At 29.9% G+C, this 72,089-nt stretch overlaps 1 protein-coding gene across 1 annotated transcript; it reads right to left on the bottom strand.

The window, feature by feature from the left end:
* Nucleotides 1–39,862: 39,862 nt before the first annotated feature.
* Nucleotides 39,863–40,788, bottom strand: LOC115699273 (uncharacterized). The gene has a single exon (XM_030626609.2). It carries the CDS (start codon nucleotides 40,669–40,671, stop codon nucleotides 40,198–40,200), a length of 474 nt encoding a protein of 157 aa, XP_030482469.1. The 5' UTR covers nucleotides 40,672–40,788; the 3' UTR covers nucleotides 39,863–40,197.
* Between the last annotated feature and the right edge of the window lie 31,301 nt (nucleotides 40,789–72,089).

Below are 72,089 nucleotides of genomic sequence, written 5' to 3'. Positions count from 1 at the left end.
ATCAGTACATATAATAAGTTATTTCTTATCACTTTCATAACTAGATAAAAGTTATACATCTAGGTACATACAAAAATATTTTACTACTCCAAGTAGCAATTATATGTAAGACTTCTTCAGGAAGCTTTTCAAATAATTATTTTGTGATTTTTTATCACTTTGATCATATTGGATCACTAACAAATATTAGTAAATTATATATTCACTTCTAAGAATATGCAAACTGAATTAAATAGTAAATGTACATATACATATCTTGTACCAACAATAGTTTGAAACTATTGATTTCAAGAAATTTCAAGAAATAATAAAATATGTATATATTAATTTGCTTTTTGGCATTACCAATATGTGAAATTTATATTCTGTGAAATAGAATTTCATGTCTATTCATTCTCTTCAGCGAATGATATTTAAATATTCTAAATGTACAATAAATTTATAAAATTCACATTCTATTCAATAATCAAATATACTTTTATCTTGATTATAAGTGTGTCCGTACTACAGGTACGCGACTACTATTATTCAATTCCACACATGATATATAGATTTCATGCACTTTGATTGTGTGTGGTATCTCATCTTTTGGTTGTTTTCACTTTCTTCTGGAAATATTTGAGTAGTAAATAATATTGCATTCACTTCAGGAAATGACGTTGAACAAGTAGAATATTATTATAAATTTCTTAAAATCTATATCGATATTAGATTACTTTTCATTGTCCTCAAAGAATACAAGAACATATATATAAATATGTATTCATCTCTTTCATTATATATCAGTAAACTATATAATGAATATTACGTTTGCATAATCTGCAGGATATAAGCAAGATTTTATTGAGGATGCATAATCTTCAGGATATATGCAATATTTTATCGATGATACATAATCTCCAGGATATATGTATAATTTATATAGATTTTCTCTACTATATCATAGACACGCATATATTGTAAATATTATAAATGATAAGAACATAATATATATATGTGAAATTAATAATAAACATATAAAAACATATACGTACATATATATAATATATAGATAAAAAGAAAAAGGAAAACAAAGGATTCTTGAAATTATTTCAGTCAGATGAGTATATATATAAATATATATTTAGTGTATTGTGACTTCAAAATAATTTAAGAACTTTAACAAAATACTTACATTGGGGCTTGGATAGAGACTCATGCTTGAAGCTTGGACAAAGACTCGTGCTGATAACGTGTTACAAAATAATATAAAATAGATGAGAAGAAAGAAGAAGAAGATAAAGAGAGAAAGAGAAAGTGAAAGAGAATTTTTCAGTTGTTTATTCCAATGGGGTGACCCCTATTTATATAAATACAAGAGTCAAATATTAAGAAACTAAGAAAAAAGGAAACTAAGAAAAAATGAATGTTTCTTACAATTAATGGTAATAAATAAAAGATTTGGACATCCACATAATTATTAATTTTTATAACATTTTAAACATTTTTACAAAACTATTTTTATCTTTTTAAGTTTCAAAAAGTATTATAATTACAAAAATACTATATTGATGATCTCACCATACTTTTTTTTTCTCTCATTTTTTTCTTGCTTCTTCTCTTTCTCCAAGCCTCCATAACTATTTTTCTCTTTCTTTTCTTCCCACAATTTTTTTGTTGAAGCCGAACTCTCAAGCCCTCACCCTTACTTTTCCACCATTATCGTTCAATTGATGTTTGTAAGATCATCTTCATAATTCTTCTTCCTCCTCCCCTTCTTATTCTTCTTCTTCTTCTTCTCCTTTTGCTAAAATTACAAGAATAAAAGTTTAGATTTGATAGTTTTTATTAGATTTTGTTGTTTATTTTCTTATCAATTATCAATTTGTCTATTTTGCTCATAGATTTTATAAATTTTGTTGTTATTCTGAATGTTGAGTTTTTGTATGTATACATATAAAAGTACACCTGCTAGGTGTTTGGTGAAATGCTCAAGAGAATCAGTCTTTTTCACTAGTTTAAAGGAATTTGACATATTCAAATGTGATTTTATTTAAACTTTAAGATAAGCATTTTTGTGATATTATTTTGATATTACTTTTGTTGATCTAAGTTATATTTTTTTTTATATAAATTAGAGATTTTATCTAAATATATTAAATGGCTATGTTGATTTAACGTTGTTTATAAGTTGTTTTATAGTTGTTTCATCTTTTAATTTATTTTGTTCTTGTTCTTTCACCAAGTCATCCATTGAAGAGGCTTTTTCGGAAAAATGTGAGATAATGATGATGAGATTGCAACTTTAAAGATTAATGAATTAGTTTTTGTTGTCTTTGTCTGGTTTCAAAGACTTGTTTTGTTATGTTTATATTTTTTTTTCTGATGTATTTAGTTAGAAGAATTGTTCAACCTTAAATGACTTATGTATCTCACTTATTCTGTTTCTAATTAGTTGTTTTTTAGTTTTAATTTAGTTATTATACGATTCTTATTCTAAGGTTCTTAAGAAAAAAAAAACTAGATCATTAGGTTTGGTCTTACATTTATCAATTATATTTGAGATTTAATTGGAATTGTTTTAGTTGCATGTTTATTAAGTTTTATAATTATGTTATTTTTTAGTTGTTATATTGTTGTTTTAATGTTGTTCAGTACATGATATACTTGCAGCATTGTATAACTATTAATCGTATTTTTATCGGTTCATTGTTTTATTAATTTTGTCATCCTAATATTTTTAGGTGCGTGATAAGACCTCTGACGTTGTTGACAAGTTGAAGCTTCCAAAGAAAAATATTGTCAAGGTTTCTAATTTACTTTTTTGATTTGTCTTGTTTGAAATGTTCTCTGATTGTAGTTTATTCATTTGAAAAAAGAGTAGAAAGTTCTTTTATAGTTTGTATAATGTTGTTTTAACTGCTGGAGGACTTAATTTCCAGTGATGATGAACTTTAAAATTGATCAAAATAGACCTGTTGTTCATTTCTATTCCTTTGGTAGAATGAAGTGAGTTGCATATATTGAAAGTGTACAAGAAAATGTTTTGGAGTCTTTTAAAGTTGACGCTACTGTACATGAATTAATGATTGAGAAATGTGTTTAGTTTTGGTTGTATGCACTAACGAACAATATTTTTTTAAGAAACTTTGCTTTTATGATTTTTTTAAATATTTTTTTATTTAATTTCATATGTATCTTGCACGGAATATTGAACATTATAATTTTTTTTTCATTTGTTCATATCTTGAGAAACAACTATTATTATATTTTTTATTTCTACATCAAGTATTGGTATAATTATATATTTTTTTTTTTTTTTAAAAAAATAGTTGTTAGTGGCTTTAAAATTGTTAACAACCATTTAACAACGTTATAAAAGTATAAAAACAACTGTATATATAATTTAAGGAATCTACAGATTTTAACCACTGAAACTCAACGTACAAACGACGTGAAAGTAACATGCTCAAAAAGCAACAAAAGCAACAACGTATTTACAACTTTAAAACAATGGTAAAATAACGAACAATATTATTACTAAATATAAGTAATTTTTTTTTTATATATATTTACAATCTCTTCTTATCAATCCTCACACTTTATTCAAAATTAGTATAATGTGTGATCTTATTTTACATGTCTTAATGTAAGAGATAAGATAAATTTTTGTTTTGACATGTAAAATTCTATTTTTTACTTGTTGAACAACTAGTGTAGTGTATAATAATTCATAACAAACTTTACAATAACACGAAAATAACTTAATTTTATGTAATATTTTCATGTTGCAAAAACTTCACAATAATATGAAAACAACTTAATTATTCTTTGGTAGATATTGTGTAGTTTTTGTTGCTTTCAACTAAAATAATATCGATTGATGAATAAATAATTATAGCAAACACACAAAACAACTCAAAATCAACTACTATAATGTTGTTATTGCATCAGTATATATAAATTTCTTCATATTTGCAATATCTTCTTCTCACATTCAGTTATATTTGTGTTGTTATTGTATTGCCAGCACATTTAACTTTTAATTTTAGGAAGATGGAAAAACAACATAAATGAAACTTAAAAACAACGCAAATGCAACATATTTTTGTATTGAAATTTTAACACACACTCATTGTTCTTTTTTATATTTCCTAGAAATTCAATGCAGTAGTTTTGTTCCAGATTTTCAAAAATCATAAAAAAAAAATAGTAAAAATATATGTAAATCAACCAAACAACAACAAATAATTATCAAAATAATTAAGAAAACACACTAAACAACATCAATTTTTTTATTAAAAGAAAATCAGATTTGTTTCTTTTTTTGAAAGAAAACCCAAAACGTGTGGGTATGAAAATCTAAGGAAATCTCCCTCAATCGTTGATATTCAATGATTCTACTAGATCTCCTCCTCGACTGTTGATTCTTACTCGTCGACCTCATGGAGATCTTCCCACGGTGATCCTGCTGCCATGGCAGAATATCGAAGAAAAAATTCTTACCGGTGTTAATGGAGATCAGCCCAAAGTTCCTAGTCGACATTCATGGAGATCACAAAAGATTTTACATCTCTGGTGGCTGTTAATTTCATATCTCCATCACTTGATTGTTTGGTGAAGTGTTGCCTGCAATGGAGAGCAACTCACTTTATTTTGACCTGTCAAGAAGGAGAGGTTCTTTGGGGAAGAAGACTCCTGTATTTTTTGAGAAAAAAAAACTTCAGTTTTTCTAATTTAGTTTATTTTCTCTCATGGTAATAAAAATGTAAAGTTTGACCCTAATTGTAACGCCCTAAATAATTAGACACGCTACCCAAAATGCTTATGGAATCCTAATCACCTAATTCGGGATTACTAATTAAAAATAGCGCAGAATTTAAACTTTTAAATTAATCGGAATGAAAATAAAACTTGTAATACTTTTAAACTTTTAAACTGTTGGGATCCCAAAAAGATTTACAAACTTATTACAAGTCCTTTCTGTTGGGTTTTATGCCCTAAATAAAACTCATTTCAATATAATCAGATTTACTTATTAATATAGATGAGAAATAACATTTAATGTTGCATGGTTCACATGATTTATTTCATGATTATATGTACATAATGTATAGATTCATCTGAAACCCTTTTCACATACTTGATCCTGTTTATTGTGCCGTCAACACATTGGAAAGTAAACATGACTATGTGAATAAAGTTTCCTAGATTTATCAGACACAGGGTTTTACTGATATGATAATCTACAACAGAGTTTACTTGCATTTGGAGAAGTGCTATGTTCTTTCCAGAGCATTGGTTAGAGTAAAGCTCAGGTTGGATGCATGGAGTATGCATCGGAAGGGACCGATATTGAACTTTTACTTAGATTTAATTAAACTTACCGTAAAATCTATTCAAGTCAATATCGCCTAGTTGATCCTAGATCAAATGATCTTAATCCTGTTATGATTAGGCTCAATCTTGAAAGGCTATTCGTGTTCCTTGAATTGTTAGTTAAGCCTACTTTTAGGTCAGGGTGATACGTACTTTTTGGGAACACGGTAGTGCAATTGAGTGGGAGCGCTAGCATAAACATGGAATCTATAGCTTCTATCTGGCGAATAGTAAGCAAAGGATGATCACCTTCGAGCTTGACCAAACGAAAATAAATGGTGGAGATCTCATTTCACATAAGCTGAAATATCATTTATACGGGGTCAAGTGTTTTAAGGATAAAATACATAGTAGGGTGTTACGGTAATTTAATCCCTTTACTGTGTAGATCATTCATATAGAGGATAATTGATCACATTAGGATTATAACAATGGATAACTAATGATGTGTCTATATGGTGGAACATATAGAGCATTCTATATACTGAGAGTGCAATTCTAAGTTCTATGCGTGGATTCAACGAAGAATTAATAAGTTAGTGAATTTTAGTAATAAATTCTTGATCTACTTATTGGAAGCTCGGTTATATAGACCCATGGTCCCCCCACTAGTTGAGATAATATTGCTTGTAAGACTCATGTAATTGGTTTTGATTAATCAATTATAATTCTCAAATTAGACTATGTCTATTTGTGAATTTTTCACTAAGTAAGGGCGAAATTGTAAAGAAAGAGTTTTAGGGGCATATTTGTTAATTATGATACTTTGTATGGTTCAATTAATAAATATGATAAATGACAATATTATTTAATAATTATTTATAGTTATTAAATAGTTAGAATTGACATTTAAATGGTTGAATTAGAAAATTGGCATTTTTGAGAAAATAAGATGCAGAAAAGGTAAAACTGCAAAATTGCAAAAAGTGAGGCCCAAATCCACTAGTATAGGGCCAGCCACTTTTGTAGGAAATTTAAACTGATATTTTTATTATTTTAATTCCAAATAATTCAAAACTAACCCTAGTGGAATGCTATAAATAGATAGTGAAGGCTTCAGGAAAATTACACTTAAATTTTCTATTTTTCCTTCAGAGAAAAACCTGAGCCTTCTCTCTCCCTATCTTTGGCTGACCCTTCTCTTTCTACTTCCCTCTTCAATTTCGAAAATCTTAGTGTGAGAGTAGTGCCCACACACAGCAAGTGATACCTCAATCATAGTGAGGAAGATCGTGAAGAAAGATCATCAGCAAAGGAGTTTCAGCATCAAAGATTCAGAGAAAGAGATCCAGGTTCAGATATTGATAATGCTCTGCTACAGAAAGGAATCAAGGGCTAGATATCTGAACGGAAGGAGTCATATTATTCCGCTGCACCCAATGTAAGGTTTCCTAAACTTTATATGTGTTTAATTTATCGTTTTAGAAAGTTCATATTTAGGATGTTAATAAACATACTTGTGAGTAGATCTAAGATCCTGGTAAAATAATTTCCAACAACTGGCCTCAGAGCCATGGTAATTGATTTACTTGCAAGAAATTTGGACTTTAAAACGATTGTTTGTATGTTCTTTGGATGGTATCATGTTGTATTGAGTGTTATTTGATGATTGATTGATGTTTGTAAATTTTCGTGAAAAATAATTGCGACTTTGTTTCTGGAATTATTTTTATTGGATAGTATGGAAAAAATTAAGCAAGTTAGCCTTTTACAGAACTCAATTTCGATTTTATTTGAATTAGTTATGAATTTTTGAAGATTTAAAAAAATCGGGGCTGTGCTGAAATTTTCATGCGATCGCAAATCTGTCCGTACAGTTCACAATTTTTTCGTTTTTCTTCGATTTTTCATGCTTTTTCATGGAATTAACTTCCGATTTTGGGTATAGTTTTGTATTTATACTATTACTATTCCTAATTCAATTCTAATTATCTTTTTGAATTAATTTAATATTTTTTAAATTTAATTCAAGATGTTAGTGTAATTTGAATTTGAATAGAATTAGTATCTATCTTCTTCCTTAAAAATCTATCTTATTTTAAAATTTGATTATATCTTATCTTATTTTAAATTTAAAAATAAGATATTTATAATCATGTAATTTTTAAATGATATAAGATATTTTGCTAATTTTTTAAATTTTGTTATTTTATTTATTTAAATTACATTTAAAATTTGAAAAAGATATTTATTTATCTTTTCTAATTTTTTATTTAATTTTTATTTATAAAATAACATTTAAAATTTAAAAGTAGTTAGCAAATTTTTAAAATGATATTTAGGTTGGTTGAAACCTAATTTTTCAAAAATTGTATGTTTAATTTTAAATTTAAATTTAATTTTTTTAAAAAAAAATTTCAAATTTTTCAAAATTTTTTTTAAATTTTCGATTTTTTTTTATTTTTATTTAATTAATTATTTTCCAAATTAAATATTTAATTTAAAATTAAATAAATCCTACATCCAACTATCCAACTAACCTTGTTGAAGGAGTATGTGTTTTAGCTTATGTGTAAGTTTTCAAAACCTATTATTACTTGATTGCAAATAGCCATAGTTACTTTTTGCCAGATCTAATGATCTGATGGCTCCCCTGGTCAAGTTAATAATTTGTAACAGGTATATTTACAATCTTCTTTCATCTGTGTATGACCTAGCAACATGATAGGACCCATCCAAAGTGTGCCTGTGTGAGCCTATGTGTTTAATTTGATTATAGATGCATATAGGTTGTTGTTGCTAAAATAAATTATCATAGTTTTTGATAGAATTTATTTAGGCCCATTTAGTTATTGGGCCTATTCAATTAATAACAGTTGTTCTTATTAAGGTTAAATTCCTCTCTTTTGGGCCTTGTGTGAGAGTTGAGAGCCATAGAAGTGGGTACGACATACTGAACCCAGCACCCCCTCACATGAACCACCCCAATTGTGAAGGCCCATTTGCCTGATTTGAACAACTGTACTAGGTTAATTACACTAGTTTAACCTAATAAAATTGATTAGCAACATAATTAATTTCATTTATTTTGAAATTAATTTAAGAAAATTATAGTTTAAAGAATTCTTTATTCTAAGCTAAACTATATGTATTTTCTTGTATTTAATTAAATATAGAATTATAACCATCTAGATTCTCTCTGGAACTTAATTTAAATTTTTCATTAAATATTCTTATTTAAGTTGATATTTAGTTATCTACAACTAACCAACTTAAATCTGAATATCTTTTGAATTTCAAATTTCAAAATTAAGTTGAGGAATTTTAGGCATTGGTTATTAAGATTCTTTAGATATTTTTTAAGTTAATATCTTTTCGAATATTAACTTAAAATGGAATATTTTCAAATTAAGTGGTTACAACTTAATTTTTGATATTTAATTAAATTTAAATTTGAAAATATTTAAGTTCTAGATTTTTTCTAATACAACTTAAATTAGAAATTTTTTCAAATTTTGTGGAAAAGATACTTAGTCAAATAAGATATTTTCTGGATAGTTATTTCTAGACTACTTATTATTTTTAATATTAAATAGGAAAATATTATACATTGTGAAATTAATTATTTATATAATTAATTTTGGTACAATTTATTTTAAGTATATTTTTTCCTAGTATTAAACTAGAGATTAATAATTAAGCCTTCTCTACACTTAATTATTTATTTCTTGAATTTAATACATTTAATTAATTTGAAAATTGAATATCTAAGTTGATTTTTATCATCATACTTAAATATTTCTTTTTCATGACATTTAATTAAATAGAAAATTATTTTTAGTTGAAATTTATTTTTCAACTAAATTTAAATAATTTTCAAAATATATTTTTTCTTTATTTTATTAATCAAATTTCGAAATTGCATTTCTTAAATGCTGGAATTTTGAATTTTATTTGAAAAATAGATTAAAGTTGTAAATTATTTATTTTAATTTTGGACCAACTTAAATCAATGATTTTTTCTTTAATTGATTAATTTAAAATAAATTGAATTAAAGTATATTATTAGAAATTGAATTAATTAGTCAAAGGAAAATCTAGATAGATGATATTTTTGCTTGAAGTATTTTTCTAGTGTATTTAATTAAATAGAAAATTAATATTTAAGTTGATTTTCATCATCATACTTAAATATTTGAAAATTTTCTTATATATTTAATTGAATAGGAAAATTATATTTTTTGTTGTAAATTAATTTTATTAATTAATTTTGGGCCAACATTAAATTAGAATAATTTTTCCAGGATTTATTTTTTATTTTAACACGCATTTTTCGAAAATTGTATTCTTAAATACTTTAATTTTTCGAAATGCAATATATATTTATAGAAAATTAAATTTGAGTTGTAAATTAATTTATATTAATTTTGTAACAACTTGAATTGAATATTTTTCTAAATATTTATTGGAAATTATTACTAAGATGGAAGAAATACATGTTATTTTCATATCCATCTAAGTAAAATTTATAAATATTAAATTAAAATTTATATTTAGAATTTTTCATTCTAAATTGGAAATTTTAATTAAATAAATATATATTTAAAATAAATAAATTAAATTAAGAGAATCAAAGAAAATACATCTCACTTTAAATAATGAGCTTGATTATTATTAAGATATTCGATCTCCATTGTTGGTCTTACAAAAGTTAAATGTTTTCAATATAACCTCGAGACGCTAGACTTCGTCCCCCTATGGATGGTTATTCGTTGAACGCATTTAACACCGTAAGATTTCATTTGATAAGTGTTTTGTAAGTTTTCGTCTCTATTAGACTCTCCCCTACGGTGACTACTTAGAGATAAACTTATGAAACATGAAACAATGGTGGAAGCTCATAAAATGAGAATAACCTTGACTCTCGCCTACCGGGACAACGTTGGATTCTTATTTTGATCGAATAAAAGGTTGCTAGAATGGTTTCTATTTTAGATGAGCTGACAACTCTATTCAATAAATGATGCTTTGACTCTCGCCTACCGAGACACTGTATCAGTTTGTTGAAAACCTTGGAAATTATTTAGGATTGTATGTTATAGTATTTTCACTAGTCATTCCTACTTGCTATATGTTTATAATTTCTGAATTGTGTATGAATTTATATTGAACCATGTTATTTTCTGTTATTAAGTTGTAGTTTAATTTCGAATCTTCATTGTTGGTCTAACATGTTTGTTTTTCTAATGAGATAAATCCCTAATGGATTTTCACCATTAGACATACATAATAGTGTAAGATCTCGAAACATAAATATTGTATATGCAACACCTAGCTGTTCATCAATTGATGACACCTTAGACTAGTATTTTTACAATATGAAACAAGAAGATTACATAAATAAGATTACTTTATCTTTCGCTAATCGAAGCATCGTTGGATTCTTATTTATAAACGAAATTATCCTAATTCCTCTTAGCTTATTCATTTCGAATTAGCTCAATAATATATCATTGGATGAATGGTCTATAAATCATTTCATGTCATTATATTTTCTCTTAAGAAATTAAATGACGCATATGATTATAATCTCGAAATTCTATTCCCAATTGATATAAAACCTCAATCTTAGAAATCTCCTACTTGTATGGGCAAATCTGATTAGAGTTTGTATTAGTAGTGGTGGTCCAAGAAAGAATTACTCATTATATTTGGTTGAATTTAAGTCTTTGACTTTAATTTTAGAATCCAAACAGAAATTTTCTTATATTTCTAATTCCAGAATACAATACAGTTACACTTTCTCAAGTGTTTAATATCCATCTTCTATTAATGGATTAAAACTGTATGGAATATGAGTTTGGTATTCTGCGACCAGGATCCACTTGCAGTATTCTAAGAACTCTTTGATGTAACTAAACCTATGTCATCAATAGACACTACCATTTTTTTTAATCTATGGCATTTGTATCTTGTTCATAGTGGATTTGACAAGATCAATCTCTGCAAAGAGTTAATATGCCTATATCCACTGAAAGTAGTTCATCTCATTCGCAGATGGATGTACATTCAGGGGTGGATATGAGTTTTTCGTTGTATTCTTAAAACGATAACTCAAGATTATACCTTTTAGCAAAGAAATTTGAAATGTTTGAAAATTTCATTAATTTCTAGCAATGGTTAAAACCATTAAGGTAAGTGGTTAAAGATCTTGCGAACTGATAGGGGTGGAGAAATAGTTAGTAGATATGCAGTTCAAAGATCATTAAATTGATTTTTGAATTATATCCAAATTTACCTCCCCAGAAATTTCGAGTTGCATGTTAATGATTAGTTACTAGTCGTTGCCTAATTCCTTCTATGGTAATACAATTTCAGAATGATGTAATGGTTGTATACTTAATGTAAATCATTACTAGATTCATGGATGACCTAATCAAAATCTTAAGAAAAGCTAGAACTGTTAACCATGGTTTGTTAGCTATTCTAAGTGATTAGGGGTGGACCATCCCATTGTCAATAGATAAGAAAGTGTTTGTTCAAACAAATACTACTTTTCTAAGAAAATGACTAAGTCTGAAAAACAAGTAGCAAATAAAGGAGATATTTAATTCTTGATTCCAAAAGTGTTCTATCATCTTATATAACATATGATGATCCCACTGCCTCTGTTGTCTTGTCACAACCGAAGAGATCAATACCATTTAGTTTTCTTAGACATAATTCACGGTGCCTTGTCGTAGTGGGAGAGTTTCTAGGAACTCACCTTCTTATGACTTGGGAGACACTAGTGATTAAAATCCATTGTGAGTTTAAACAAGTAATGGATTGTCAAGATAAGAAACTAAGAAGAAAGCCAATAGAACTATGGTTTAATCCATTCACATGGAATAACCTAAAATTTTCTATTACAAGGACATAAAAGGAAATTTTAGTTAATAAGTATATTCTATGGACTTAACAAACTTCCTGTTCCTAGTATTATAGGTTTGAGTTTATCTAAACCTATGGCTTGTGGTATACCTGGTAATTACTTACTCTAATGCAAGCAACTTACTTTAGTAAGATGCTGAAGCATTTTCTTTCTAATGGCAATCTATAGAAGCTTCACAACTTCTTAGACATAGATTTTATTTATCTAAGGAAAAGTCTCAACTATTCCAGAAAAGATAAAGCCATGAAAGAATTTCTTATATCAATAGTGAGAGGTCTTAGATATGCTTTTGTATGCCTTAGACCAGACACCTGCTGTTGAGTGGGAGTCATGAGTAGGTATCAGATTAATCCAGGAGAAGAACATTGGAAGACAATTAAGTAAATCTTAAGATTAAGAAGAGGAACTATATGTTAGTCTATAAGAGTGTGTTTAAAACTCTTAGACTACACCACATCAGATTTCGAAATTTGCCTTTGTGCTAGTAAATCTTTCTGATAAGATGGTGATTACTCTGGGGGTGGAATAGTGATTTTGGAGAAGTGTAAAAACCTATCTGAAGTCTCTAGCTCTACCAGAAAGGGATTGAATGTTAAGGTTGTAGGAAAGGTACTTATTCAGTCTAAGGAAAGTTCTATACATTTTTGGCATCATTCCAAATTGCCTTAAACTACTAGTGTTAATTTCCTGATTAACCAAGAGTAGTTGCCAAAGATATAGAATCCAGTATCCCAAGAGAGTAGACATATAGAGAGGAATTTCACATTATCAATGATTTTGTGATTAAAGGAAGAGTAATAGTGGAGAAAAGGTTGTGGTTAATTCAACCTTTCAGATCCTATTACGAGGAGTTTACTACTACTACACTTGATTTGTATATCAAGGTGTTGAGATTATTTGAAACGCACTTTTTGTTTTATATTAGTGCAAGTGGGAGTTTGTTGGGTTTTATGCCCTAAATAAAACTCATTTCAATATAATCAGATTTACTTATTAATATAGATCAGAAATAACATTTAATGTTGCATGGTTCACATGATTTATTTCATGATTATATGTACATAATGTATAGATTCATCTGAAACCCTTTTCACATACTTGATCCTGTTTATTGTGCCGTCAACACATTGGAAAGTAAACATGACTATGTGAATAAAGTTTCCTAGATTTATCAGACACAGGGTTTTACTGATATGATAATCTACAACAGAGTTTACTTGCATTTGGAGAAGTGCTATGTTCTTTCCAGAGCATTGGTTAAAGTAAAGCTCAGGTTGGATGCATGCAGTATGCATCAGAAGGGACCGATATTGAACTTTTACTTAGATTTAATTAAACTTACCGTAAAATCTATTCAAGTCAATATCGCCTAGTTGATCCTAGATCAAATGATCTTAATCCTGTTATGATTAGGCTCAATCTTGAAAGGCTATTCGTGTTCCTTGATTTGTTAGTTAAGCCTACTTTTAGGTCAGGGTGATACGTACTTTTTGGGAACACGGTAGTGCAATTGAGTGGGAGCGCTAGCATAAACATGGAATCTATAGCTTCTATCTGGCGAATAGTAAGCAAAGGATGATCACCTTCGAGCTTGACCAAACGAAAATAAATGGTGGAGATCTCATTTCACATAAGCTGAAATATCATTTATACGGGGTCAAGTGTTTTAAGGATAAAATACATAGTAGGGTGTTACGGTAATTTAATCCCTTTACTGTGTAGATCAATCATATAGAGGATAATTGATCACATTAGGATTATAACAATGGATAACTAATGATGTGTCTATATGGTGGAACATATAGAGCATTCTATATACTGAGAGTGCAATTCTAAGTTCTATGCGTGGATTCAACGAAGAATTAATAAGTTAGTGAATTTTAGTAATAAATTCTTGATCTACTTATTGGAAGCTCGGTTATATAGACCCATGGTCCCTCCACTAGTTGAGATAATATTGCTTGTAAGACTCATGTAATTGGTTTTGATTAATCAATTATAATTCTCAAATTAGACTATGTCTATTTGTGAATTTTTCACTAAGTAAGGGCGAAATTGTAAAGAAAGAGTTTTAGGGGCATATTTGTTAATTATGATACTTTGTATGGTTCAATTAATAAATATGATAAATGACAATATTATTTAATAATTATTTATAGTTATTAAATAGTTAGAATTGACATTTAAATGGTTGAATTAGAAAATTGGCGTTTTTGAGAAAATCAGATGTAGAAAAGGTAAAACTGCAAAATTGCAAAAAGTGAGGCCCAAATCCACTAGTATAGGGCCAGCCACTTTTGTAGGAAATTTGAACTGATATTTTCATTATTTTAATGCCAAATAATTCAAAACTAACCCTAGTGGAATGCTATAAATAGATAGTGAAGGCTTCAGGAAAATTACACTTAAATTTTCTATTTTTCCTTTAGAGAAAAACCTGAGCCTTCTCTCTCCCTATCTTTGGCTGACCCTTCTCTTTCTACTTCCCTCTTCAATTTCGAAAATCTTAGTGTGAGAGTAGTGCCCACACATAGCAAGTGATACCTCAATCATAGTGAGGAAGATCGTGAAGAAAGATCATCAGCAAAGGAGTTTCAGCATCAAAGATTCAGAGAAAGAGATTCAGGTTCAGATATTGATAATGCTCTGCTACAGAAAGGAATCAAGGGCTAGATATCTGAACGGAAGGAGTCATATTATTCCGCTGCACCCAATGTAAGGTTTCCTAAACTTTATATGTGTTTAATTTATCGTTTTAGAAAGTTCATATTTAGGATGTTAATAAACATACTTGTGAGTAGATCTAAGATCCTGGTAAAATAATTTCCAACACTTTCTTTCTAGCCGACCTAAGCGGCAAAAGAGAATACAAAATTCAACACTATTAGACCCATAACCCGCTTGGTCTGAAGTGGCATGAACATGTACATTCCTCGCCCTGCTCCTGAAACTCATGGTTGATCAGCTAATGCTTTACCCTTTCTTGCACAGTAGAGGACCCGTGAGCCAAGCCCAGCAAGACAGTATATAACATAACAATAATAATATTCTCATCATACTATTTAAACAATAATGCCATTCATATATGTTTGTGTGTCACAGACCTGCATGTCACACTCACATGCCTATTTATGTCTACGTGCCGTAGACCTATGTGTTACGCTCACACATCTATTTATATCTACGTGGCGTAGACCTACGTGTTGCTCTCACACGTCTAATTACAATAAGGCCCTAGAATAGTTCATCTCGGTTCTGATTACCGAGTCCAACTTGATTATGCCTTGAACGCATAACCCTTAATCTCAATATGTATAACACATAACTGTTGGTGCCCACTGCACCATTGGTCTATCTACTATAGACCTGCATGTTACGCTCACATGCCTATTATGTCTACGTGGCGTAGACCTACGTGTTGCTCTCACACGTCTATATACGATAAGGCCTTAGTAGGGTTTACCTCAGTTTTGATTACCGAGCCTAACCTGGTTATGCCTTGCTTGCATAACCCTATTCTTATATATATACGTAATCCATACATTACGTTCTTTCAATGGTTTATTCTGGTGATATATATACCAGGTCTAACCCAGTTATGTCTCATTCACATAACTTTTAACATACATGTGTGTATTCAACATTTACTACAACATATATACTCTTAGGGTAATAACCCTAACTTACAAACAAGTAATCACTCATACAATACACTTCTATATACTCAGATAACATTTACTAAGAATGTTAACCCTAACTCATGCTTTCATTGGATTCTTAATATTCTAGGGTAATAACCATAGACTGCATTAAAATTAACTCAAGGTACCAACTTACCGAGTCTAGCTTAATTATGCCTTAAGCGCATAATTCATAATCTCAATATATACATTTATCCAATATGGCATAGTATTTATACAACATATATCACTAGGGTAATAACCCTAGGCTATTAAACCGCTCATGTTAGGGTAATAACTTTAATCCCGGTTACTAAACGTTCATGCATATCATTCACAATATAAGCACCACTGCGCATACTCAACGTGCTAATTACTGTCTTACCTGATGTCCTGCAATGATAGAGATTCCAAATCCCCGGGTGCTCCTGATCAGGTGCCGGTAATCCTAGTCACACAATCCGGGATTTCACAAATAGGGTTAACCCCTGATTTCATTTTCATAAAATATTCACATGGCATTTAAAATTCACATATTCAGATAGAGCTCAAAAAGAGCTTTCCAACGGTATATAGAACTCCCAAATCGGAGTCCGGATCACAAAGTTATGGCCATTAGAAGTTTGCAAAAAGGGTCTACCCGGAAAGAAATGGGCGCGCCGCGGCATGCTAAATACCATGTCGCGGCACCTGGGTTCAAAACCCAGAAAACTCAAAAACCAGCAACGATTTTCATGCCCAAAACTCATCCAAATCACCCCAATTCACAACCAAACTCTCAAATCAACAAATAGGGTTGCTAGCAATTATTAAGGGGTCAAAATAACATATTTCATGCATCAATTCCAACATAAAACCCCCAAAACCAGATTGCATATATATCACAAAATCATATTTAACTAAGAAACTTCAAGCTCTTGAACAAGAGCTTCATCTTCAACAACTCAAATAATTTTCCAGCAATAACACATCTTAGAAACACAGGATTCCAAGCTAGAAAATACCATCAAATCTCTGCCCAAATTCATCAAAGAAGCATACAACAACAACAAGCTCAATTTTAACAAGATTAACACTAATCCACTTAACATGCAACAAAGAACATTCAAAACTTAAAACATGCTTTTACCCAAAGAATTTCAGCTAGAATTCAACAATCAATTTCAAATAATTTCAGCAAGAAACTACCTCAATCCCAAGCTTAAAATCCTTCCAAATCAAGCTCCAAAATCAAGTAACACCAAGCAATTTTCTTCAATTCTTAAAATTGAAAATCAAGAGAGCAAGAGAGGGAGAGAGGGTCGGGTAAGAGAAAGGAATAACACCAGAAATTAATCCCATTTTTTTCCAAAAAAAAAAAATCATCTTTATCCATCATAGAAAATAAAGGTCAAATGACCAAAGTGCCCTTAGGGCTAATGCACACTTATTCACCAACACAAGGGTATTTATGTCATTCCACACTCATTTATTTCCAAATAAATTTCAGATTTCATATTATCAAATAAAATGCCAAATAATTCAATTCAAATTGCATTTCGGGCCCGAACCCCGTTCAAATTTCGAAATAATCTTGGCCAGGACTATACCACGCCAACCTGTCAGAACACACCTGAAAAGACAACACAGGCATACTATATAATAATATAGTTCTATTAAGCACGTAATTAAATTATTTCATCAATTTACCCTTCTCGGGTCATAATTACCAAAATGCCCCTGGCTCACCAACGGGGTCTTTAACATATTAAAATTCATATAAATTCACATATATTGAACTATATAATAATATAATTCCTCAATTACTCATAATTATCTAGTTAGGGCTTTGATGATCCTTTTTCTTAATTCCGGGTATTACACTAATAAAGCTATATTTGAAAAAAATCCTATTTCTATTTAGATAGACTTAACATTTTTTTTTTAGTTGTAATACCTTTTATCTTCATTTCTGATTGCAAATTCAAAGCACAAGTTAAATATTATTATTAAATGCCAATTGAAATTACACAATATGCACATGTCATATTTTTATTTGTCTAAATAATTTAATCATTTAAAAATTATAAAATTTATTTTCAAATTTAGAAAATAATTTAAAAAATTATTATAAATAATAAAAAGAAACCAAGAACTTAAACATAAAGAATTAAAACCCTATTTCTCAAAAAAAAAAATAATTAATAAAACCCTAAAATTAAATAGATTTATCTCTTTATTTTTCTTTCCCCTATTCCTAACCCCAACATGAACAAGCAAAATTCAAATAAATAAATAAATAAATAAAACAGAAAAGACAAAGTAATACATTCAAAAAAAATCTAGATTTAAACCTAAAGGGTCGTTTAGTACAGTGTGATGTATTATACTGTATAGTATTAGGTTAGATTGTATTATATTAGTACTATTTAATACAATATTATTTTTGATATTGACTTGTATTAATAAGTTGAGTAAAATTATAAATTATTTACAATAAACTCGACCTCAATCCCTGTTGGAACATCTTTTACCAAGACTTAGATTTACTAACAAGTATGTTTTTAACATCCTAAATATGAACTTCTAAAACGATAAGAAATAAACACATAAAAGGTATGAGAAACCTTACATTGGTTGCAGCAAAATTAAATGACTCATTCCGCTCAGATCTCTAACCCTTGTACCCTTTCTGTCGCAGAGTATCACCAAGATCTGAGCCCGACACTCCTTCAGTTGTTTGGATTCTTCATAGTTTTACACACTATGATTGAGGACTAACTTGCTATGGGTGGACATGCCCTCAATCACTAAAGCTTAAATTTTAATGGTGAAGAAGACTATAGAATTCAAATTAGAAGAAGAGAAAAGAAGAAGAAGTCTCAAACTCTCTAGTTCTCTGACAAGATGAAAATTAGGTCAAGAGTCATTAGTTGGATTTTGAGACCATTCTTTTCTTTTTATACTAATTCACATAGGGTTAGTGTTAACGCAGATTTTCGTTAACTAAATTTGAGCATCACGGTAATGATTTCACACCGAACAAATAAATGTTCGAATTATTTTACAAGGATCTTAGATTTACTAACAAGTATGTTATTAACATCCTAAATATGAACTTCTAAAATGATATGAAGTAAACACATATAAAGTATAAGAAACCTTACAGTGGTTGCAGCAAAATATAATGTCTCCTTCCACTCAGATCTCTAACCCTTGTATCCTTTCTGTAGCAGAGTATCACCAAGATCTGAGTCCGAATCTCCTTCTCTTGAAACTGGATTCTTCACAGCCTTATACACTATGATTGAGTACTACTTGATGTGTGTGGGCACTCACTCTTTCACTATAGGCTCGGTTTAGAAGAGAGGAAGAGAGAGAGAGAATGGTTTCGGCTAGGGCTAGGGAGGAGGCTCAAATTTTACCTGAAGGAATGATTTGCATCATCTTTTCCCTTAAGCCATCACTACCTATTTATAGGAAACTATCTAGGGTTAGGTTAGATTTATTTGGCATTAAAATAATAAAAAAATAAATGGTAAATATGCTATATAGTGGCCGGCCATGTATGGATATTGGGTCCCAGTTTGCAATTTTGCCATTTTCTCATTTTTCCATCTTATTTTCTCAAAAATGCCAATTTTCCAATTTAACCACTTAAATGCCAATTCTAATTATTTAATAACTAAAAATTAATTATTAAATAATATTGTGATTTAATATATTTATTAATTAGACTAATTAAAGTCTCTTAATTAAAAAATAAACCCTAGAAACTCTTTCTTCACAATTAAGCCCTTGCTTAGTGAAAATTCATAAACTAGACATAGTCTAATTTTAGAATTATAATTGATTAATCAAAATCAATTAACTGAGTCTTACAAGTAGTATTGTCTCAACTAGTATGGGGACCATGGGCCTATATATCTGAGCTTCCAATAAGCAGACCCAGAATTTACCAAGTAAATTCACTAACTTATTAATTCCTTGTTGCATCCACCATAGAACTTGGAATTACACTCTCAGTTATATAGAACACTCTATATGTTCCACGATATAGATACGTTGTCAGTTATCCATTGTTATAATCTCAATAATCAAGGATCCTCTATAAATGATCTACATTGTATAGGGATTAAATTACCGTTACACTCTTCAAGGCATTTTGTCCTTAAAATACTTAGCCACTTATAAAATGATATTTCAGTGAACTAAACAGAATCATTGAAATGATTACTCAACCATTTATCTCTATTTAGCCAAGCTTGAAGGAAATTATCATTTCACTTCTATACCCTGATAGAAGCTATAGATTCCAAATCTATGTTTAGCGCTCCCACTCAATTGCACTACCATGTTCCCAAAATGTACGTATCACCCTGACCAAAAAGTAGGCTTAACTAACAAATCAAAGAACATGTATAACACTCTTGAGATCGAACCTAACCATGTCAGGATTAAGATCATTTGATCTAGGATCAACTAGGTGATATTGAATTGAATAGATATTACGGTAAGTTTAACATATCTGATTCAAAGTTCAATATCACTCCCTTCAGATGCATACTCCATGCATCCAACCTAAGCTTTACTTTAACCAATGCCCTGGAAAGGACATAGCAGTTATCCAAGGTGCAAGTAAACTATGTTGTAGATTATCATATCAATTAAACCATGTGTACTGATAAATCTAAGAATATAAATTTAATCACATAATCTTGATTACTTTCGACTGTGCTGACGACAAAATAAACAAGAATATAAATGTGATAAGGATTTGGATGAATTTATAAATCAAATAAACAAATAAATGATAACATGAACCAAATGACACAATAAGTGATGAAAATACTTATGTTTCTTTATTGATATTTAAATAATAAAGATTACATTGAAATGGAGTTTTATTTAGGGCATAAAACCCAACAAACTCCCACTTGCACTAATATAAAACAATCAGTACATTTCAATTAATCCTAAATTTTGACGGTGCTTTTCAAATGCAGTTCCTGCCAAAACTTTGGTGAATGGATCAGCTAGGTTGTCCTCTGTGTCCACTTTCTCCACCAGTACATCCCCTCTTGCCACATACTCTCTGATGATGTTATATTTCCTTTCTATGTGTTTGCTTCTCTTGTGGCTTTGAGGCTCTTTACTGTTGGCTACGGCTCTAGTGTTATCACAAAGCAAAACCAGTGGTTTTTCCATTTTATGGACGACACCGAGTCTTGTGAAGAACTTTCTAAGCCAGACAAGTTCTTTTGCAGCCTCTACAATAGCTATGTATTCTGCCTCCATGGTAGACTCTGAAATTGCAGTTTGTTTAGCACTTCTCAAAACCACTGCTCCACCCCCAAGACTAAACACCATCACAGATGTAGATTTCCTGTCATCAAGACATGCCTGGAAATTTGAATTGGTATAGCCTACGGGATTTAAAGCACCACCTTTGTAGACTAACACGAATTACCTTGTACTCTTCAAGTACTTCAAGATATACTTAACACCATTCCAATGTTCCTGTCCTGGATTCGTCTGATACCTACTCACAAATCCCACTGCATAACAAATGTCAGGTTTAGTGCACAACATAGCATACATTAGACTTCCAACTGCTGAAGCATAAGGAACCCTTCTCATGTCCTCTATCTCTTGAGGATCAGTAAGACACAATAAGTGATGAAAATACTTATGTTTCTTTATTGATATTTAAATAATAAAGATTACATTGAAATGGAGTTTTATTTAGGGCATAAAACCGAACAATAAAAGCTATAGAAAAATTATATATGAACACGAAGTTTTTTTACGTGGTTTTGCAATTAAAATTCTGCATAGTCCACGAGTCAATCTTATTCAGATTTTTAATTGTGTTTTTTTAGGGCCTCTCTTGTATGAGATTTTTCATCCCTTTTTTGATCTTGTTTGCCACTATTTATAATTGCATAGTGGTCAGTAAATTACACACTTGACGGTAATATGTTTACAACAATCAAACAATCATTCCTAGAATCATGGGATTTGATTACATATCATGCAGTGTAAATGCGGTTTATGATTTGAAAATCGTATAGTCGTGATTTTCCTACTTTTACTAGGTCAAAACAATCATGTATTAAACATGTCTTTAATTGTTGTATCTAGATATGTCTCAATAGCAACTTGGTTAGTGATCCCAATAGCGAGCTAAGGCCATTCTTCCTTCCGAGGTCGACGATGTATGTCTGATGTCGATCGCGGTTCTTATCATCAAAGATGTAAAGACCACTTAGCTTTAATTTAGAAATTAGCAGATAATTAGGGTTTAATTATGAAAATCATTTATTGGTATTGAATTAATCATTTGTGATGATTTATTTGAATTCAGAATGTATTTTTATGTTACATATAGAAATTTCATAATTTTGCATATTTTTGTGCCTGACAACATTGGAACGCGGTGTATGGCTATTAAAATCACATCTTAGTATTTTTAGTTTAACGGGACGATAGTTTAGACATTGGAAATGTCAGGAATAGTCGAGATTTTAGAATTTTCACCAAATACCCCTAAGTGTCATTTTATGACTTTTAGTGTGGGAGGGGCAAAATGGTCATTTTTCCCCATTTGTCCTTTGTCTTTTATGAGTTGGGATTTAAGTGTATTAATTAGATTTTTATTACTTTTAATAGCTGATTTTTAAATCAAATAAAACCAATTTTTATTAATCATTTTACAAAAAAAAAAAAGAAGAAGAAGAAGAAAGGCTTTCTCTCTCTCTTTCTCTCTCTCGAAAATCCTAGGGCAGCTAGGGTTCTTTATTTTCTTCATCAATTTGCTGTGATTTCCAGCAGCTCTTAGTGAATTCAAGCTAAGGTAAGCTTTTAGACAACTTTCCTTTGGTTTTCTTGAACTTCAAGTTATGAAATTATGCATGTTTTGAGAAATTGAGTTCCATAGTTGTTGTTGGTGTTTGAATCATGTTTTTGTAGTTAGAATATGATTTATTATGTTGAGTTAAGCATGATTTAGTAGTTGTTTGAAGGTTTTAGCAAGCTTTGAGTTTTAGAACTCAAGCTTGAAGCTTTAATGGTGAAAATTGATTCTCAACTTTGATTGTTGTTTTGTTGCTTGGAATATTTTTATTGGGGTATAATATGCAGGTCTGGAAAGTTTGGTTGAGTTTGGAAACAATTTGGTTAGGGGTTTGAATTTTTTTGGTTTTCTAGGTAAAACCGGTTACCCGGATTTTCCAACAAGGGGAAAGCCGATTTTTTAGCTTGTCGTTTCATGTCAATTTTAGGTTTCTAATTAGTTTATTTCCCTGCTAGTTTGGGATATTATTACATTAAGTTGCAGTAGATAGGGTTTTGGTTTTAACCCTTAGTCCCGGTTGTGATTTAGTGAGTCACTTATGTGTGTTGATATCGATGTGATTTAGGAGCCTATAATTCGCCGAGCAGTTGTTCCACTCTGGTTGACCAGCACACCTGAATTCGAAATTGAGGTAAGATTAGTATAATATCATGCATATGGTATTACATGTTTAGCGTACATGTTGTTATGCCTGTTAGATTACATTGATAGCAGTAATAGTATACATAGAGTTGTGCTGATTACTGATAAATGTATGTTGGCTAAAATACTGATCGATGTTGTCACATCAATATGGCTAGAGTATGACTAGCATATTGAGTATAGGCTAACATTAGGGTCGATAGTATTGTCTTATGAACGTTCTAGACTCAGTACCGTGTGGGACACGGGGATTAGGATTATGATCAGGTGTATGGGCGCCAGGTTATAACCCGGGTTATTTGTATAATATATGTTATGCTTTTCTTACTGAGTCTGTCGACTCACAGTGGTATTTCCATGTGTAGGTAAGGGCAAAGCTAAAGCTGAGGAATCGTGAGGACGAGCAGATGAAGGTTGTACATGTCAGGGTGGTTAGGCCTGGAGCGTAAGATCCTCGGGACATGAGGGCTTTTGTTGTTTAGTCGCTGGGATACAAATATTTTGTAAATGAATAGCAAACTTTGTAACTGTATTTTGTAAACGGGATCCTGGAATCTTATAAGTATAATATGTTAAGTTTTAACTAAAAAGCAAAATTTTAATTATTCACGTTTTTCCAATAACCTCGTTGATTAGCAACGAGCTGCACAGTACGTTAAAAATCATGCTGACACGCCTATGCTAGTTAGGGTGTTACAAAAGAATTCTTCGAGGCTCACTTAAATGCTATCTTCTGGCTCACTAGGATTGTAAGCCTTGCTGACGCTAACGGGATGAAGTTATATGCAGTCTTCCCATAACGAGACGGTCACCTCGCTTACTTGTTCTTGAGCTGATTCGACTTTTACACTTAGTTTGTTCATTGTATTCTAAGGACTTTCAAGATTGATATGTGCCGCTTGTTGGAATTATACCAGGATCTTAGATCTACTCACAAGTATGTTGATTAACATCCTAAATATGAACTTCTAAAACAATTATAAGTAAACACATATAAAGTATGAGAAACCTTACATTGGGTGCAGCGGAATAATATGTCTCCTTCCAATCATATCTCTAACCCTTGTATCCTTTTTGTCGCAGAGTATTATCAAGCTCTGAGCCCAAATGTCTTTCTTATTGAATCTGGATTCTTCACGATCTTCCACACTATGATTGAGGTACCACTTGCTGTGTGTGGGCACTACTCTATCACTAAGAGGTTTCGAAACAATCAAAGAAGAAGAAGGAAAGAGAGTGGCGGCTAGGTTTAGTGAGATGGCTCAGGTTTTTCTCTAAAAGGAATAAGATGCATTGTTACAATTTCCTGAAGCCATCACTACCTATTTATAGTATACCACCTAGGGTTAGGCTTGAATTATTTGGCATTAAAATAATGAAAATATTAAATGATAATCCTTACATAAGTGGTCGGCCATGGCTTGTGGATATGGGCCCCACTTTTTCAATTTGCTGTTTTATCATTTCTGCATCCCATTTTCTCAAAAATGCCAATTTTTAAATTCAACCATTTAAATGTCAATTTCAACTATTTAATAACTATAATTAATTATTAAATAATATTTTCATTTATTATATTTATTAATTAGACCAACCAAAGTCTCTTAATTAACAAATATACCCTAGAAACTCTTTCTTTACAGTTTCACCCTTGCTTAGTGATAAATTCACAAATAGACATAGTCTAATTTGAGAATTATAATTGATTAATCAAAACCAATTAAATGAGTCTTACAAGTAGTATTGTCTCAACTAGTGTGGGGACCATGGGCCTATATATCCGAGCTTCCAATAAGCAAATCAAGAATTTACCTCTTAAATTCACTGACTTATTAATTCTTCGTTGAATCCACGCATAGAACTTAGAATTGCACTCTCAGCTATATAGAACGCTCTATATGTTCCACCATATAGACACGCTATTAATTATCCATTGTTATAATCTTAATTTGATCAATGATCCTCTATATAGATGATCTACACTGTAAAAGGGATCAAATTACCGTAACACCTTACAATGTATTTTATCCTTAAAACACTTAACTCCGTATAAATGATATTTCAGCTAAGTGAAATGAGTACTCCACCATTTATTTTCGTTTGGTTAAGCTCGAAGGAAATCATCTTTTACTTTCTATTCGCCAGATAGAAGCTATAGATTCCATATTTATGTTAGCGCTCCCACTCAATTGCACTACCGTGTTCCCAAAATGTACGTATCACCCTGACCCAAAAGTAGGCTTAATTAACAAATCAAAGAACACGAATAACACTCTTGAGATTGAACCTAATCATATCAGGATTAAGATCATTTGATCTAGGATCAACTAGGTGATATTGAATTGAATAGATATTACGGTAAGTTTAATAAATCTATGTCAAAGTTCAATATCGGTCCCTTCCGATGCATACTCCATGCATCCAACCCAAGCTTTACTTTAACCAATGCTCTGGAAAGAACATAGCATTTCTCCAAATGCAAGTAAACTCTATTGTAGATTGTCATATCATTAAAACCCCAGTGTTCTGATAAATCTAGGAATCTTTAATCACATAGTCATGTTTACTTTCCTCTGTGCTGACAACACAATAAACAGGATCAAGTATGTGAAAAGGGTTTGGATGAATTTATAAATCAAATAGACAAATAATTGATAAGGTGAACCAAAACATACACAAATTAATGAAAAATACTTATGTTTCTTTATTGATATTGAATAATATGGATTACATTGAAATGGAATTTTATTTAGGGCATAAAACCTAACACCGCTTTCATCATCCAATGTGTTTTGTCCTTGATGTCTCGCCATTCATATTTTAGTGACATATGGTTTCTCGCTAATATACTAAGTGCTAGTTTGTACATTGATTTCTCGCCTAAGACCTTACAGTCAGCGGGTTACAAATATACTCTAATACTTACGTAATTAATGAGTTATTCCATAAAAAGCTATTGTATCGATTCACATTCCCTTTATCTTGACACGTGTCCTCCAGCCGAATTTCGGGTATAACAATTGCCTTTTAAAAAGTTCTTTTTTAGTAAAAAGAGCTTTTTAATAATTACAGAGGGCATTTTCGTCAAGATTTTTTCTTGGAAAAAATGCATCCTTTGATTCTGGCGGTTGTACGGTTTCGAGGGTCATTATGAATCGGCTTTTCATATTCGACACTTCTCTCAACCGTTGGATTTTTCAAAGCTTAGCTTTCTTGTCACTGGACTTTGGGTATAAAAGGGCGACTCGAGCTTGTCATTTTTCATAAACCTTTGGCTCTTTTGTGAGATCCACTTTCAGAATGGATCATCTCTTTCCTGCCAAAGTGTCCCTTCTGAGTTCAGAAGTTCATCCTCCCAACCTCATAATACCCAGACACACCAAGCCATTTCCATTTGTTTCCAAGGACTTCAAACCTCTATCGGTGACGACAATAATGTATTCAAAGGCTGTGGAGCTTCCGACCAATCCAAACCAAGGGAACCCCGTAGCCCGCCATGGGCGATCCTCACAAGTGATCATAAATCTTGTGAGCAATTTAAAAGGTCCTCCTCGAGCTGATAAAGAATTCTAGAGAAAGGTTGGCATGGTTGCAGATGAATCTGGGTAGGAAGTTGGGGTGGTTTCTATCAGAGAATCCAGCCAACCCAAGACCCAAACCTGTGCCAGAAGACCTTTGCATCAACCACTTTTTGATATCGAGGAATTTCCTAAGGCTGGGAAAGAGATCTCGGCTTCAAGTTTATCTTGAAAATTTTTCATTAAACTAAGTGTGTTTTTCTTAAAATAATTTCAAAATAATCTGATGAAAAATTAATTTCATATATTTCGAAATTAATTATGTTACTAATCAATTTTATTAGGTTAAACTAGTTTAATTAACCTATTACAGCTATTCAAACTAGGCAAATGGGCCTTCACAATTGGGGTTGTTCATGTGAGGGAGGGTTGGGTTCAGTATGTCGTACCCACTACTAATGGCCCCCTAACTCTCACACAAGGTCCAAATGAGAGGAGTTTAACCTTAAATTAAACAAGGGTTGAGATGCAAAATGGCCCTAAATTTGGTAACTAAGTTAGTAAATGTCCACTTTTTAAAAAAATTAAGAAAATGGCCAACTCTAATAAATTAGCTAATAAAAATTATAAAAATAGATTTATCACATATTTTTTTTAACAAAATATATATAATAACAAAATTAAGTTACATAATTTTTTAGTATTGCATATTATTATATTGTAACAAAAATAAATAAATATATTAGATCATTTAAATATATACAGCAGTATTAGATATATCGTAGTACAGAAAATTAATATACCGTAGTAATAAAATTATATACCACAAAGAAATTATAACAATACTAAATTAATACTCAAAAAATATATATATCATGCTAACAAAATTATATATATCACCATTAAAATATGAATACATACCAAAAAATTTATATACAATAAAATAGAAACTAAATATCATATTAAATATAAATAATATATTATAGACAACAAAAATCATATACCATACAATAAAACGTATATACCTACAATAAAAAATAGAACAAAATAATATAATATTATTAAAAAAAAATTATATATATCATATTAACAAAATTATATATCACCTTTATATATACTAAAATAAAAACTAAACATGCATTATCTACAATAAAATGATATACTATACAATAAAACTTAAATACCATATAACATAAAATATATACCTTACAATAAAAATATATATAATAATAACAACAAATAAAAATAAAAATATATAGGATGCTAATAAAATTATATATCATGTCAACAAAAGTACAATAGAAAATAAAACTTAAATATTATTTAAAAAAATTATATACCGTATAACAAAAAATACATATACCATACACCAAAACATATATACAAATAATAATAATAATAAAAATATAGATTACTAATATATATATATGTATACTATACTAACCAAATTATATACCACAATTAAAATATATATACCATGACCATTGTATATAATAAAATAAAAACTAATTAAATATTATTTAAAATAAATAATCACACAATCAAAAATTATAAAAATAATAATTAAATATATGTAGCATGACAATAAAATTATATACATACATTAAAATATTTTTTATTATGCTAATAAAATTATATACCACTATTATACATATCATAATAAAAAATAAATATCATCTAAGAATAATAATATACCATACAACAAAATAGAAATATACCGTACAACAAAATCTATATACCAACAACCCAAAACAACTCATAAAAAATTAAAAAATTGACATAACTTTAAAATAAAAAAGATTTTAACAAAGCTAATATAGATATACCATAATGTTTAAATAATTTGCTTCTAATTCTAAAAAAAAAAACAAAATTGAAATAAAGGACATTTACTAACATAGTCTTATGATTTAGGGCCATTTGCTATATTTTTTTGAAAAGAGGACATAAACTAACATACTCCTATGATTTTGGGCTATTTACTATAATTTCCCATTAAAACAACTGTTATTAATTGAATAGGCCCAATACTAATTGGGCCTAAATAAAATATATCATATGTGACAATTTTATTTAGCAACCTAGTCCATTTTAATTATAAAAATTAAATGGGCTCCCTATATGCATCTAAGCCCAAAGCAAACATATAGGCTCACACATGCACACTGATTTGGATGGATCCTATCATGTTACTAGGTTTATACATAGATGAAAGAAGATTGCAAAATTTACCTGTTACAAATTATTTATTTGACCTATTGAGAATTGAACCATTGGTTAAAATCAGATCATTGGATCTGTCAACAAGTTAACCATAGGAATTTTGGATCAAATAATAATAGGTTTTATAAAAACAAGTTTAAAATTAAAAAAAAATATATATAAAACACACACATGCAACAAATTTGATAGTTGGATATAAGATTTATTTAATTTAAATTAATTAAACAATTTTAAAACAATCTAAATAATAAATTATTATTTTCAAAAATAATAAATTAAATTAAATAATTCATTTCAAAATTAAACCTATAAATTTAAAAAATTAAGCTTTCAACAAATCTAAATATCTATTCAAAAATATGCTAACAATTTTTTAAATTTTATGTTATTTAAAAATAAAATTAAATATCCCATAAAATAAAATGATAAAAAAATATCATTTATCTAATTTTATAATTTAATTTAAATAAAATTATAAAAATTTGAAAGTTAGCAAAATATCTGGTTACATTTTAAAATTTCTAGATTAAAATAATCTTATTTTAAATTTCAAATAAGGTCATTTTTTAAAATTAATTAAATAATCTAAAATATAAAATATCAGACCTTAAATTTAAAAAATAAGATAAAATAATAAAATTTTAAAAATAAATGTAACCAATTAAGCAAAATATTCGATTTTATCCTTTTTCAGTTCAAAATCTACTAATATCTAAAATTAATTAAAAAAAATTAATTAATTTTATTCTGATAATTAGATTTGAAATTTGAAAAATAAAAGTCAAAATACAAAACTACACAAAAAATTCGAAATTAATTCCATGAAAAAAATAAAAAAAATTGCATTTGGCTCGGATGGTATGCAGTGCATACCATCCGCGCGCGTAAGAGGGATGCACGGTCGAGAAAACACGCACACGGATCCTACATTGTAGGATTGCCACGCGCGCAGGGGTGTTCAGACAGGGGGACAGCCGAGCTTCTTCTGACAACCCCTGTCCTAATGCGCGTGCACACGGTGTGGTCACCCGTGTCCGCGCGCGTACGTGGGTTGACACCACCCCTGATATTTTCAATTTTCAAAAATTCATAACTAATTGAAATAAAATCGAAATCAATTTCTGTAAAAAAAAATAAATTGCTTAATTTTTCCATACTATCCAATAAAATAATTCCAAAATTAAATTCCAATTATTTTATGTAAAAATTTTGCAAACATCAATCAATCATCAATAAACACCTAGATCAACATGAATCACATCCAAATCACACATACATCGTTTTAAATCCATATTTCTTGAAAGTAAATCAATTACCATGGCTCTGAAGCCAGTTGTTGGAATATCTTTTACCAGGATCTAGATTTACTAACAAGTATGTTTTTAACATCCTAAATATGAATCTCTAAAACTATGAAAATAAACACATAAAAGGTATGAGAAACTTTACATTGGTTGCAGCGAAATTAAATGACTCATTCCACTCATATCTCTAATCTTTGTATCCTTTCTGTCGCAGAGTATCACCAAGATCTGAGCCCGAAACTTCTTCAGTTGTTTGGATTCTTCACAGTCTTACACACTATGATTGAGTACTAACTTGCTATGGGTGGGCATGCACTCAATCACTAAAGGCTCGAATTTGATTTGTGAAGAAGGCTATAGAATTTGAAATAGAAGAAGAGAAAAGAAGAAGAAGAAGTCTCAAACTCACTAGCTGTCTCAAGAGAAGAAAACTAGGTAAAGAGTTAATATTTTCATTAGTTGGATAAAGAGACTTTCTTTTCTTTTTATACTACTTCACTTAGGGTTGGATTGATTTATTTGGAATAAAAAAAATGATAAAAATGGAGCAAAAATAGGGACCTAGTGGCCGACCATTAGTGGGCCCAACACTAGTTAGATTTTTGCCATTTTTCTCAACCATTTATCTATTTTTCACAAATACCACTTTTTGCAATTTCAATCCTATAAATGCCAAAACTATTTATTTAATAATTAAATAATTATCAAATAAAATTGTCATTTATAATATTTATTAATTAGACTCCACAAAGTCTCTTAATTAATAAATTAACTCTAAAATTCTATTTTTTCACAATCAAGCCATAACATAGTGAAAATTCACAAACTAGACATAGTCTAATTTTAGAATTAAAATTAATTAACTAAACTCAATTAACTGAGTCTTACAAGCAGTTTGTCTCAACTCGTATGGGGACCATGGGCCTATATAACCGAGCTTCAAATAAGCAGATCTAGAATTTACCAAGTAAATTCTCTAACTTATTAATTCCTCCTTGCACCACTATAGAATTTGAAATTACACTCTCAATTATATAGAATGCTCTATATGTTCCACGATATAGATACGCTATTAGTTATCTATTGTTATAATCCTAATAATCAATGATCCTCAATAGATTATTTACATTGAGTAGGGACAAAATTACCGTTACACCCTTCAATGTATTTTATCCTTAAAACACTTAGCAACCTATAAATGATATTTTAGTGAACTAATATAATCACTAAAATGAGCGCTCTATCATTTATCTCTATTTAGCCAAGCTTGAAGGAAATCATTGTTTCACTTCTATGTCCGGATAGAAGCTATAGATTCTATATCTATGATTAGCGCTCCCACTCAATTGAACTACCATGTTCTTAACCTATACGTCTGTTGAATGCGTTTTTTTTCTTCTTCTTTTATTTATTATTAAAATAAAAAAATAATAATAATAAAAAAGAGAAAGAATCATTCAATTGAAAAAAAAAGGGAAAAAAACAAAAAAATACAAAAAAGGAAAAAAAATTACAAAAATACTTTGGGCCGGCCCATTAAACATTTATACAGTCTATATACAAATATTTACAAAAATACCACATGCACTAGCCTTCAGCTGTACAGAGCGAACCATGAAGATGAAAATACGCGCTCGTTTCAAAACCGCAAAACAACCAAAATGAAACCAAAACGAGAAAAATACAACTATATATTAATTCTGGCAAAATCAACTGGAAAAGAATACCTGCAATGATCTAAACTGAAAATGACGAAAAAAAAAATTAGAAAAACTGTGAAGAAACTGAAATTACACATTTGTTTTCTATTTTATTCAATCAAAATAACTCCCCCTAATATCGAAATCTATATTCATGAAATGTAGATCTGTAACAAACAGATCTGGAGCTCCCACTAAATCCAAAACAATGTATGATGTGAAAAATTTAAAAAAAAACCTCATGAATAATACATCTACGTTATATACAGTTGCATTTTGATTTATTTTTTGTTTTGGTTGCCTTATAGTTGCATTATCGTTTTATGATAGTTTATATATTATGCAAGAATTTAATTTGATGGGGACTAAGAAATAGTAGTTATACATAGTAAGTTTTGTGCAAATAGTTGCATATTAATTTTATAGTGAAATAACATATGCAAGTAGCAAAACTATAACAAAACTACAAAACAACTGTATGCAAGTGCAAATAGTTGCCTTATAGTTGCATTATCGTTTTATGATAGTTTATATATTATGCAAGAATTTAATTTGATGGGGACTAAGAAATAGTAGTTATACATAGTAAGTTTTGTGCAAATAGTTGCATATTAATTTTATAGTGAAATAACATATGCAAGTAGCAAAACTATAATAAAACTACAAAACAACTGTATGCAAGTGCAAATAGTTGCCTTATAGTTGCATTATCGTTTTATGATAGTTTATATATTATGCAAGAATTTAATTTGATGGGGACTAAGAAATAGTAGTTATACATAGTAAGTTTTGTGCAAATAGTTGCATATTAAATTTATAGTGAAATGACATATGCAAGTAGCAAAACTATAATAAAACTACAAAACAACTGTATACAAACTAAAATACAGGAAAAACTCTTTGAACATCAACATCCATGATAAATCTCATTGTTACCCATTGGTGATATAAAAATGGGACTGACCAGGTTAATCTAATCTATTAGCTTTGCCACCTTAATTTACTCATAAATCTTAATCATGTTTGTCCTAATACTTTTCTAATATTAATTTTATAACTTTACTCACGTCAATACTACTATAAGCATGAATTAGATCGTTTTCTTTTCAAGTATAGAATATCATCGGTAATTGTTTCTTATTATTTTATTTTGTTATCTAATTATTTCGACGTGGCTTTGAGCTAGTCCAGCGAGAATGAAAATGACATTAAAATTGTACGAATTTATTTGTACATGCTTATATCAGTTGAATGGCCTAGTCAAAGTCTTCTCTTTTGTCATGAAAGTATTTCAGAAGTTGTAAAGTTAAACTAATAAGTTAAAAAGATTTAATTAAAAATTGAAATAAAATTAAAAATAAAAAGGAAAGAAGAAAAAAAGAGAGTGAAATGATGGATTGATTGATAGAAGTCAATCCTAGACCTAAGCAACAATATATAAGAAACTAGCTTTACAATTAAAAATTAAAAATAAAAAGAGAAAAAATTGTTATGGAAAAAAAATTAAAAATTAAAAACTGAAATAAAATTAAAAATAAAAAATTAAAAACTGAAATAAAATTAAAAATAAAAAGAAAAGAAGAAAAAAAGAGAGTGAAATGATGGATTGATTGATAGAATTTGAAAAAAGAGAGGGAAGAGAGTAGGATTTGATTGATGATGGATGGAATGATGACTAAGTGGTATTTGTGTAATAAAACCAACTTTGTAAGTAAAAATGTAGACATAGGCGTGTAGAGGTATTTAGGTAATAAATTGTGCAAAATGGATTTTTCATGTAAAAATTTCAAAAAAAAAATTAATTAATAATTTATTCCCACTTTACTCTCCACTAACTCATAACTACCCACCACTCACCTCTCCACTACCAGATAACATATATCGTAAAAAATGAGTTTAAAAGGAGGGAGAACGAAATCGCCAGGGGGAGAAAAGGAAAGAAAAGGAAAATACTAACATATTCTCATCTTCAAAGAAATGCGTCAATATGAGATGTAAATCAAAAATAAAATAAAAATGTTGAGTAAAGAAATGCGTTATGCAGTAAAATCTTCACTAAGAAACTGTACAGCAATAAAATTGTTGATCGATTATTATATCCCTGTTTGAAATGCACAGATCGGATTGACTAAGCTAAACCTTAGCCTGACGAAGTTTAAAAGAATTAATTCTTATAAGACAATTATGGTGAGGTGAGGTTCAAGAGAGATAAAGTGAATCTGATAGTTAAATTGAATATATGGATATATGTTCCCTCAAAGTAAATTAATATATGTGTGCATTTATATTTAAATAAGGGAAAAGCATGCAATGAAAGAAAACGTGGCTATGCCTCATAGGGAAATTTGAAATTATATGCATATTAGGGATTAAAATTGGTATCCTAATCTAAAACTATACATAATTTGTAAAATGGGATAACTTTTACTTAAACCCAATTTTACCCCCCTCATTTCTAAACTCTCTCTCTCTCTCTCTCTCTCTCTCTCTCTCTCTCTCTCTCTCTCTCTCTCTCTCTCTCTCTCTCTCTCTCTCTCTCTCTCTCTCTCTCTCTCTCTCGTTTGAAATTGCACCACCACGATTCCCCACTCGAACGAAGAACCCACCGAACCCACCACCCCACGGAGGGAACCCATCCACTGAGCACGCGACGAGCCTTTCCCCTTTCGGTTTTTTAATTTTTTTTTCTTGTTGATTATGGTGAAAATGTTGTTAGTTGATAGATTTAGGTTGGATATGTGCATTCTTGATTAGATCTAGGGTTAGATGGAGTAGATCTAGGGTCTGTGATCTTTCTGGGCAAGAAAATTCGATTTTCTAGTTTGATATGAGCTTGAAGATGAAGGCCCGATGCATGGCCCGATGGTCCGATGCATGGCCCGATGTAGGGCCCGATGGTCTGATGCCATTTTGGATTTTTTAATTATTTTTTTCTATTTATAGGACTGGCCCGATGGGCCCGATGTAGGGCCCGATGGTCCGATGCATGGCCCGATGTAGGGCCCGATGGTCTGATGCCATTTTGGATTTTTTAAATTTTTTTTCTATTTATAGGACTGGCCCGATGGGCCCGATGTAGGGCCCGATGGTTGGCCCGATGGTCAGATGCCCATTTTGGATTTTTAAAATTTTTTTTCTATTTATAGGACTGGTCCGATGGGCCCGATGTAGGGCCCGATGGTCGGCCCGATGGTCAGATGCCCACTTTATTTTTTTTAATTTTTTTTCATTTTATAGGACTGGCCCGATGGGCCCGATGGTCAGATGACTGGCCCGATGGGCCCGATGTAGGGCCCGATGCCCACTTTAATTTTTTTTTTTTTTTTATAAAAAAGAGGAGAGTGGGGAGGCGGTAATGTAAATGGGGGTATTTTAGGGATATTCTAAAATGTGTCATATCCCACAAATATTAAATGTTATGTGTTTTAAAAAAAATATTAAGTATATGTAAGTATAGAAAATCAAATTTCCCGCCTCATATTAGCCAATATATATGTATGAATGAGCGAGAAGAAATGGTTCACAAATAATATATAAACAGGGCTATAGTCTATTAACAATTCCAAGTCTCCCTTTATAGTCTATTAAACAATCCATGTCTCGTGCATGTGTAATTTGGTTACGACTCACAAGGCAAATATGTGATCTCTAAATTTAAGTGACATTAAAAATAAAAGTTAACTTTATGTCTCCAAAGAATTAGAGATCACGAAGATGCAAGTCTACGAACTACGTTCGATTTGATTCCTTTTAAAAGGATATGTAGGCAACCTAATTGCCAAGATTAGGTACAATCGCAATTTCTAAAATTCTCAAAGAGGTCATTCACCTCAGCAAAATTCAAATGAGGTCATCTACCTCAAAAATTCCAAATGATGTCATTTACCTCCAAATATCAAAGTGAGTTAATTCTCCACAAAGTTATCGAAGATACAAAATCTTTTAATACTATTGTGAACTACGTTCGATTTGATCCTATTTTGGGTACGTAGGCAACCTAATTGCCAAGATTAGGTACAATCACAATTCTACCTCAAAAAAATCTCAAGTGAGGTTCTCTTATCTCAAAATGCTAAATGAGATCATTTACCTCAAAATATCAAAGTGAGTTAATTCTCTACAAAGTTATCGCAGATTCAAAATCTTTTAAAGCTTGGAACTACGTTTGACTTGATTTCTACAAAAGGATACGTAGGCAACTTAGTTGCTAAGACTAAGTGCAGTCGCCAATACCCAAAAAATGGTATAAAACACAACTCTCAAAATTCCATAAAAGGTCATACACCTAGGAATTTTTTTTCAAATTTTCAAAAGAGCAAAGAATTCTTAAAAGTGGTCACATACCGGAATTCTTTATTCAAATTCTAAAATATCGCATTCTGAACTACAAGTGGCTTGATCCTTCACAAAGAAGGTATGTAGGCAGCTCGGTTAATTAAATTGATTGAGTTCAGCTGCAATTCCAAATTTACTCCAAATTTCCCTAATTTATTTCAAATCATTTAATATCATCGTAATTGGAATCAAAGGGTATCTCCTTTAAATAAAAGGATTGTAATTAAGAGGTTATTCTTATAATCTTGGATGGGTCGAACTTAAATTAATAAACTCTTATGCTATAAATTTGGCATAGGTGAAATTGTGTTTTGTATTTATTTTTAATATTCTAAATATAAAATTTTTGCTTTACAACGTCACGGGAAGAACCATTTGGTCGACTTTAACTAATAGATTAAAGAACATAAATAATGCAACTGAACTAGAACCTAACCATCTCAGGATTGAGATCATTTGATCTAGGATCAACTAGGTGATATTGAATTGAATAGATATTACAGTAAGTTTATCATATCTAATCCAAGTTCAGTATCGGTCCCTTCTGATGCATACCCATACATCCAACCCAAGCTTACTTTAACTAATGCCTTGAAAAAGACATAACACTTATCCACGGTGCAAGTAAATTACGTTGTAGATTATCATATCAGTTAAACCCAGTGTACTGATAAATCATAGGAATACACTTAATCACACAATCTCGATTACTTTTGTAACGCCCTAATGCTAAGGCACGCTACAGTGCTTTTTCAATTACAGTGCAATCTTTGCTAATCAAAGAATTTTCTCAAAAAACGTGTCAAATTAAAACTTTTTATATTAATTAATAAACTTTATAATATAATAAAATATTTACAAGTGTCGGGATCCCGTTTTCAAACTTTTTAAAGTTAACATTCCAAAATACATATATTACAGGTCGCACAGCGACTATCAAAATATAATCCCCAGATGTCCCGAGACCGAACACTCTAGGTCGCGCTGCTTTGACATGTACAATCTCATCCGAACACTCATGTACAAGCAGAACTGTGAGTCGACAGACTCAGTAAGAAATGCACATAACATACCATATAATTTTTGACCTGTAATTAGGCGCCCATACACCTATTTACAAGACTTAACAGATGAGCATGAACGTTCAACACTAGGGTACAACCACTATACCACATACACTACATACCTCACTCTACGAGTGTTCGTAGGGTTTGTTTCGTACCCTGAGTACCACTGAGTGATATACCACACACCTCAGCACTTTCCCGTACTTGTGTTGATACCACTGTACTGTACTCACAAATAACACTCACTATACCAATGCACTCTGTACCATAACCATACAAGTGTTGGTAGTGCAAATAACAATCTAAGCATGTATATACACACAACATATACATGCATTCAGATAATCATATCACACATTATATTCAGTTCTTACCTTATTTCCGAATTCAAGTGTGCTAGTCGACCTGAACGGAAAGTCTCGTGCTAGATGGATGCCCTAATCACATTTTAAAATCGGGTAAGTTACATGATTAAAAACCCTAATCTTGGGAAACCCAAAACCGTAACCCTAGGTTCTGTTATGCTTTTTATAGGTTATTCTAACTCTGAGAATGGGGAAACACCCAACCAAGGCACCGCAAAGACGAAAAATTGAGAAAATGAAAGGCCCGGGGAACCCTGCCCAAATCGGCTAGCCGATTTTTGAGGCTCTGCAAACCGGCTAGCCGGTTTGCACCAGAGTTCCCAAAACCCTTCATTCTTTGCTCAATTCTCCACCAAATGCAATGAAACCTTCCAGAGTACCTAATAAGGGTATACACAATATATTCCAGCCAGTATTTCACAGAAAAACTCAAAGAAACTCAACTTGCCATTAGAGATCAAAGCTTTGAACTCAAAGCTTAAACTTGCATAAAACCAACAACACCCATTAAAACCAACTGCTAGGAGTTAAAATCAACTCAAATGAACCCTAAAATTCGAACCCTAAACCTACCTAAACCTAACAGCCACTATAATTCAAAGTCACAAGTTCAAACTAAACTTTAAAGTTTCTAAAATATGAAACTATTGTTCTAGGTTTACCTTTGATTGATCCTCTTGAATTCCCTTGCTGCAAACACCAAAAATCCACAACAAAACCCCCTGGTTTTGGCTGCTTCGAAGAGAAAGAAAGGAAGGAGAGACTTGTTCTTCTGTTTATTTTCTTTTTCTTAAATTTTTGCAAAATGAAATAAAACAAGTAGGGAAAACCAATTTCCCTTGGCTGAAGCTATAGGCCACGTGCCACACACCTAGGCAGCCACCCAACCACAATTTAAAATTACAAATTTACCCTTTAGGTTATAACTTAGGTGTTTCTAAAGCTAAGGGTAAAATGGTCAAGTTTCATAACCCCGCTCAATCCCGATATTTTAATTTCTCTAAAATAATTTCCACTAAGAAATAAGGTTCTAAACTTACCATGTGATCAAACTAGCCATCCATCGCATTTCCCGTTGTCGCCGAGCAAAAATTACAAAAATTACATATTTCACATATAAGCTAAATAATACCCCTAGAGTTTAATAAAATCTCCGGAATTGAGAAATTATAACTCTAATATTTATTTCTAAATATTGGGGTCCACAATTAAATAAATTCATAAATAATTATAAAATAACAGAAATTAGTGCTAATTGCCTTTACTAATCCAAATTACTAAAGCGGTCATTACAACTTTCCACTGTGTTGACAACACAATAAACAAGAACATCAGTGTGATAAGGATTTGGATGAATTTATAAATCAAATAAATAAATAAATGATCACATGAACAAAATAACACATTAAACAAATAATGAAATTAAATCTGTTTCTTTATTAATAATTGAATAGAAAAGATTACTTTAAAATATAGTTTTGTTTAGGGCACAAAGCCCAACATACCATTCGTCAAACGGACACCGGAGGTAGCTGGAAAATCTGTTCAGAGTTTGAACCTTCAAACTTTGACTTGCGACCTCGAGCTAACGGTGGCAAAAAGAGTAGTGCTACTTGGGGTTGAGGTTATCGGCACCTAAGGATTTGAATGGTCCAGCGTGTGGGGTCGGGTGGTGGCTGGAGAGTGGTCGCTGGACTTATGCCAGTACTTGTGTTTGTGGGTTTTTCTTTTGTGGTCTGAACACACACACACACACAGAGAGAGAGAGAGAGAGAGAGAGAGAGAGAGAGAGAGAGAGAGAGAGAGAGAGAGAGAGAGAGAGAGAGAGAGAGAGAGAGAGAGAGAGAGAGTCGGTATTGGGTTTCTTTTTATCATTTTTTTTCTTTTGACTCGGTTTGACCGAGTCTTTACACGTGATGTCCCTCAAAAATAGTTTTATCATATTATAACGAGAAATGTTAATCAATAGGTGACATATTGTTATTAACATAAATCAATATCAGGTCCTACATATTTTGATTTTATAAATAATATAGGCCAATGCCAACCACTTGTAACACCCCATGTCTAAATGGTGTTGAGCACCTTATTGTCTAATAGAAATGCTCTTTTACAATATGACTTTTAACACTAACCGTAAATATTGGTTACTAACTTTTACAATAAGAGTATTAGACAACTAATTCTAATTTAATCAGTTCCACTATTAATTTGTTTTAATTAGCTACATACCTTGCACGTACATAACACAAATTTAACAATTCACCATATATCTTCATGACTAGATCATGTACAATCATGAGAGGAGTTGTTTAGCGATCTCTACCATATGAAAAAAAAGAAAGCCAGAAGAATTAGGGACACTAAGCATGACAAGTAGGAGAAACCCTAGAGCCAAAGCAGGCCTAATATTCATCAAATAATTTTGCAACAACCCTATTCCTTCGTAAACATCATCTATGTAGTACTCAAAGTACTGTTTTTCCCACTCCATCCATTCTGAACGAAGCCATGATCCATTTTCACATTCTTTATGATTGGCTTCATCAATCTCTAACTGCTTTATCTCCTGAATACGCAATCGAAGCATTATCATGTTCTCATCCACAATCCTTGATCCCCCGTAATCTCGACCGTTCGCATCTCTACTACCGCATGCTATCGTGCCGTTACGCTGTCTCTGCCGCCGCAACAGTACCGGCTGAAAGGAGCAACCTTCGCTATGTACTTTCGGCAAGAATGTTGTTAATAATTTCGTCGTTGATGCCATATTATTTGACCAGATTTTGGTGCCAAAATTATTATACTTATCTCTTAATTAGAGAGCTCTGAAGTGAAATATATATTTCTGCACTAAGATATAATTAGCTCCGCATATATATATACATATATGAAAAGACAAAAGAGCTTAATTACGTGAAATAGTTGTATATATGTGACTTATGAGATATATTAGATATATGTGACTTATTAGCTAGCGCGTTGTGAATGACACTTGTGTTGTGTACGCGTTATATGTGAGTGAAGGAAATGCGTGGAGGTTACGTGTGGGTTTATATTGTAATTTGTAAGGAGATGTATTATAATTAAGATGAAAAGATTTGTATCAACTTTTTTTAGTATTTTGATTTAAGTTAAAATTGCAAAATTTGACCAAAAAAACTAATATTTTTATTAAAAATGTATTAAAATAATATCTGTATCATTAATTTTATATATTTGTAAAGGTTTATAATTTAATAATAAAATATTAAAAATATCGTAACACTAAATATAAAAATATCTTTATAGTGATGTAAATTTTCATTATGCTAAATTAAAATTTTAATTTGGATCAAATTCTAATATGTAAGAAATTTACATCAACTTTTAACACATAATTAGAGTATACTTTTTATAAAATAAAACTATATATTTTAGCATAGAAATGATCTAATTATATATTCACGTGAAATATGATGAGGATATGAAGTTAATTTGGGTTTAGGGATGATGATTAAGTGTGATCTTGTCAACATTATGATGTTCCCTACTCGTTTGGGATGATTCATTGTATCATAGAATAATAATATAAAGTTTTAACAAGCATACTCTGACGTGTATGTATGCATTTGTGCATTTTATTGTTCACTTTTCCATGGTACATTGCTTCCAAGGGACCTTTTTCGAATGCACTGCATACAATATAATATATATAGCAAAAACTTAAGACTTTGGAAACGGACAATCTCAAATTTGTACTAAAAAAAAAATGTATTATATTTAGTCCATAATTTATAATTATATTTTAATACACAAGATGTAAAATTAAAAAAAGAAAATAATTAATTATAAGAAATTATAGCAAATGACTTCAAATTATAGCACTATATAAGTAAATGTCCTTATTTTAAAATTTATAGATAAATAACTCTTTTACACTATTTATTATTTATATTGTTTATAATCACATAAAAAAAATTAATAATCTGTTTTTCATAGTTTTTTTTTAAAAAAAAATATTAGAAGTAGTATATTACTTAAAGATCATAGTATATCTATATTAGTTTTGTTAATATCTTTTTTATTTCAAATGTATGTCAATTTTTTTTAAATTTTTTATGGGTAGTTGTGGGTTATTGGTATATAGACACTACAAAAAATCTTACTTTTAGTCATAACAAAACTTATGACTAAAAGTGAAAAAATTGTGACTAATTATAAATTATTACTCCTATGTTGTGACTAAAAGATCCATGGCTAAAAGTATTAGTCACAAAAATTACAATTTGTTGTGACTAAATGTATTTTTGGTCACAATGACTAAAACTAAATTAGTGACAAACTTGTAACTAAATAATATGTTTTAGTCACAAGTAACATTTTGTTTTAGTCACAAAAAAATTATGTTGTGACTAAAAAGTTGTCACTAAAAGTAGCAATTTTTTGTATTTAGATTTTATTGTACAGTATATTTCTATTTTGTTGTACGATATATTATTATTCTTAGATGATATTTATTTTTTATTTTGTTATGTATAATAGTGGTATATAAGTTTGTTAGCATAACACATACATTGTAATGTAGATATATAATTTTATTAGCATGCTACGTATATTTAATTATTATTTTAATTGTAAGATATATTATTTATTTTAAATAATATTTAATTAGTTTCTATTTTATTATATACAACGGTGGTATATATATTTTAATTGTGATATATAATTTGGTTAGTATAGTATATATATTAGTAACATATATATTTTTTAATTATTATTGTTAGTATATATATTTTGGTGAATAGTATATGTATTTTTTGTTGTGCGGTATATTTTTTTTAAATAGTATTTAAGTTCTATTTTCTATTGTACTTTTGTTGATGTGATATATAATTTTATTAGCATGCTATATATATATATTTTTTATTTGTTGTTATTATATATATTTTTATTGTAAGTTATAATTTTTTTATGGTATATAAGTTTTACTGTATAGTATATTATTTTATTTTAGATGTTTAGTTTTTATTTTAGGGTAATTTGTGGCATAACCTCCTTTAGTGATCAGGTTTTCGCAACTAACTACAAATTCTAAAATTTTGGTGGTAAAACCTCCTAAACCCAAAATCTGTTAGCACTTAGCCCTTTCCATCTATTTTTGGGTGTTAACTGCCATGGTGGAATGTCTACGTGTACACAGTGTACACGTGGCACAATTTTATTGGTTCACGTAAATAATATATTTAAAAAAATAAAAAAAATTAATTATTTTAAAAATAAAATATATAAAAATATATAAAAAAATTCTTTTTCTTTAAAAATTAAAAAAAAAACAATTTTAAAAAAATAAAAATTAAAAAAAAATCCTAATTTACTAATTCCCTCTTTCTCTTCTTCTTGTTCTCTCTCTCTCATTGCCCTACCCTAGCCGCCATCCCCGTCAAAGCCACCATCACCATCCACCACAGCCCCAAAGCCCTTCCACTTCAATTATCGACCCTTCACCGAGTCCAGTCACCTCTTCTTCATCTCCTTCCGCCACTCCTCTTTCCTCCTCATCCCAACTCCTCATTCCATCATCAAATGACAACGAATTTCACTAATAAGACAACCTCTGCAACTGCCCCGGTTGATTTTGCGTCCCCTTCCTTAAATTCGCAATCTTCTTCTCCTCCTCCTCATACTCTGATTTTGCCTCCACCACCACTATCAACTTATATTTTTGTTGTTCCTTATGTTGGATATTATTTTACCAGGATCTTAGATCTACTCACAAGTATGTTGTTTAATACTCTAAATATGAACTTTCTAAAACGATAAAATAAACACATATAAAGTTAAGAAAACCTTACATTGATGCAGCGAAATTAATGTCTCCTTCCACTCAGATCTCTAACCCTTGTATCCTTTCTGTCGCAGAGTATAATCGAGATCTGAGCCCGAATGTCCTTCTCTTTGAGTTTGATCCTTCACAGTCTTCCAATCTATGATTGAGTTACTGTTTGCTGTGTGTGGGCACTCACTCTTTCACTAGGGTCAAAATTTAGGAAGAGAAAAGAGAAGAGAGGTTTCGGCCAATAGAAGAGAATAGGGAAGGCTCAATTTTTCTGAAAATTTGTTTTTCTGAAAAGTAGTGTATTTTGACTGAGCAATCACTTTCTATTTATAGGCTACTACTAGGTTTAGGTTAGCAATTATTTGGTATTTAAAATAATGAAAATATCAATTTGAAAAAGTCAAACAAGTGGAAGGCCAGGGTGTAGATAATGGGCCCACTTGATTTTGCAATTCTAACAAATTTTATTTCTATTTTCTCAAAAACGCCAATTTTCTAATTCTAACCATTTAAATGCCAAAACTAATTATTTAATAACTAAAATAGATTATTAAATAATATTGTCATTTAATTTAATTATTAACTAGACATATAAAGTCCATTAATAAATAAATAAACCTAGAATCTCTTTTCTATACAATTTCACCCATGCTTAGTGAAAATTCACAAATTAGACATAGTCTAACTTTAGAATTATAATTGATCAATCACGAATCAGTTAATGAGTCTTACAAGCAAAATGTTCTCAACTAGAATGGGGACCATGGATCTATATGCTGAGCTTCCAATAAGTGAACCAAATTTACCAAGTAAATTCCTACTTATTAATTCTTCGTTGAATCCACTCTTAGAACTTAGAATTGCACTCTCAGACTTATATAGAGCATATTATATGTTCCACGATATAGATATGCTATCTCATTTAACCATTGTTATAATCTTATTGTGATTTAAAGATCCTCTATATAGATGATCTACATCGAGATGGGATAATTTTACCGTTCTCACCACTCAATGTATTTTTCCCCTTAAAACACTTAGCTACCTGTAAATGGTGTTTAGTGATCTAATAATTAGTCAGTTAAACAAGAGCTCATCCATTTACTTCTATTTGCTAAGCTCGAAGGGAATCATCACTTTACTTCTATACACCAGTAGAAGCTATAGATTCCATATTTATGTTCAGCACTCCCACTCAATCATACTATCATGTTCCCAAAATATACGTATCACCTTGACCCAAAAGTAGGCTTAACTAATAAATCAAAGAACATGAATAGCACTCCTGAGTTGAGCCTAAGCATATCAGGATTTAGATTCTTTTAATCTTAAGATCAACTACTGATATTGACTTGGAAAGATATATAACGGTAAGTTTGTAATATCTTAACTTAGTTGCAATATCGGTCCAGTTCAATGTATACTCCATACATTCGAAACTAGTATACTTTACTAATGTCCTGGAAAGAACATAACACTTACTCCAAGTGTAAGTACACATCATCGCTGATTATCACATTAGTGTAAATCCAAAACACTGATGAAACAAGGACTTAGTCTTTTGATTCATATGATCACAATCACATTCCACTGTGTTGACGATACTGTAATTGTGAATAAACATATGATCTGGATTTAACTGATTTTGTGTGTAAATGTAATAAACATATTAAACCATTAGCATGTAAAATTCATGCAAACATAAATCACTTCAAATTTCTTATATTGATAACTAATCAGATTGTAAAGAGTTTTATTTAGGGCATAAAACCCAACAAACTTCCACTTGCACTAATATAAAACAAAGTGTGCAAATAGGTCAATCTGATGTCTTGGTCTTCAGATCAAGTGTAGTATATTTGAATCCACCCAAACTTCTTGAAACTAGTTCATAAATACACTTATGAAACATCCTTTACTATATGCTTTACTCATCAAGGGATACTGAAATCTTTACACTACTACAAAGTTGGCTTTTCCCAACAGTTAATAAGAGGGTCAATTATGAAAACCGTTGGAAAAGGTAAGTGGAGACTTTTTCCAACGGTTTAGAACCGAAGCAAAAAAACCGTTGGGAAAAACTAATGCCAACGGTAGAGAACCGTGGGCAATACAAAATATAATTTTTTAAAGGAAATAATGAATGCCAACAGTTTATAACTGTTGGGAATACTAAGTATACCCAACGGTTTACAACTGTTGGGAATACTAAGTATACCCAACGGTTTACAACTGTGGGGAATAATTATTATTCCCAACAGTGATAAACTGTTGAGAAAGGTTCTTTTTAGTATGTTATTTTAAATCAAATTTTGTTTAATTTTAAAAAAGTAAAAAATAAAATAATTAATTAAGGGTAAATTTAAATAGGATAATAATAAAATAATTAATTGGGGGTAAAATTAAATAGTGTAAATAATAAAATAAGAGGAGTTCTATTTTAACCCCATAAAATAAAAGTGCACCCCATTATTAAAAAAATAAACTTAAAATAATTTTTAAAAATTACTCTTATCTTTTTTAATTTTTTTCCTCACATTATTTTATATCAATTTCAATATTTATTGTGATTTTATTTTCATGTATATATTTTTTTAAATCATGTATAATTTTTTTTAAGAAAATTTTATATAATTTTTTATTTTAATTTTTTTATCGTAATAATTAAAATATTATTTATTTTTATTTTATATGTATATTTTTTTAAGAATATATATTTTTTAAGAATATAGTCAATTGAAAGAAAAAAGTTAAAAAATCTTGTATAATTAAAGATATATATTTATATAAAATAAAAATTATTAAAATAAGATAATTTTATAAATTTTTGAAATGTAAATAAAATTTTCTTTTAGTAATTAATTGGGGTTAAAATTAATTAAGATATAATTAATAAAATAATCAGATTTTTTTTTTTTTGAGAATAAATAATCAGATTTAACTTAATTATTTTTTTTCAAAAAAAAAGAAACTTAATTATTTTAATAAATAAATATAACCTAGGTATAAAAAGAAAAATATGAACCCAAACCCTATTTCCCTTCATCTTCTTCCTTCCGCCTCTTAATCTTCTCTCTGGTTTTTTTTTTTTTGTGAGCAGCTCTGCTCGCCTAACGGATGTGCTCCGGCCACCCCAGGGTCCGATGGACGTCACCACGAAGATCTCCACCTTCAGAAACCCATAAACCTATCCCTTTCCCTTTTCCTCCCACTTGATCTCACCTCTCTCTCTCTCTATTCACTATCTCACATGGACGGCTAGGCCACGATGGCCATCCTCTGGGCGACGATGGTCGAAACGGACCACACCACGGTGCTCGCAACCATGGCAAAACCCAAACTCCAAAGATTTTCTATTTTTTTCTCTCGTCGGAGCCATTTGTGGGTTTTTCTCTCTCGCCGATGATCTCCAACCTCTCCCGCTCGCCATGGCCACTACCTCACTATTTGGGGTAAGTCTAGTTTCCACTTTTTTTTTTTTGTTTTTATTTAGTCTGAACCGGATCTATACATATACATATAATCAAGTGTGTAGAAAAATATGCATATATATAATCAGGAAATCATTCCAAACGAACCTGGACAGAAAACAGAGGCATTCGCTGGTTGTTATGAAGATTAAAAGTACCACTTTCCTACTACTGTTACTATTACTATACTTCATCATCTATATTATTCATGATAATAATTCAACTCTAATCATCAAATTCATTCATTTAAAAATTTCTATTAATTGTTAGACAATTACTAATCATCAAAGTATGGGTTTCACATCCTTTTTGTACGAATTAAGAATTGAATTCCCCTTTGTTTTTTTTTTTTTTTGTATAGGGCATGGGCGCCTTCTCTGGGTTCACTCGGCTATAGGTGTTGCCGTGGTACTCGAGACTCATGGATTATGTGAATATAACTTTGAATAAAATTGTTTGGGTATAATTTATTTACTATTCAATGTAATTGTTTGAGTTGGATATGTTTGTGAGTTGAGAATTTGTTGTTTGAACTATGAAAGTTTGTATATCCTGAAAAATATCGTAAACATAAAACATAATATATGAATTTATGTTTTATGATTCTTATTTCATTAATTTTTATTTATATTATTATTGTAATTAGATAATAATTTATATATATTAAATTAGTTTAAATGTATTTTTTTTTAATTTATATAATATTTTTTCCAACAGTTATAAATAGTCATTTAAAAGGATTTTTTCCAACAGTTGTAAACTGTCATTTAAAATAACTTTTTCCAACAGTTATAAACCGTCTTTTAAAGTTTTGTATTTTTATGACACCCACATAGCCAACGGTTTTAGAAAACGAAGGGAAATAGTATAAATGACAGTTATAAACCGTTGGGAAAAGCTAATTTTGTAGTAGTGTTACTGTTTTAAAAGTACATCCGAATTAACAGAAGACATATCTCTCATATTTTAAAACATGGAATTGAGATAATACAGTGTAGACTTTTCTTCAATAATGTAACTTTCTTGTATTTTTGAATTTACAAAGTTATAACTCTTCTCTAGTAGAGCTTGAATTATTATAGAATAACTCATCCACCCCCAAAGTAAGCACCATCTCATTAATTTCGAAATGTAATGGTGAGATACAAAGACAACTGATACACAGTTCCTTAATATCTAACATATAGATCACTTTCATAAATCTTTCTTGAATATCTTCTAATGTTCCCTATTTGATTACATCTCAGATAGCTCCCACTCAATAGTAGATGTCTGGTTAAATAATACTTTTAACCTCTTATTGTTTGGAGAGTTACCTAGTTGTGACTTTTGTATTTGTCTGAAACTTTAAGTTAAGACTAAGTCATCAACATAGTAGACTAGTATTTGAAGTGAAAAATACATGCCAGAGATTAAGTAATCAAAATTAAGATACCATAAAATTTTATGAGGATTAAGAATTCTTGGTTCAAGTCATTCGAATGTACTGAACTAGAGTTCTTTATCTTATTCTCATAATTCTGATAAGTTATACCTATCCATGTGAATGGTTAGATTTGCTTTTCAGTAGTGTTCTTAAGTACCTATCACACGTATCAACCTAATGAAGATGGGAATAGAATTTTAAAATTCTCCCACTCAATTAAGGTAGTGTGAAACTTTAACAAAGAACTTTCATAGGTATCAAACTTTTACTTACAATAGTAAAACAAAATGGAACATACAATCAAGATCAAGGATTTATATTGATAATAGCTAAGTCATTATATTACTTCCATGTTTAAAGAAAATATGTGTTTCATAGGGAATTGTGGAATAGACTCCACCCCTCAGTATATACTGTTGGGTTTTATGCCCTAAATAAAACTCTTTACAATCTGATTAGTTATCAATATAAGAAATTTGAAGTGATTGATGTTTGCATGAATTTTACATGCTAATGGTTTAATATGTTTAACATGTTTAATATGTTTATTACATTCATACACACAAAATCAGTTAAACCCAGATCATATGTTTATTCACAATTACAGTATCGTCAACACAGTGGAATGTGATTGTGATCATATGAATCAATAGTTTTGGTCCCTGTTTCATCAGTGTTATTGGATTTACACTAATGTGATAATCAGCGATGATGTGTACTTACACTTGGAGTAAGTGTTATGTTCTTTCCAGGACATTAGTAAAGTATACTAGTTTCGAATGTATGGAGTATACATTGGACTGGACCGATATTGCAACTAAGTTAAGATATTACAAACTTACCGTTATACATATCTTTCCAAGTCAATATCAGTAGTTGATCTTAAGATTAAAAGAATCTAAATCCTGATATGCTTAGGCTCAACTCAGGAGTACTATTCATGTTCTTTGATTTATTAGTTAAGCCTACTTTTGGGTCAGGGTGATACGTATATTTTGGGAACATGATAGTATGATTGAGTGGGAGTGCTGAACATAAATATGGAATCTATAGCTTCTACTGGTGTATAGAAGTTAAGTGATGATTCCCTTCGAGCTTAGCAAATAGAAGTAAATGGATGAGCTCTTGTTTAACTGACTAATTATTAGATCACTAAACACCATTTACAGGTAGCTAAGTGTTTTAAGGGGCAAAATACATTGAGGGGTGAGAACGGTAAAGAAATCCCATCTCGATGTAAATCATCTATATAGAGGATCTTTAAATCACAATAAGATTATAACAATGGTTAAATGAGATAGTATATTGGTATCGTGAAACATACAATATGCTCTATATAAGTCTGAGAGTGCAATTCTAAGTTCTAAGAGTGGATTCAACGAAGAATTAATAAGTAGGAATTTACTTGGTAAATTTGGTTCACTTATTGGAAGCTCAGCATATAGATCCATGGTCCCCATTCTAGTTGAGAACATTCTGCTTGTAAGACTCATTAATTGATTCGTGATTGGTCAATTATAATTCTAAAGTTAGACTATGTCTAATTTTATGAATTTTCACTAAGCAGGGGTGAAATTGTAAGGAAAAGAGTTTTCTAGGTTTATTTATTTATTAATAGACTTTATATGTCTAATTAATAATTAAATTAAATGACAATATTATTTAATAATCTATTTTAGTTATTAAATAATTAGTTTTGGCATTTAAAAGGTTAGAATTGGAAAATTGACATTTTTGAGAAAATAGAGATAAAATTTGATAAAATTGCAAAATTAAGTGAGGCCCAATAACACCATATGGCCGGCCACTTAAAAGGCTTTTTCAAATTAATATTTTCATTATTTTAATGCCAAATAAATCCTAACCTAAACCTAGTAGTTGCCTATAAATAGAAAGTGATGGCTGAGTCTCATATACATGCTTTTCATTAGCTTTCTGACAGAAATTTCTCTCTTCAGAAAACTGAGCCTTCCCACTTTCTATCCTTGGCCGAAATACCTCTCTCTCTTTTCCCTTCATCTTTTTCGTGACCCTAGTGAAAGAGTAAGTGCCCACACACAGCAAGCAGTAACCCAATCATAGATTGGAAGACTGTGAAGGATCAAACTTGAAGAAGAAGGACATTCGGGCTCAGATCTTGATTATACTCTGCTACAGAAAGGAATCAAGGGTTAGAGATCTGAGTGGAAGGAGACATTAATTCCGCTGCATCAATGTAAGGTTTTCTTAACTTTATATGTGTTTAATTTATCGTTTTAGAAAGTTCATATTTAGGATGCTTAAACAACATACTTGTGAGTAGATCTAAGATCTTGGTAAAATAATTCCCAAGAACTGGTATCAGAGCCATGGTAATTGATTTACTTACATGTAATTTGGACTTTAAAACGATTGTTTGTATGTTCTTTGGATGGTATCATGTTGTATTGAGTGTTATTTGATGATTGATTGATGTTTGTGAAATTTTCGTGAAAAATAATGGTGATTTCGTTTCTGGAATTATTTTTATTGGATAGTATGGAAAAAATTAAGCAAGTTAGCCTTTTAAAGAACTTAATTTGGATTTTATTTGAATTAGTTATGATTTTTTGAAGATTTGACAAAATCGGGGCTGTGCTGATATTTTCCTACGATCGCAAATCTGTCCGTACAGTTTCGAATTGTTTCATTTTTCTTCGATTATTCATGCTTTTTCATGTAATTAACTTCCAATTTTTTGTATGGTTTTGTATATATACTATTACTATTCCTAATTCAATTCTAATTATCATTTTGAATTAATTTAATATTTTTTAAATTTAATTCAAGATATTAGTGTAATTTGAATTTGAATAGAATTAGTATCTATCTTCTTGTTTAAAAATCTATCTTATTTTTTAATTTGATTATATCTTATTTTTTTTTTTAAATTTAAGGTCAGATTTTATAAGATATTTATAAAATCTTTTAAGATATTTTAAAATATCTTATCTTTTAAGATTTTTTTTAATAATATCTTATCTTTTAAGATTTTTTTTTAAATCAAATCTTTTTAGATATTTTGACCTTATTTAAATTTAAATAAGATATTTATAATCATGTAATTTTAAATAGATATAAGATATTTTACTAACTTTTAAATTTTGTTATTTTATTTATTCAAATTAAATTTAAAATCTGAAAAGATATTTCTTTTATCTTTTCTAATTTTTATTTAATTTTTATTTTTAAAATAACATTTAATATTTAAAAGTAGTTAGTAAATTTTTGAAATGATATTTAGGTTGGTTGAAACCTAATTTTTCAAAATTGTAGGTTTAATTTTGAATATTTTTTTTAAAATAGTTTCGAAATTTAAAATAATTTTTTTTATAAATAATTTTTTTTATTTTCGAAATCTAAATTATTTATTTTTTTTAATTAAATATTTTTTATTTAATTATTAATTTCGAAATTTATTTATTTAAAATTAAATAAAATCCTACTTCCAACTATCCAGCTAACCTTGTTGCAGGAGTATATGGTTTTAACTTGTGTGTAAGTTTTTCAAAACCTATTATTACTTGATTGCAAATAGCCATGGTTACTTTTTTGCCAGATCTAATGATCTGATGGCTCCCTTGGTCAAGTTAATAATTTGTAACAGGTAAATTTTACAATCTTCTTTCATCTGTGTATGACCTAGCAACATGATAGGATCCATCCAAAGTGTGCCTGTGTGAGCCTATATGTTTATTTTATTATATAGATGCATATAGGTTGTTGCTAAATAAAATGTCACACCATGATAGATTTTATTTAGGTCCATTTAGTTATTGGACCTATTCAATTAATAACAGTTATTCATTTTAAGGTTAAATTCCTCTCTTTTGGGCCTTGTGTGAGAGTTGGGAGCCATAGAAGTGGGTACGACATACTGAACCCAGCACCCCTCACATGAACTACCCCAATTGTGAAGGCCCATTTGCCTAATTTGAACAACTGTACTAGGTTAATTATATTAGTTTGACCTAATAAAATTGAATTAGCAACATAATTAACTTTTAAAATATATGAAAACTTATTTTCATTTTAATATTTTAAAGTTAATTTTAAGAAAAACACTTTTAGTTTAGATATTATTTCTAGACAAACTATTTGTATTTTTCTTGTATTTAATTAAATATAGAATTTTAACTAACTAAGATTCTTTCTGGAGCTTATTTAATTAAATATTCCTATTTAAGTTATAAATTAGTTGTATCAACTGATTTTTCTTATCTAACTTAAATTTGAATATTTTATTTAAATTTTAAATCAAGTTGAGGAATCTTAGGCATTAGTTATTAAAGATTCTTAAGATATTTTTTAAGTTAATATCTTTTCAAATATTAACTTGAAATGGAATATCTTAGATATTTTTTGGTTAATATCTTTTCAAATATTAACTTGAAATGGAATATCTTAGATATTTTTTGGTTAATATCTTTTCAAATATTAACTTTAAAAAGATATCTTCAAATTAAGTGGTTACAACTTAATTTGTGATATTTAATTAAATCTAGATTTGAAATTATTTAAGTTTTAGATTTTTTCTATATAACTTAAATTAGATATTTTTCAAATTTTGAAAAGATACTTAGTCAAATAAGATATTTTCTAGATAGTAATTTCTAGACTACTTATTATTTCTAATATTTAAATAGGAAAATCATACTTTGTGAAATTAATTATTTAAATAATTAATTTTGGTACAATTTTATTAAGTATATTTTTCCTAGTATTAAATAGAAATTAATAATTAAGCCTTCTCTACACTTAATTATTATTTCTTGAATTTAATACATTTAATTAAGTTGAAAAATCTAAATATCTAAGTTGATTTTCATCATGATACTTAAATATTTATTGATTTTTTCATGACACTTAATTAAATAGAAAATTATTTTTAGGTTGAAATTTAATTTTTCAACTTAAATTTAAATAATTTTCAATATATATATTTTTCTTTATTTTATTAATCAATTTCGAAATTTGCATTTTATTTATGCAATATTTTCGAATTTTTTTTTTTTGAAAAATAGATTGAGTTGTAAATTAATTATTTATTTTAATTAATTCTTGGACCAACTCAAGTCAATGATTTTTTCATTTAATTGATTAATTTAAAATAAATGAATTTAAAATATATATATATATATATTATTAGAAATTGAATTAACTAGTCAAAAGAATATCTAGATAGGTGATATTTTTGCTTGAAGTATTTCTTTTCTATTATTATTATTTTCGAAAATTGTATTTTTATATACTTTAAATTTTCGAACCCAATAAATATATTCTCAAAGGAAATTTTTAAGTTGCTAATTATTTATTTAATTCAACTTAAATTAATTTCCTTAATATTTATATTTAAGATTATTACTAAGATGGAAATAATTTATTTTATTTCAATCACCATCTAAGTATAATTTTATAAATATTATATTAAATTCTTATTTTTTGAATTTTAATTCTTAATTTAGAATTTAATGAGATTTATTTATTAGAATAATAAAGAAAATACATTTTAAATAATGAGCTTTATTATTATTAAGATATTTTATCTCCATTGTGGGTTTTACACCGCGTTTGTTTTAGTGAGTAATCCTCCCTAATGGAGAAACGTTCATTAGCAATTTCGCACCGTTTAATCTCGCATGATAAGTGGTTTGTAAGTGTTTTATATGGTATAGATCACCCTAATGGTGGCGACCATATTTGACTTGCAAATTGCGAAACAATGGTAGAAGCTCATAAGATAGAATAGCCTTGACTCTCGCGTAAACGGGACAACGCTGGATTCTGATCTTGATCGAATAAAAGGTTGCTAGAATGTTTAACATTTTAGATGAGCTGACAACTCTATTCAATGGATGGTAGCTTTGACTCTCGCCTAAACGGGACACTGATATCAGTTTGTTGAAAACCTTGGAAATTATTTAGGATTGAATTTTTAAGTATTTTCTCATATCATTCCTACTTGCTATGTGCTTATAATTTCTGAATTGATTTTGTGTTAAACCATTATTAATTTCTATTTGTTGATTTCTATTATTTTGTAGTATCATGTTTTGTCAAAATGAATCCCATGTTATCACTGTTGACTGAAAACAAGCTGAATGGATCTAACTTTAATAAATGGAATGGGAACATTAATATTGCTCTCATAGGAGAAAGTGCCTTGTTTGTTTTAACTGAGCCGTCACCTGAAGTGCCTGGGGACAATGCAACAAAAGCTGTGAAAGAAAAGTATGAGCGTTGGCAGAAAGCAAATGACAAAGCTCTATACTTTATGCTTTCTAGCATGGTTGACACCCTCAAAACTCGGTTTTCTAAAACTGAGAAGGCTGCTGAAGTTATGACGAAGTTAAATGAGCTATTCGGTAAGGCATCACTTCAGTCACGCTTTGACGCGACTAAGAAGTACATTAACGCACGGATGGAACCTCATCAAAACGTGCGTGATCATGTTCTCCTCATGTCCAGTTATTTCCAAGAAGCCCAGAATCATGGTGCTGAAATGGACAGTGCTACTCAAGTTAGTCTTATCTTGAATAGCCTGACTCCAGCATTTCTACCATATACATCAAATTATGTCATGAATAAGAAGGAAATTGACTTTCATGAATTAGTCAATGACCTTCAAACTTATGAAAATTTGATTGGAGGACCCCAAGAAGAAAGGGAGTAAACCTCATCCCGGTAATGGTAATGGGACGATGAAACCTGAAGCAAATGTTGCCTCTGCTTCAAAGCCCAAATCGAAGAAGAAGTGGAAGAACACCAAGAAGCGAGCAAAAGCCATGAAAAAGGCTGCTCCTTCTGGTGATGCTACACTTAAAGGAAAGTGTTTCCACTGCAATGAAAAAGGTCATTGGAAACCCCAGTGTCCTAAACTTCTTGCAAAGAAACAAGGTATTTCCATTTATAAACTTTAAGAGTTTTAGTGAATTATTATCCAATTGGATTTATGATTCTGGACTAACTTTGTTTATTTGTTTTCTTCTTCTTATAGGCCAAGCTACTTGAACTCAATTGAGTTGGATCAGAAAGCTGGACCAAGGGTGAAATCGTCCAGATGAAGATGAAACTCTTCAATTTTTGAATTAATTGTTTTAGTTTAAAGACAATTTGGATTTCAAATTTTAGTTAGGGATATTTATCCCTGTTTCTCTCATATTGTTGCAATACATTTTTTTTATTATTAATAAAGTTCTAATTTTCGAAATTCACTATTGCAATTTATGAGATTGAGCTTCATTTAATTTATCTTCATCAATTATTACCACATTATATTTATATGTTTGTATGTGTAAGTGTTTTTATTATTGATGCAAATTCTATAATATTTACAACTCTTCATAGAGTTATATTATATATAAACACTAGAAATTATTTCTATGTTTATCAATAATTGTTAATTCTAATACAATTATTAAGAATTTGTTTAATAAAAGGATCTTATGATCTGATAGGGGTGGAGAAAAGTTAAGAAAACTATGCAGTTCAACGATCTTTTATATCTAATGAACTCTGGATAGTATTCAACTCCACATAAACTCTATCACACTAAGAGAATCATGATCTTTACAACCTTTAGGGGTGGATCATAATCTCTATATACTTAGGGGTGGAGGTTATCCATAGTACCCTATATGTATATTCTTAGGGGTGGAGTCTATTCCACAATTCCCTATGAAACACATATCTTGTTTAAACATAGAAGTAATATAATGAGTCAGCTATTGTCAATATAAATTCTTGATCTTGATTGTATGTTCCATTTCGATTTTACTGTTGTAAGTAAAAGTTTGATACCTTTGAAAGTTCTTTGTTAAAGTTTCACACTACCTTAATTGAGTGGGAGAATTTTAAAATTCTATACCCATCTTCATTAGGTTGATACTTGTGATAGGTACTTAAGAACACTACTGAAAAGCAAATCTAACCATTCACATGGATAGGTATAGCTTATCAGAATTATGAGAATAAGATAAAGAACTCTAGTTCAGTCCATTCGAATGACTTGAACCAAGAATTCTTAATCCTCATAAAATTAGATGGTATCTTAATTTTGATTACTTTATCTCTGGCATGTATTTTTCACTTCAAATACTAGTCTGCTATGTTGATGACTTAGTCTTGACTTAAAGTTTCAGACTAATACAAAAGTCACAACTAGGTAACTCTCCAAACAATCGCAGGTTAAAAGTATTATTTAACCGTACATCCGCTATTGAGTGGGAGCTATCTCGAGATGTAATCAAATAGTGGAACATTAGAAGATATTCAAGAAGGATTTATGTAAGTGATCTATATGTCAGATATTAAGGACCTGTGTATCAGTTGTCTTTGTATCTCACCATCTAATTTCGAAATTCTATAAGATGGTGCTTACTTTGGGGGTGGAGGAATTATTGTATAATAATTCAAGCTCTACCAGAGAAGAATTGTAACTTGGTCTATTCGAAAATACCAGAAAGTTATATCACTGAAGAAAAGTCTACACTGTATTATCTCAATTACATATTTTAAAATATGAGAGATATGTCTTCTGTTAATTCAGATGTACTTTTAAAACAGAAAAGATTTCAGTATCCCTTGATGAGTAAAGCATATAGTAAAGGATGTTTCATAAGAGTATTTATGAACTAGTTCCAGAAGTTTGGGTGGATTCAAATATACTACACTTGATCTGAAGATCAAGACATCAGATTGACCTATTTGCACAGTTTGTTTTATATTAGTGCAAGTGGGAGTTTGTTGGGTTTTATGCCCTAAATAAAACTCTTTACAATCTGATTAGTTATCAATATAAGAAATTTGAAGTGATTGATGTTTGCATGAATTTTACATGCTAATGGTTTAATATGTTTAACATGTTTAATATGTTTATTACATTCATAGACACAAAATCTGTTAAATCCAGATCATATGTTTATTCACAATTACAGTATCGTCAACACAGTGGAATGTGATTGTGATCATATGAATCAAAAGTTTTGGTCACTGTTTCATCAGTGTTATTGGATTTACACTAATGTGATAATCAGCGATGATGTGTACTTACACTTGGAGTAAGTGTTATGTTCTTTCCAGGACATTAGTAAAGTATACTAGTTTCGAATGTATGGAGTATACATTGGACTGGACCGATATTGCAACTAAGTTAAGATATTACAAACTTACCGTTATACATATCTTTCCAAGTCAATATCAGTAGTTGATCTTAAGATTAAAAGAATCTAAATCCTGATATGCTTAGGCTCAACTCGGGAGTACTATTCATGTTCTTTGATTTACACTTGGAGTAAGTGTTATGTTCTTTCCAGGACATTAGTAAAGTATACTAGTTTCGAATGTATGGAGTATACATTGGACTGGACCGATATTGCAACTAAGTTAAGATATTACAAACTTACCGTTATACATATCTTTCCAAGTCAATATCAGTAGTTGATCTTAAGATTAAAAGAATCTAAATCCTGATATGCTTAGGCTCAACTCGGGAGTACTATTCATGTTCTTTGATTTATTAGTTAAGTCTACTTTTGGGTCAGGGTGATACGTATATTTTGGGAACATGATAGTGTGATTGAGTGGGAGTGCTGAACATAAATATGGAATCTATAGCTTCTACTGGTGTATAGAAGTTAAGTGATGATTCCCTTCGAGCTTAGCAAATAGAAGTAAATGGATGAGCTCTTGTTTAACTGACTAATTATTATATCACTAAACACCATTTACAGGTAGCTAAGTGTTTTAAGGGGCAAAATACATTGAGGGGTGAGAACGGTAAAGAAATCCTATCTCGATGTAAATCATCTATATAGAGGATATTTAAATCACAATAAGATTATAACAATGGTTAAATGAGATAGTATATTGGTATCGTGAAACATACAATATGCTCTATATAAGTCTGAGAGTGCAATTCTAAGTTCTAAGAGTGGATTCAACGAAGAATTAATAAGTAGGAATTTACTTGGTAAATTTGGTTCACTTATTGGAAGCTCAGCATATAGATCCATGGTCCCCATTCTAGTTGAGAACATTCTGCTTGTAAGACTCATTAATTGATTCGTGATTGGTCAATTATAATTCTAAAGTTAGACTATGTCTAATTTTATGAATTTTCACTAAGCAGGGGTGAAATTGTAAGGAAAAGAGTTTTCTAGGTTTATTTATTTATTAATAGACTTTATTTGTCTAATTAGTAATTAAATTAAATGACAATATTATTTAATAATCTATTTTAGTTATTAAATAATTAGTTTTGGCATTTAAAAGGCTAGAATTGGAAAATTGGCATTTTTGAGAAAATAGAGATAAAATTTGATAAAATTGCAAAATTAAGTGAGGCCCAATAACACCATATGGCCGGCCACTTAAAAGGCTTTTTCAAATTAATATTTTCATTATTTTAATGCCAAATAAATCCTAACCTAAACCTAGTAGTTGCCTATAAATAGAAAGTGATGGCTCAGTCTCATATACATGCTTTTCATTAGCTTTCTGACAGAAATTTCTCTCTTCATAAAACTGAGCCTTCCCACTTTCTATCCTTGGCCGAAATACCTCTCTCTCTCTTTTCCCTTCATCTTTTTCGTGACCCTAGTGAAAGAGTAAGTGCCCACACACAGCAAGCAGTAACTCAATCATAGATTGGAAGACTGTGAAGGATCAAACTTGAAGAAGAAGGACATTCGGGCTCAGATCTTGATTATACTCTGCTACAGAAAGGAATCAAGGGTTAGAGATCTGAGTGGAAGGAGACATTAATTCCGCTGCATCAATGTAAGGTTTTCTTAACTTTATATGTGTTTAATTTATCGTTTTAGAAAGTTCATATTTAGGATGTTTAAACAACATACTTGTGAGTAGATCTAAGATCCTGGTAAAATAATTCCCAAGATATACATATAGGGTATTGTGGATAAACTCCACCCCTAAGTATATAGAGATTATGATCCACTCCTAAAGGTTGTAAAGATCATGATTCTCGAAGTGTGATAGAGTTTATGTGGAGTTGAATACTATCCAGAGTTCATTAGATATAAAAGATCGTTGAACTGCATAGTTTTCTTAACTTTTCTCCACCCCTATCAGATCAAAAGATCCTTTTATTAAACAAATTCTTAATAATTGTATTAGAATTAACAATTATTAATAAACATAGAATTAATTCTAGTGTTTATTAAATATAACTCTATGAAGAGTTGTAAATATTATAGAATTTGCATCAATAATAAAAACACTTACACATACAAACATATAAATATAATGTGGTAATAATTGATGAAGATAAAGTAAATGAAGCTCAATCTCATAAATTGCAATGGTTTGAGTTCGAAAAATATAAGAAACTTTATTAATAATAATAAAAAAAAAATATTGCAACAATATAAGAAAAACAGGGATAAATATCCCCAACTAAAATTTGAAATCCAAATTGTCTTTAAACTAAAACAATTAATTCAAAAATAAATTGAAGAGCTTCATCTTCATCTGGACGATTTCACCCTTGGTCCAGCTTTCCGATCCAACTCATCTGAGTTCAAGTAGCTTGGCCTATAAGAAGAAGAAAATAAATAAACAAAGTTAGTCCAGAATCATAAATCCAATTGGATAATAATTCACTAAAACTCTTAAAGTTTATAAATAGAAATACCTTGTTTCTTCGCAAGAAGTTTAGGACACTGGGGTTTCCAATGACCTTTTTCATTGCAGTAGAAACACTTTCCTTTAAGTGTAGCATCACCAGAAGCAGCAGCCTTTTTATGTTTCATGGCTTTTGCACGCTTCTTGGTGTTCTTCCACTTCTTCTTCGATTTGGGTTTCGAAGCAGAGGCAAAATTTGCTTCAGGTTTTATCGTCCCATTACCATTCCCAGGATTGTGAGATTTACTCCCTTTCTTCTTGGGTCCTCCAATCAAATTTTCATAAGTTTGAAGGTCATTGACTAACTCATGAAAGTCTATTTCCTTCTTATTCATGACATAATTTGATGTGTATGGTAGAAATGCTGGAGTCAGGCTATTCAAGATAAGGCTTACTTGAGTAGCGCTGTCCATTTCAGCACCATGATCCTGGGCTTCTTGGAAATAATTTGCCATGAGGAGAACATGGTCACGCACGTTTTGATGGGGTTCCATCCGTGCATTAATGTACTTCTTAGTCGCGTCAAAGCGTGACTGAAGTGATGTCTTACCGAATAGCTCATTTAACTTCGTCATAACTTCAGCAGCCTTTTCGGTTTTAGAAAACCGAGTTTTGAGGGTGTCAACCATGCTGGAAAGCATAAAGTATAGAGCTTTGTCATTTGCTTTCTGCCAACGCTCATACTTTTCTTTCACAGCTTTGGATGCATTATCCCCAGGCACTTCAGGTGACGGCTCAGTTAAAACAAACAAGGCACTTTCTCCTATGAGAGCAATATTAATGTTCTCATTCTATTTAGGAAAGTTAGATCCATTCAGCTTATTTTCAGTCAACAGTGATAACATGGGATTCATTATGATAATACAGGATACTACAAAATAATAGAAATCAACAAATAGAAATTAATAATGGTTTAACACAAAATCAATTCAGAAATTATAAGCACATAGCATGTAGGAATGATAAGAGAAAATACTTAAAAAAAATCCAATCCTAAATAATTTCCAAGGTTTTTCAACAAACTGATATCAGTGTCCCGTTTAGGCGAGAGTCAAAGCTATCAATTATTGAATAGAGTTGTCAGCTCATCTAAAATGTTAAACATATTAGCAATCTTTTATTCGATCAAGATTGGAATCCAGCGTTGTCCCGTTTAGGCAAGAGTCAAGGCTATTCTGTCTTATGAGCTACTACCATTGTTTCGCAATTTGTAAGTCAAATATGGTCGCCACCATTAGGGTCATCCATACCATATAAAACACTTACAAACTACTTATCTTTCGAGATTAAACGGTGCGAAATTGCTAATGAACGTTTCTCCATAAGGGAGGATTACTCACTAAAACAAACGCGATGTAAAACCAACAATGGAGATCGAATATCTTAGTAATAATAAAACTCATTCTTTAAAATGTATTTTCTTTATTATTCTAATAAATATATTCATTAAATATCAAATTTAGAATTAAAAAATTCAAAAATAAGAATTTAATATAATATTTATAAAATTATACTTAGATGGTGATTGAAATAAAATTAATTATTTCCATCTTAGTAGTAATTTTAAATATAAATATTAAGGAAATTAATTTAAGTTGTATTAATTTAAATTAATTACCAACTTAAAAATTTCCTTGAGAATATATTTATTGTATTCAAAAAATAAAGTATAAAAACAATACAAAATTTCGAAAATAGTTAATAATAAATACTTGGAAAAAATACTTCAAGCAAAAATATCACCTATCTAGATTTTCTTTTGACTAATTAATTCAATTTCTAATAATGTATATATTTTAAATTTCATTTATTTTAAATTAATCAATAGATGATAAAATCGTTGATTTAAGTTGGTCCAAGAATTAATTAAAATAAATAATTAATTTACAACTCAATCTATTTTTCAAGATAAATTCAAAAATATTGCATAATTAAAATGCAATTTTCGAAATTGATTAATAAAATAAAAAATATATATATTTTGAAAATTATTAAAATTTAAGTTGAAAAAAAAATTTCAACATAAAATAATTATCTATTTAATTAAGTGTCATGAAAAATAAATATTTAAGTATCATGATGAGAATCAACTTAGATATTTAAATTTTTTAATTTAATTAAATGTATTAAATTCAAGAAATAATAATTAAGTGTAGAGAATGCTTAATTATTAATTTCTAGTTTAATACTAGGAAAAATATACTTAAATAAAATTTACCAAAATTAATTATTTAAATAATTAATTTCACAATGTATAATATTTTCCTATTTAAATATTAGAAATAATAAGTAGTCTAGAAATAACTATCTAGAAAATATCTGATTTGACTAAGTATCTTTTCAACAAAAATTTGAAAAAATTTCTAATTTAAGTTGTATAGAAAAAATCTAAAACTTAAATATTTTCAAATTTAAATTTAATTAAATATCAAAAATTAAGTTGTAACCACTTAATTTGAAAAATATTCCATTTTAAGTTTAAAACTAACTTAAAAAATATCTTAAGAATCTTTAATAACTAATGCATAGGATTCCTCAACTTTATTTAAAATTTAAATAAAATATTCAAATTTAAGTTTGATATGAAAAATCAGTTAAAATAACTAATTTATAACTTAAATAGGAATATTTAATTAAATAAGTTTCAGAAATAATCCAGTTAGCTAAAATTCTGTATTTAATCAAATGCAAGAAAAATACAAATAGTTTGCCTAGAAATAGTATCTAAAACTAAAAGTGTTTTTCTTAAAATAAACTTTAAAATATTAAAATGAAAATAAATTTCATATATTTTAAAAGTTAATTATGTTGCTAATTCAATTTTATTAGGTCAAACTAATATAATTAACCTAGTACAGTTATTCAAATCAGGCAAATGGGCCTTCAAAATTTGGGGTAGTTCATGTGAGGGGGTGTTGGGTTCAGTATGTCGTACACACTTCTATGGCTCCCAACTCTCACACAAGGCCCAAAAGAGAGGAATTTAACCTTAAAATAAATAACTGTTATTAATTGAATAGGTCCAAGAACTAAATGGACCTAAATAAAATCTATCATGGTGGGACATTTTATTTAGCAACAACCTATATGCATCTATATAATAAAATAAACATATAGACTCACACAAGCACACATTTGGATGGGTCCTATCATGTTGCTAGGTCATACACAGATGAAAGAAGATTGTAAAATTTACCTGTTACAAATTATTAACTTGACCAAGGGAGCCATGAGTTAAAATCAGATCATTGGGTCTGTCAACAAGTTAACCATAGCTATTTGCAATCAAGTAATAATAGGTTTTAAAAACTTACAAACAAGCTAAACCACATACTCCTGTAACAAGATTAGCTAGATAGTTGGAAGTAGGATTTATTTAATTTTAAATAAATAAATTTCAAAAAAAAATAATTAAATAAATAAATAAAATTAATATTTAATTTTCGGAAAAAGAAATAAAAAAATATTATTTATTTTTCAAAAATAAAAAAAATTATATTTAATTTCGAAATTATTTAAAATAATTATTTAAAATTAAACCTACAATTTTAAAAAATTAGGTTTCAACTAACCTAAATATCATTTCAAAATTTGCTAACTACTTTTTAAAATTAAATGTTATTTTATAAATAAAAATTAAAAAAGATAAATTAAATATCTTTTTCAGATTTTAAATTTAATTTAAATAAATAAAATAACAAAATTTAAAAGTTAACAAAATATCTTACATCTATTTAAAATTTCATGATTATAGTTATGTTATTTTAAATTTAAATAGGATCAAATTATTTTTTTAAAAAAAAAAATTAATATCTGACCTTAAATTTAAAAATAAGATAAGATATAATCAAATTTAAAAATAAGATAGATAATTAAGCAAAAAAGATAGATATTTACTAATTTCAAATTCAAATTACACTAATATCATGAATTAAATTTAAAAAATATTAAATAAATTAATTATGATAATTAGAATTGAATTAGGAATAGTAAATATATAAATACAAAACTACACAAAAAATTGGAACTTAAATCCATGAAAAAGCATGAAAAAACGAAGAAAAACGAAAAAATTATGAGTTGTACGGACGGGATGCAGTGCATACCCGTCCGCGCGCGCACACTAGGTGTTGGGCTGAGAAACCTCGGCGGAATGCGTGTCACGCATGATTTCCGCGCGCGCAGGTGTGATTCAGCAACCTTATCTTTTTTTGAATCTTCAAAAAATCATAACTAATTCAAATTAAATCGAAATTGAGTTCTGTAAAAAAGTAACTTGCTTAATTTTTTTCATACTATCCAATAAAAATAATTCCAGAAACAAAATTTCAATTATTTTTCACGAAAATTCACAAACATCAATCAATCATCATATAACACTCAATACAACATGAAACCATCCAAATAACAAACAATCGTTTTAAAGTCCGAATTTCTTGCAAGAAAATCAATTACCATGGCTCTGATACCAGTTGTTGGATATTATTTTACAAGGATCTTAGATCTACTCACAAGTATGTTGTTTAACACCCTAAATATGAACTTTCTAAAACGATAAAATAAACACATATAAAGTTAAGAAAACCTTACATTGATGCAGCGGAATTAATGTCTCCTTCCACTCAGATCTCTAACCCTTGTATCCTTTCTGTCGCAGAGTATAATCAAGATCTGAGCCCGAATGTCCTTCTTTATGAGTTTGATCCTTCACAGTCTTCCAATCTATGATTGAGTTACTGCTTGTTGTATGTGGGCACTCACTCTTTCAGTAGGGTCGAAATTTAGGAAGAGAAAAGAGAAGAGAGGTTTCGGCCAATAGAAGAGAATAGGGAAGGCTCAATTTTTCTAAAAATTTGTTTTTCTGAAAAGTAGTGTATTTTGACTGAGCAATCACTTTTTATTTATAGGCTACTACTAGGTTTAGGTTAGGAATTATTTGGCATTTAAAATAATGAAAATATCAATTTGAAAAAGTCAAACAAGTGGCCGGCCAAGGTGTAGATAATGGGCCCACTTGATTTTGCAATTTTAACAAATTTTATTTCTATTTTCTCAAAAACGCCAATTTTCTAATTCTAACCATTTAAATGCCAAAACTAATTATTTAATAACTAAAATAGATTATTAAATAATATTGTCATTTAATTTAATTATTAACTAGACATATAAAGTCCATTAATAAATAAATAAACCTAAAATCTCTTTTCTATACAATTTCACCCCTCCTTAGTGAAAATTCACAAATTAGACATAGTCTAACTTTAGAATTATAATGATCAATCACGAATCAATTAATGAGTCTTACAAGCAGAATGTTCTCAACTAGAATGGGGACCATGGATCTATATGCTGAGCTTCCAATAAGTGAACCAAATTTACCAAGTAAATTCCTACTTATTAATTCTTCGTTGAATCCACTCTTAGAACTTAGAATTGCACTCTCAGACTTATATAGAGCATATTATATGTTCCACGATATAGATATGCTATCTCATTTAACCATTGTTATAATCTTATTGTGATTTAAAGATCCTCTATATAGATGATCTACATCGAGATGGGATAATTTTACCGTTCTCACCCCTCAATGTATTTTGCCCCTTAAAACACTTAGCTACCTGTAAATGGTGTTTAGTGATCTAATAATTAGTCAGTTAAACAAGAGCTCATCCATTTACTTCTATTTGCTAAGCTCGAAGGGAATCATCACTTTACTTCTATACACTAGTAGAAGCTATAGATTCCATATTTATGTTCAACACTCCCACTCAATCATACTATCATGTTCCCAAAATATACGTATCACCCTGACCCAAAAGTAGGCTTAACTAATAAATCAAAGAACATGAATAGCACTCCTGAGTTGAGCCTAAGCATATCAGGATTTAGATTCTTTTAATCTTAAGATCAACTACTGATATTGACTTGGAAAGATATATAATGGTAAGTTTGTAATATCTTAACTTAGTTGCAATATCGGTCCAGTCCAATGTATACTCCATACATTTGAAACTAGTATACTTTACTAATGTCCTGGAAAGAACATAACACTTACTCCAAGTGTAAGTACACATCATCGCTGATTATCACATTAGTGTAAATCCAAAACACTGATGAAACAGGGACTTAGTCTTTTGATTCATATGATCACAATCACATTTCACTGTGTTGACGATACTGTAATTGTGAATAAACATATGATCTGGATTTAACTGATTTTGTGTGTAAATGTAATAAACATATTAAACCATTAGCATGTAAAATTCATGCAAACATAAATCACTTCAAATTTCTTATATTGATAACTAATCAGATTGTAAAGAGTTTTATTTAGGGCATAAAACCCAACACCTTATCCCAACCACCATATCCCTAATCCATTTCCGTCAAATAACACTCAACCCAGTATCAATCCCCCTGTGCTGCCGCCTCCTTTTAGTGCTAAAAGGATACAAAACAATGTGAATGTGCACAAGGGTGCCATCAACCTTTTTATCGATGTTCATAAACAAGCGAACGACGATCTCCTGAGCTCATTGCTTGGCTAACTGGATCTCATCGACTGGTGGAGGAACGTTGTTGCAGGAGTCGGGAGAGGAAGAAGTGATTGGGGCAAAGATTCCAGTGGGTCGACGAGGCGGTGGTGGAGTTGTTTGTTTATCGTATTTGCCATAAGAGTACTGACCAGAAAAAGAAAAAGAAAAAGAAAAAGAAATAGGAAAAGATTATGATGAAAGAAAAGAAATAGAAAAAAAAATTAAAGGAAAAGAAATTTTTTTATATTTTATATTTTTTATTTTTAAAATAATTAATTTTTTTATTTTTTAAATATTTATTTACGTGGACTAATAAAATTGTGCCATGTGTACACTGTGTACACGTAGACATTCCACCATGGCAGTTAACACCCAAAAATGGATGGAAAGGGCTAAGTGTTAACAGAACTTGGATTTAGGAGGTTTTACCACCAAAATTTTAGAATTGGGGGTTAGTTGTAAAAACCTAGTCACTTAAGGAAGTTATGCCGCAAATTACCCTTTATTTTATTATATATAAATGTGGTATATAATTTTATAAGTATGGTATAATTATTTTATTTTGTAAGGTGGTATATATAATTTTCTTAATAATAATATATTATTTTGTTTTATTTTATTTTTTATTGTAGTTATATACATTTTATTTTATGGTATTTATTTTTTGTTATATGTATATACATTTTATTGTATAGTATATCATTTTATTTTAGATCATTCATGTTTAGTTTCTATTTTATTAGATATAAAAATAGTATATAATTTTGTAAGTATGGTATAATTATTTTATAGTTGTATAATATAATTTTTTTTAAAATAATAATATATTATTTTATTTTAATTTAATTTTTATTGTAGATATATAAGGTTTGTTATATGGTATATGTTTTTTGTTATGTATAGTATATCATTTATTAAGATGATATTTAATTTTTATTTTATTATATATAATGATTATATATAAATTTTTTGGTATGGTATACATATTTTAATAGTGATATATATAATTTTGTTAGCATGATATATATATTTCGAGTATTAATTTAGTAGTATTATAATTTCTTTGTGATATATAGTTTTATTACTATGGTATATTAAATTTTAAGAATACGATATATCAAATACTATTGTATATATTTAATGATCTAATATATTTATTCACTTTTATTACAATATATTAATATGCAATACTACAAAATTTATATAACTTAATTTAATTATTATCTAATTTATTTTAAAGAAATTAATATGTAATAAATATAATTTTATAATTTTATTAGCTAATTTATTATATTTGATCATTTTTTAAATAAAAAAAAAAAGACATTTACTCACTTAGCTTCCAATTTTAAGATCATTTTGTATCTTAGCCCTTGATTACATTGATGATCATTTAATATTTTATCGAGAATATATAAAATTATTATTATTTATTATTTTATTATTTAAATAATAGTAATATGAAAAATAAAGAATGTAAAGTTTATTAAAAGTCAATTAATCATAATAATTAATGACATTATAGTAAATAAAAAGTTAACATTTATTGTTGTTTAAATTTGGCACAGTACTACTATATCTTGTGCCAAATTTGACATAACTTTTAGCATGTGCCAAATTTGACACAACTTTTAGCATGTGCCAAATTTAGCACAACTTTTAGAACATCATTGGAGCAGTAGTTTTTTTTAAGTGTGCTAAAATATAGCAATATATCACCTTTTTGACACTCCATTAGAAATGCTCTTATGTCCTTGATCATTTAATCAAAGTTTGATTTTACTATTAATAGTTAATAGATTTTATGAACTAAAATTTAGAGGGAAATAGTCCAACAAAAAATTATAAGCTAGGTTTAGCTGACCACATACGTCCAAGTCCTCATATATTTTAGACAATAAAAATTAGAAATCTTAAAAAAAAAAAATGGGTGTCTACAAGCTTAGAGGTTGTTTGGCTGTGTTTTCAATTTTTGATTTCTAGAATTGTCTTTTCAAAACTGTGAATAGAAAAAAGTTTTTTGTCATTTTAAAAATTTAATGGTGTTTGGCTCACTTTTTGAAAACTGTTTTTTGAATTTTTTTTACAATATTCTACACAATACCATGACATGAACCCATCCTACCCCGGACTAGACTCTGGACTGGACCCCGTACCCGGACCTCGGACCACGGACCTTAGCCTAAACACAAACCCAGAACCAATACCTAGACTCAAACCTCGGACCGTGAACCCAGGCCCAAACCCAAGCTCTAACCTTGGACCCGAACCTTGGACCCAGACCAGGACCCACAACCGGACTCAAACCTAGACCCAGACACCGGAGTCAGACCCGGACCCCGAACTGGAACTCGGACCAAACTCAGACACTGAACCCAGACCCCAAACCCAAACCCAAACCCAGACCCTGGAACCCAACCCGAACCCCGGACGGCCGAACCCCGAACCCCGACCCAGACCTCAGACCCTGACCCATATACTGACCCCAAACTTGGACCTGGACACTAGACTCAGACTCGAACCCCAACACGGACCCTGGACCCAGACCTAGAAACCAGACCCCAGACCGCAACCCGGACCCCAACCCCAGATGTCGACACAGACGTGAACTCGGACCAAGACCCGAACCCAACCCTGGACCCAGCCGAGGACCTCAGACCTAGCCCCAGGTCCAGGGTCAGGGTTTAGGTAAAAGTCTGAGTCTGGAATTAGGGTCTGGGGACGGGGTTAGGGTCGGGGTCGGGGTCGGTGTTCGAGTCCAGGTCTAGGTCTGAGATTTGGGGTCTGAGTTTGGGTTTTGGGATTTGGGGTCCGAGTTTGGAATTCGAGTCTGAGTCCAAGTCTGGGTCTAGGGTTTGGGTCCAGTATCTGGGTCCAAGATCTAGGTTCGGGTTCGGGTCTGAGTCGAGGTTCGAGGTATGCGTTTGGGGTTGGGTCTGGTGTTGGAATTATATTTATCCAGGATCTTAGATCTACTCACAAGTATGTTGATTTAACAACCTAATATTGAACTTCAAAAACGATGAACTAAACACATAAAAGTTAAGAATAACTTACAGTGATTGCAGCGGAATTAATGTCTCCTTCCACTCAGATCTCTAACCCTTGATTCCTGTCTATAGCAGAGTATAATCAAGATCTGAGCCCGAAAGTTCTTCAGTTGGATGTGATCCTTCACAGTCTTCCAAACTATAATGAGGTACTGAGTGATGCGTGTGGGCACTTCTCTCTCACTAGGAATTTCGAAATTTCTCTCTTGTTTTCTCTCTTAATTTCGTGTGACACACAATGCAAAGCAAAGTTTTCTCATGCACAAGAAGAGTAGAGAGGGGGGGGGGGGGCTATAAATAGGAAAAGGGAAGAGCACAACTTTCCAAATAAACAGTTTCCTCTTTTACTGTGTAATTGAATAACTGCCTTATTTAGTGTGATTCACCACTTTCCTATTTAGGCTAGGCTTTGATTAGCAATTATATGGCAATTTAAATTGAAAATAATAATTGGGAAACATGCAAGCATGTGGCCGGCCATGGTGTGTATGGGCCTCACATGGATTTTGCAGTTTCCTCAATTTTATTTCTATTTCTCCAAAAATGTCATTTTAACAATTCTAATCACTTAAATGCCAAGACTATCACACACAGTCAAAAGCCTTATCACTATCACACACTAATAAATTTAGCATAAAACAACAATCTACCATAAAACATGTAAATACAAACCCATAATACAGTTGTATGTTTCAACATACACCCTGTGCACAGATGTCCACTCTTCTTACCTCAGTTATTAAGAACACCTTCTTGCTACTCCAAGCACCTCAATGAATTTTCTTGTTGAGGACAAGATCCTCACATCCCGTTGCTTAAGACTTGTTATCTCGTCATTACTACCTATAAAAACACATGGTTCAAGGCCCTAACATTAAAATTCGTACTCTTACAGTACAACAGAAAGATCACTATTTTTGACCAACAACTATACTAATTCAGTGAAAGTTGTCTTCATAAAAATTATAGGAAATTTTATTATCTTTCCAATGATATAAAGATCATTAAAAATGGCTTAAAACTTAGGGAGTTATGATTGTTTTACTGAAACTATTTCTGAGAAGGAATATGGAGTAATGAATTACACAACTTAGCAAAAATATAAACTTTTGACATTGAATGGTTCAGAACTAGAAGATAACATCTTCATCAAAGTTTTAGGAAATTAAATTCCCTTTCCAATGATACCAAAATTTTTGAAATTGGAATTATATTCAAGGAGATATTACAATTTTACCAAAACAGTTTTGCAAGAACAAGATTCAAGAAACGAATCACATGATATTGAATAAAACTAACTTTTTGACATAGTATGATTTCGAATTAACAAAAAGTTTCTTCATAAAACTTATGGGAAATCGAATAAGATTTCTAACGATACAAAAATCTCTAAAAACGGACCAATATCAAGAGAGATATCGTCACTTTACTGAAACTTGTTTTTTCTGAAAACAAAAAATATAATAGGTCCGATCCCTAGATAATATTTAGCATTATTGAGGAAGAAAATATTTCATACCTCTTCACATATTTCTATTTGATGTCTTAAGCCCGCAAGCCTTGATTATAAATCCAAAACTTTAAGAATGAAGGTAGAAAATAAGAAGAATTGTGGAAGGTTTGAGAGGAGCAAACATGAAGAAGAATGAGGCTTTGACTAATTGGTTTGGAGAGGAAAAATAAAACTATGATAGTTTAGGGTTTGATAAAAAGATTATGAGATATCGTATTCTGATAGGTTTAGGTTAACTAAAAATAATAATATATAATAAAATGCTAAAATATTATTAAATCAACAAATATTTAAATTTTTAAATTTTAAAAGTAAGCTCTTTATTTCGTAACTTTAGGCTCAGTTTTCACCTAGAAAAATTCCAATTATGATATAACTATTTCTATAAAATTTATAGATCTTTGAATTATCTTTCCAACGCCACTAGAATCACTTCAATCGGAGCTCTAAAACTCTAGATATGATTATTTTAGTAAAACAGTTTTTAATCCTGCGAATTTATCAAAACCTACGAATTTTTGTGAGATTAATTCCATTATAATGTTATTTAATGCACTCATACAATAAATTAAACCCACTAAATAATCTATAAAACTCTAATAGACTTTCATATTGGGCTTTAATTGAGTAATTAACCTAATTCGTAAAAACACCATAATTTTACCTTGACACTTACTATAATTTCAACTATGTTTAGAAATCTATCAATACTAT

This window comes from Cannabis sativa, chromosome 9 (genome assembly GCF_029168945.1).
Source record: "Cannabis sativa cultivar Pink pepper isolate KNU-18-1 chromosome 9, ASM2916894v1, whole genome shotgun sequence".
NCBI lineage: Eukaryota > Viridiplantae > Streptophyta > Magnoliopsida > Rosales > Cannabaceae > Cannabis > Cannabis sativa.
The sequence above is the reverse complement of the archived record's forward strand: the minus strand, read 5'-3'. Positions and strand labels throughout refer to the sequence as shown.

Excerpts from the sequence above, each read along its gene's own strand:
- LOC115699273 (XM_030626609.2), bottom strand. The coding sequence starts at position 40,671 with ATGGCATCAACGACGAAATTATTAACAACATTCTTGCCGAAAGTACAT.